Below are 72089 nucleotides of genomic sequence, written 5' to 3'. Positions count from 1 at the left end.
CCAGCCTATGTCGCTTTATTGGTGAGTTTAAGCCATTAACGTTTAGAGTTACTATTGATATATGGTTTGTACTGCCAGCCATGTTTGATTATTTATCTCTTTTTTTTTTTTAATTTAGTTTGTTTCTCCATGATTAGCTTTTCCCGCTGTCCTCTGTCATTAGCGAGGCTCTTCCCATTGATGGTTTTGGTTGTTGTTTTTCATTTCTTCCTCGTGTAGTGTTTTGCTCAAGATGCTTTGCAATGCTGGTTTTCTGGCTGCAAATTCTTTTAGCTTTTGTTTATCATGAAAGATTTTTATTTCGTTGTCATACCTGAAGCTTAATTTTGCTAGATACAGAATTCTTGGTTGGCATCCATTGTCTTTCAGTGTTTGAAATATGTTATTCCAGGATCTTCTCGATTTCAGCGTCTGTGATGAAAAATCCATTGTTAACCTTATTGGTTTACCCCTGAATGTAATCTGCCTCCTTTCTCTTGTAGCTTTTAATATTTTCTCTTTGTTCTGTATATTGGCTATCTTCATAACAATGTGTCTTGGCGTTGGTCTACTGTGATTTTGTGTGCTCGGAGTTCTGTATGCATCTACAATTTGTATATCCGTTTCCTTTTTTATTTCTGGAAAGTTTTCTGTTATTATTTCATTCAGAAGGTTATTCATTCTCTTGGTTCCATTCTCTGTACCTTCCTCTATCCCAATGTCTCGAATGTTTGGTTTTTAAATGTTATCCAATATCTCTTGGATGTTTTTCCTCGTGATTTTTTACCAGCCTTTCTGAGTTGGCTAGACTCTTTTCAAGATGATATATTTTGTCTTCATTGTCTGACGTTCTGGCTTCTACTTGCTCCACTCTGTTAGTAATACTCTCAATTGAGTTTCTAATTTGGTTTATCGCTTCCTTCATTTCTAGAATTATTGTTTGATTTTTTTTAATAATCTCTATCTCCTGATAAAGATGCTTTACTTCTTCTTTTATCTGTTTATGTAGTTCATTTTCAATGTGTTCTTTCACTGTTTGAATTTGCTGTCTTGTATCCTCTTTAAGGTTCCATTCCATCTGTCTAAGGTGTTCCTTGAGTTCTTTATATGACCATTTTTCTGGTGACTCTAGGTCCTCCTGAATATTTAGGCTGTCCTTCATTGTTTGTACTCCCTTTCTTCCTTGCTTTTTTATACTGCTCATATTACTTCTTGTTCTGTCTGATTGCTGAGTTACTGTTGACTCTTATAAATTTATTTGATGCTTGGGAGGAAAGATATCAGAAGGGAATGGAAGAAGTCACTAAAGAGAATGAGGGTAGGCAAGTAGAACTCAAGAAAGGGGGAATAAGAAAATTGTAAAGAGATGAAAAGACAAAAAAAATAGAACATAGGGGAAGAGAGAAATTTTTTTAAAAGATAATAATGATAATAAAAAAATGAAAGTTAAAATTTAAAAAAAAAACAATAAAAATTTAAAAAGGTTAAAAAAAATTAAAAACATAAAAAAATTAAAGAACAACAACCACAAAAAAGAAAATGAAAATGAAAGAGAAAAAAAAAACCCAAATTAAAAAGAAATAACAACAATAATAATAATAGTAATAATAATAAATGCAGTCATAGGGTTCGATTTACTTCTCTTCCAGTAGGAGGTGCTGTGCCCACTGGGTCAAGCTTCTCCTCTCAATAGGTGGGAACCAGTCACTGTGCAGCAGCTCTTCCTCCCAGACTGGGCGGGTCTCCAATCCTGAGTGTCTAGGGCCTTCTCTTGTGTTTCCTCGAGCCAGGCCCCGCTTACCTGTGACGCTCACCACAATACTGGCTACACGCCAGGTCTGCTGCTCCTGGGAGCCTTGTTTTCATTAGCGCCTGGGCACACTCTCCGTGTTTGCCTCCCTCAGATCCTAAGATTGTAGAGCTTGGGGCTGAGAACCCCCAGGGAATTTGCTTACCTTCTGGTAGCCACGCCCCCGGTTTCTGGTGCAAGAGACCTCAGTTGTCAGCACTGGTGGGAGCGGTAGCCAGGAGTCCCGCGCTGCAGCGAGTCAGTGCAAGAGACCTCAGTTGTCAGCACTGGTGGGAGCGGTAGCTGGGAGTCCCAAGCCGTGGCGAGTCAGTGCAAGAGACTTCAGTTGTCAGCACTGGTGGGAGCGGTAGCCGGGAGTCCCGCGCCCCGGCTCCCGCGCCACCGCCGCGGCTCCTACGCCCCGGCTCCCGCGTCGCCCCAGCTCCCGCGCCACTCCTGATTCCCTCGGTCTGGCTATCGCGCTCACAGGAGAGCTGGGAGGGGCCCTTAAGTTTTCCCCGATGTTCTATAGCTGAAAGAGCTGCGATCAGTCAAAAACAGAGATGATGACGTCAGATCCCCAAGATGGTGGCCGCTGGCTTCCTCTGTGGTCTGTCCGATGTGGAGAACCGAATTGGATGACTTCCTTCCCGTCTCAAGCCCAGAATTCAGCTCTGAGTACAGTATTTGCACCGCTGGCGGGAGCCTGCAGAATCCGTAGCTCTGTATCTTTGTTATCTCGTCGTCGTTTTCCCAGCGAGTACCACAGACTCTGGCCGCGAGGCGGTTTGCTGAATAGAGCAGCGTGACCCTCCGTGCGGACAAATCTCTCGAGTTTGAGCCCCAGTAGCTGATCCTTATGCGATGGAAATCCTTCCTCTAGATTTCGGAGCACCCCAATTTTGCTGGAAATTCCTAACAAGCTAGCTTTTAGCCATTCTACCTTGTCATTTTCCTGCTCAGTGACGCGGTACACGGGGGTGCTGCACTCCCTTCGGCGCCATCTTCCTCCACAAACCATATCTCAATAGTAACCCTAAATATTAATGGCTTAAATGCACCAATCAAAAGACATAGGCCAGTAGAATGGACTAAAAAAAAAAAAAAAAAAAAAAAAAAGATTCAACAATATGCTACCTGCAGGAGACTCATCTGATAGGAAAAGACATACACAGACTGAAGGTAAAAGATTGGGAAAAATCATACCACTCACATGGACCTCGGAAGCAAGCAGGGGTGTCCATGCTCATATCAAATAAAATAGACTTCAAGCCAAAGTTAATCAAAAGGGATAAAGAAAGACACTACATACTGCTCAAGGGAACCATACACCAACATTAACGGTCATTAATATATATGCCCCAAACAATGGTGCAGCTACGTTCATCAAACAAACTCTTCTCAAGTTCAAGAGTCAAATAGACCACAACACAATAATCATGGGAGATTTTAACACACCTCTCTCACCACTGGACAGATCTTCTAAACAAAAGTTGAATAAAGAAACCATAGAGCTCAATAATATAATTAAAAATTTAGACTTAATTGATATATATACAATATACCACCCAACATCAAGCGGATACACTTTCTTCTCAGCAGCACATGGATCCTTCTCAAAAATAGACCATATATTATGTCACAGGGCAAATCTTAGCAACTACAAAGGAGTTGAGATATTACCCTGCATTTTATCTGATCATAATGGAATGAAATTGAAAATCAATAATAAAATGAGAAAGGAAAAATCCTACATCACATGGAGATTAAACAATATGCTACTGAATGAACAAAGGGTTACAGAAGACATCAAAGAGGAAATTTAAAAATTCTTAGAGGTAAATGAAAACTCAGACACAACATATCAAAATCTCTGGGACACTATGAAAGCAGTACTAAGAGAAAAATTCATTTCATGGAGTTCATTCCTTAAAAGAAGGAAAAGCCAACAAATAAATGACCTCACACTACAGGCCTCGAAGCCTTAGAAAAAGAACAAATCAGCAGCAAATACAGTAGAAGGCAAGAAATAATTAAAATTAGAGCTAAAATCAATGAAATCAAAACAAAAGAAACAATCGAAAAAATTGACAAAACTAAAAGTTGGTTCTTCGAAAAAATAAATAAGACTGGTAGACCACTAGCCACGCTAACAAAGAGAAGAAGAGAGAGAACCCAAATTACTAGCTAACGGGATGAAAAAGGCAACATCACAACAGACAATTCAGAAATACAGAAGATAATTAGAAATTATTTTGAATCCCTATACTCTAATAAATAGAAGATAGTGAAGGCATCGATAAATTCCTTAAGACATATGAACTACCCAGATTGAGTCAGGAAGATATAAACAAACTAAATGGACCAATATCAAGTGAGGAAATAGAAGAAGCCATCAAAAAACTACAAATCAAGAAAAGCCCAGGACCAGATGGATATACAGCAGAGTTTTACAAAACCTTTAAAGAAGAACTAATACCAATACTCCACAACCTATTTCAGGAGATAGAAAAAGAGGGAGAACTTCCAAATTCATTCTATGAGGCCAATATCACCCTGATTCCTAAACCAGATAAAGACACCTCAAAGAAAGAAAACCACAGACAAATATCCCTAATGAATTTAGATGCAAAAATCCTCAATAAAATTCTGGCAAATCGGATACAAAAACATATCAAAAAGATTGTGGACGATGATCAAGTAGGATTCATCCCTGGGATGCAAGGCTGGTTCAATATACAGAAATCAATAAACATTATTCACCACATCAATAGACTTAAAGATAAAAAACATATGATCATCTTGATAAACGCAGAAAAAGCATTTGACAAAGTACAGCATTCCTTTATGTTCAAAACATTAGAAAAACTAGGGATAACAGGAATGTACCTCAACATTGTAAAAGCAATCTATGCTAAGCCTTAGGCTAGCATCATTCTAAATGGAGAAAAACTGAAGGCATTCCCTCTAAAATCTGGAACAAGACAGGGATGCCCTCTCTCACCACTTCTATTCAACATAGTTCTCGAAATACTGGCCAGAGCAATTAGACAGACAAAAGAAATTAAAGACATTAAGATAGGAAAAGAAGAACTTAAATTATCACTATTTGTGGATGATATGATCCTATACCTAGAAGACACAAAAGGGTCTACAAAGAAACTACTAGAGGTAATAAATGAATTCAGCAAAGTGGCAGGATATAAAATCAACACGCATAAATCAAAGGCATTCCTGTATATCAGCGACAAATCTTCTGAACTGGAAATGAGGAAAACCACCCCATTCACAATATCAAAAAAATAAAATAAAATACCTGGGAATCAACCTAACAAAAGAGGTGAAAGATTTATACAATGAAAACTACAGAACCCTAAAGAGAGAAATAGAAGAAGATCTTAGAAGATGGAAAAATATACCCTGTTCATAGATAGGCAGAACTAACATCATCAAAATGGCGATATTACCAAAAGTTCTCTATAGGTTTAATGCAACGCCAATCAAAATCCCAACGGCATTTCTTGTAGAAACAGACAAAGCAATCATGAAATTCATATGGAAAAATAAAAGACCTAGAATAGCAAAAGAAATTCTAAGCAGGAAATGTGAATCAGGAGGTATAGCGATACCAGATTTCAAACTGTACTACAGAGCAATAGTAACAAAAACAGCATGGTACTGGTACCAAAACAGGCTGGTGGACCAATGGTATAGAATAGAGGACACAGAAACCAATCCACAAAATTACAACTATATTATATTCGATAAAGGGGCTAAAAGCATGCAATGGAGGAAGGATAGCATTTCAACAAATGGTGCTGGGAAAACTGGAAATCCATATGCAACAAAATGAAACTGAATCCCTTTCTCTCGCCATGCACAAAAGTTAACTCAAAATGGATCAAGGAGCTTGATAGCAAATCAGAGACTCTGCGACTAATAGAAGAAAAAGTTGGCTCCGATCTACATATTGTGGGGTCGGGCTCCAAATTCCTTAATAGGACACCCATAGCACAAGAGTTAAAAACAAGAATCAACAAATGGGACTTACTCAAACTAAAAAGTTTTTTCTCAGCAAGAGAAACAATAAGAGAGGTAAATAGGGAGCCTACATCTTGGGAACAAATCTTTACTCCTCACACTTCAGATAGAGCCCTAATATCCAGAGTATACAAAGAACTCAAAAAATTAAGCAATAAGATAACAAATAACCCAATCAGCAAATGGGCCAAGGACCTGAACAGACACTTCTCAGAGGAGGATATACAATCAATCAACAAGTACATGAAAAAAATGCTCACCATCTCTAGCAGTCAGAGAAATGCAAATCAAAACCACCCTAAGATACCATCTCACTCCAGTAAGATTGGCAGCCATTAGGAAGTCAAACAACAACAAGTGCTGGAGAGGATGTGGGGAAAAGGGTACACTTGTACATTGCTGGTGGGACTGCAAATTTGTGTGGCCAATTTGGAAAGCAATATGGAGATTCCTTGGAAAGTTGGGAATGGAACCACCATTTGACCCAGCTATTGCCCTTCTCGGACTATTCCCTGAAGTCCTTAAAAGAGCGTACTATAGGGATACTGCTACATTGATGTTCATAGCAGCACAATTCACAATAGCTAGACTGTGGAACCAACTTAGATGTCCTTCAATAGATGAATGGATTAAAAATGTGGCATTTATACACAATGGAGTATTACTCAGCACTAAAAAATGACAAAATCATGGAATTTGCAGGGAAATGGATGGCATTAGAGCAGATTATGCTAAGTGAAGCTAGCCAATCCCTAAAAAACAAATGCCAAATGTCTTCTTTGATATAAGGAGAGCAACTAAAAACAGAGCAGGGAGGAAGAACATGAGAAAAAGATTAACATTAAACAGGGACGAGAGGTAGGAGGGAAAGGGAGAGAAAAGGGAAATTGCATGGAAATGGAAGGAGACCCTCATTGTTATACAAAATTACATATAAGAGGCTGTGAGGGGAAAGGGAAAAAAATCAAGGGAGAGAAATGAATTACAGTAGATGGGGTAGAGATAGAAGATAGGAGGGGAAGGGGGGGATAGTAGAGGATAGGAAAGATAGCAGAATACAACAGTCACTAGTATGGCAATATGTAAAAACGTGAATGTGTAACCGATGTGATTCTGCAATCTGTATATGGGGTAAAAATGGGAGTTCATAACCCACTTGAATCAAATGTATGAAATATGATATGTCAAGAGCTTTGTAATGTTTTGAACAACCAATAAAAAACAAATAAAAGCACAAACCAATAAAAAAAAGAAAGAAGAGTTTTCTGTTTCAAATATGATAGTTTATGTAGATTATTTAGAAATATTCTACCAAGATACCTAAAGACAAAGAGAAAAAATTAACTTTAGAGGGAAAATTAGGCAGACAGTATTAATACCTGCAAATAAGGTTAAAATAGCTGTAATGGGACATATTTATATGAAGTGTCAATAAACATAAAAGGACACATCACTGCTGTGACATCAGTGGGCAAATCAAACAAAATGTCATAATAGTGTACTTCAGTAGATTTTTCTTGGAATTCTAGAGTTATAGTTTCTTGTAATCATTCTGGGTTTTTTTTAGGACTTACTAAGATATTAGGGGCAATGAATGCACGTTTTATTAACACTTGTGCATTTGTAGATGATAGAGCATTCAGATGGGAAGAAAACAAAGCATGGCTCACTTTTTAACAAATCTAATGATCCAAAACCATCAACAAATCTAGGAGACCAAGATTTTCCATTGTTTATCTGTCAAAAAGAAAACCTTTTGAAGCCTGCAGGTCATGCATACATAGCGTGGCTCAGAAGAAAGTGTAAGAACAAAACCCCAACATAGGAGGCATATATGAGCTTATATATTTTAAGCAGTTAAAGTTGAATATTCACAACTTAATGGGTAAAAGTATTAATACTCAGTGGGATTTTGTCTTGTAGTTAGGATTGAATCCAGGGACTAATTACAGATTTTACCACTACCAACAATCATAACATTTTTTTACTTTTTATTTTGAGACACGGTCTCTCTTATCTGCCAAGGCTGATCTCAAATGTGCAATTAGCCTCCTGAGTAGCTGCCTTCCCAGGCATAAACCACCCACCATGCCCATCCAAACTCAGTGTTATGACCACAGGAGGCAACAAATATGTAAAGCACTTACATTCATGCCACAATAGGAAAACCAAGACCATCCATCTTTTTTCAAAAAATAAATGTGATATTTGGTTGCTATCTCCATGATAACAAATCATTTACTAAAACATAAATCCTGTGTATAATTCTAGGATTTGCCAAACCTCATCTCACATGACTTTGTATTAAACTCCAACATCCAGATAATAAGACCTATGGTTTTTAAAAAATATTTTTAAGTTGTAGAGGGACACAATATCTTTGCTTATTAACTTATTTTTATGTGGGCTGAGGATCAAACCAGTGCCTCACATATGCTGGGTAAACACTCTGCCACTGAGCTACAGCCCCAGCCCCAAGATCTAGGACATTTTGACTGTCACAGGCCTCCATGGACAAGGAACTAATGACTTGGTGAATCTGAAATTCATCTATGCACCTAACACTCAATTTTGAAAAACTGCAGTTATTTTTTCTTAGTCATAATGAAAGAGAGATTTTACCTATTTAGTATTTCTGGTAAAATTTCCAAAACTAATGCTATTTGAAAGCACTTCCCAAAACACAGAGCACATGAGCAATATATAAAGGATACTCCAGAAAAGAAGACAAAAAAATAAAACGTTTAAACAAAGTAACATAATGCTGACTTCCTTTTCTAAAATCCAATTCTATCCTGTAATTTTTCATATGTTTGCTTATGTTTGAAGCTCTACAAATAAACACATTTTACAGATAGGGAAAAGTTGAAGCTGAAGTAAGTAAAGACATCTTTTCAAAGTGACAAGCCAGGGAAGAGCAGAGCTGACTGTAAAACAGACAGGTCAGACCCAAGTTTTTATGTCAGCTTGGACCTTCTCCCATCCTTATTTTTACTCACAAGATACATTATGGATTCCTGTACACCTGAAGAGTGAGGGTTTTCCTTTAACTTTGGGCTGTTTTCCTTATACTCATAATTCAGAGAAAACACAGAGAGGAGAATGAATTCTGTATTTCCCCTTCAACACCATGATCCAATCTGTAGGCCACCAAAAATCTCCATAAAGTGGAGGTTATAGGGAAAATACTCATGTTCCAAGGAGTTACAGGTGTAGATAAAATGGACAAAGGAGACGCCTCTCTCATTTATTCTAGGACAACCAGTTTTTCCCTCAAGGCTGCACCACAATCCTCAGTCTGTTATCTAGGAAGAGATGGCCAGGAGGTGATGCATTATAGACGATCTAAGAGATCTATAGACAATCTAATACCCCCTGGGTACCAAGTGCCATCCCCTGGCAATTCTGAAATCCAGCACTAGTGAAAAAATAGGACAGTGGATAAGGACATGCCACCTATTAACATTTCCATTATAGTGAGCTTTTCATTTTGGTGACCTAAATAGCTAAAATAACAACTTAGGAGTGGAAACATTTATTTCAGCTCACAGTTTCAGAGCACTCAGGCCATGGTAGTCTCACTTCAAGACAAAAACATCAGGGAAGAAGAACATGGCGAAAAGCTGTTCAGCTCATGGCAGCCAGGCAGCAGAGAAGGAGGAGGGTGCTGGGAGAAGATGATTCTGTTCAGAGCTACCCCAGTGATCTATGTCCTCAAAATAGTTCTCTTCCCAGTAGTCCAATCAGCTGTTAGTGGACTGGTCCACAGAAGAAGTCAGAGCCTCCGTGAAAGTCATAGCATAAAAGCCCATCTCTCCACCTTGCTGCATTTGGGGACCATGTTTCAACAGGTGAGATTTTGGAGACAACCCAGTTATAAGCCAGAATACTTGTCAAAGATATGGGGGAAAGATGACTGTGCCTAAGAAAAGAGGAAGGCACAAAACTTTTTTAAAAATTAATTTTTTATATATGACAACAGAACGCATTACAGCACAAAAATTCTGTCAAGCAGAGTCTGGTGATTTTTCTCTGCTGTCCTCTCATGTTAAAAATTAACCTCCTGAAAACAAACATTTTCAAAGGTACCATCCATTATTATCTAGGAGTATATGGCAATTAGAATACTGGATCATCTTCAAATACTGCATGGGTAAAAACTGTTAATAACTCTGCAAACTGCAAAGGAAAAATTGATATTTTGGAACCTGTGAAAGAAACTAAAAAATGAAGAATTTGTTATCAGCCCTGTGAGCAGCTATAGAGAGAACCAGGTCTAAGTTTTGAGGTCCTGCCTCTCATCTTGTGGAAGAATCAGAAAAAATGAACAACTCTGGGGAGAAAGGAAGAGCTGATGTCTGCAGTTAAGACAGTGCCTCCCACACAGGAACCACATCCACCAAGGAAGCTTCTCCCAGGACGACACTTGTGTACTCTGCACAAACTGGGGAGACCTAGAGATGCCCAATGGTGGCTCTTGTGGGGACACAATGCCCAGAGGTTCCAGCTGCTGGCTAGTCTTTTATTCCATGGTCCAGAGGAGTCAAAGGTCCACAATGCCAGAGCAGTGCTTAAATCACCTGCATCGGGAGCTAATTTTAGGCAGGACACAGTCCCTCCAACAGTACCAAGTTGAGAAGATTCTACATTTTCTGGCATTCTAGGAATCCCAGCACCTTCCTAGAATTCTTGCATGACTTTCAGTTCAAAGGGTGATACAGGCCCCAGAAAAGCCACTTGGGCCTCACAAGAGCTCTGGAGGCAGGACAAATACACCTGTCTAAGGACAGCGCCTCCTTTCTGACTGCAGGCCTGATTGAGCAGATCCCACCCAGAGTCCACGACTGGGAAGAGTATCAGGCCCACAGAGGCACAGAGTGCCAGAAGGGGCATCCAAACCCTGGCTGAGTGGCGTCAGAATGACAGAATCTTGGCTGCAGCATTCTCAGCCAGTTTGCTGCTCACAGGGGACCTCTGCATTTTGGCACAGCTTCACTCTGGCCTTCAAAAGCTGGCAAATCCCAACCCCCCCACCCCTGTGTCTTCTTTCTGGACACGGAGTCACAGGTGTAAATGCACTGTATGTCCCTATTTCACAGTGTGCAAATGCTCCCTCTTCCAGGGTCACAGTTCTCACCACTGACCACATAGCTAGAGTCAGCTTACCGTCCTGACCAATGATGTCTTTTTTGTGCATCCACTTTTAACAAAAATATGAATTTGCAGAACATCAACCAATGTCCTAACAATGCATAATCCCATAATTCAATTTCACACTCTTTGGTGGAAATATCATAAGTTTGGGGCTCAAACCTGAAGAATTTCATCTAACTGGGAATCCAGTTACAAGCTTCAGGATATCTTCTACACCTCTTGTCAACATCCTATAAAATGAGGGAACCTACAACTATCTAACATGTTCAATAATTTGAAATAACTACTCAGAATAAAGGAAAATACTTGACTATGTGTACCAGCTTCTCGTAACTTAGGAAGTTAAGCAATAGAAAAGATGTACAGAGCATAGAAAGAGCCAGAAGAAGATGTGGCAGGTAGGTAATCCTAAGAGACGAGTAAAAATATTCTCCCATCCTTCTTCTACAGCAGCTTACTAGAGAGTCTCCCTTCCTGAGCCAAGAGTTGGTGGCTTCAGAGGCTGAGGAAGGAGGATTATGAATTCAAATCCAGGCTCAGCAACTTAGAGAGGCCCTAAGCAAGTGTATGAGACCCTCTCTCTAAGTAAAATATTGAAAAGCACAGGAGAAGTGTCTCAGTGGTTAAGAGCTCCTGGGTTCAATCCCTGGCATCCAATTGGAAAATAAACATTATCCTTCTCATTATGAGTTTAATGGTCCTGTCTTAACAACCCCAACATTCAAAATTAACTGACCAGCTCACTTTTAGTGGTGAGAAATATTTGTTAACTGAAATTGGCTTAAGAGTCCCTCCTCCTACAGCCCCAGGGAGTCTGACTCACCTCAGCCTCAGGCAACACACTCTTTTCCATGAACCCTCTTAAGTACATGCTGGCTTCATGTTAAAGGATTCTTTGATCTGACATTTGAATTTTTTTATTTTTATTTTTTTTAGTTGTAGATGGACACAATACCTTTATTTATTTATCTTTATGTGGTGCTGAGGAGGAAACCCATTGCCCCACCCATGCTAGGTGAGTGCTCTATCACTGAGCCACAACTCCAACCCCATGACATTTGAATTTTTTATGTGGTATTAAAGACTTAACCTAGGGGCACTACACAACTGAGCCACATCCACAATCCTCCTATAATTTTGATCTTTCATGATTTCACTAAGTTCCCTGGGCTGACCCTCCACTTGTAACCACTTTGCCTCAGTGAGTCCCTGGCTGGCTGGCATCCACCAGAATACCCAGCTGGAACTGAGTTTTCTATTCATCATCAACCCCACCTCTCCCTCCTGCCAGGTATTTGATTTGCTTCTCTCTGGGAATGTAAGAGAGTCCACTCTATGCTTTAAACATAATTGTTGCTGCTCTATGATGTTGGCTTATTTTAAAACTCACTTATTTTCTCCTTTCTCTTCTCCCTCTCTGCCTCCCAAATTATGGGAAAATTTAGATTAAACTTTTGTCTTAAGTCAGCTCATGCACCACAGGAACCGAGAAATCCAGACTTCAAGACTGGCACAATAAGTTCTAAGAAATAACTTTCTCAAGGCTACAAGGGAATTGTGACTCCTGGCAGGGCACAGCTAGAGGATAGTCTATGGTCCACTGCATTAAAGGTCCTCTATTTACCTGGCAATTGCAATCACAGTCTCTGGGAAAGGAGTCCCCTGTGTCTCTCTTTTGGTAGCAAAGCAATAACACTTTATTTTCCTTTTTCTCAAAACCTTATAATCATTACTGGATCAGAAACGGGGAAAGGACTAAGGTTTCACTATCAAACTTGGTCTCCATGAGGAAAACCGAGAGTGCCCTCCTCCAGCCCTCCTGGGCAGGTCTGGCGCTCTGAGCAACCCCACTTCCACACTGAGGAGTTGGAAGCTGGCTGATGAGCTCACTGACAGTGGAGCCTGGAGAATTAGGAGACAGGTGAATTGCCTCAGGTTGTCCTGGAGGAGCTGTTCCAGTAAGTAAAGGGAGAGTCTGAGGGGCCTTCCCAGCAGCTGCCAAGGCCCCCTGGCTTCAGGGGCCTCTTTCTCTCCCTGAATGGTGTGGGGCTCCACCATGGGCCTACTCTGGGAAAAGGAAACTGAATGCAGTGACGATCCTCCAGTGTGCACACGAGGACCCTGGATTCCACACTCCAGTCCCTTACAGGGAAACACCTGGTTCTTCTTTCTGTGGACATCTATGGCATCAATGCTGACAGACATTTGGTTAAATGGGAGCAGGTGACTTGAGAGACTTCCCCCTACCTGACCTATTTTAAAGGTTCCCTTCTGTTGGTCCTGACTGGGGTCATCCACTCTGGTTGTCTCTGTTTCTGAGTGAATGTTGCTGGCCCTCTAAGACATAGGCAATGCTTCATTGATCCCAACTAGAGACTCTTGGGAATAATCTGGGCTGAGAAGGCCACAAGAAAGGTATATATCTGTCTTAAAAAAAAAAAAAAAAAGATGTTTTACTGTAACAATCAGGCCACTGAATGAATTTCTGAATTATTTCATAATCTTCCTACAGGAATTGGTCTGTCAGAGGTAGGTAAATGGAAGAAATTCTACATGTGCAGGTAATCATGCAGTCGCATGAGGCATCTGACTGGCCTGAGACTAAGCAGATGGTGTAAAAAGACACTGTCTCTGGTGGGCAGGGATAACAAGAAACTGGAAAACAAAACTTTGCCCAGTACTGTTTCTTAGCCCAGTTGCAGACAACCGCAGATCATGCCACTGTGGATCAGGAAAATCAGCCCTCTGTCAAAATAACAATCCCAGAAAATGTGCTGAGGTTTAGAAAAGTGAAGAGGTCATGATGTCCACCTCCTTTGCCCAGGATAGGGAAAGAACCAAAAGGACATGGAAGTGGGTCTTAGAACCACTAGAAAGTGACTTGGGGACAAGGATGGTCTCCTGTTTAGACTGAGAGGACAGCCCATGTACTCTGGGAACACTCAGCACAGTGCAGAGCAGTTTTTCCTATGCCAGTATCCCTAACCCTAAATGTACAGGAAGAACAGGATAAACAACTGCGGTCAAGTAAAACACAGCTGTGGATAACAGCAGGTGGCCAGAGAAGAGAGAAAGGTGCAGCTTCACAGGCTCTGGACAAAACCAGTATCTAAATTCTGACTACAAAGGATAACGGTCCTGGGCTACCCATGAGTGCCATCCTTGAACTTTATGTGACCACATCAGCAAGGAAGCCCATTAAATAGGAAAATCTGGTATTTGGGAACTTCCAGTGGAAATCTCACTGGTAAGATTGCCCAGATACATGTGAGTCCTATTAGTTCTGCCAGATCCCACACAGCACCAGATACGGGGTGACCTATGTAGCCACACAGCCTCTCTGAGGTAGGTGTAGCCTGCCAAAATGCCAATCAACCTGTTGACCACAAGACATCATGAAGCAAGACTCCACCTCTGAAACCATATCCCTGCCTTTGATATACCCCCTTAAATAAATCACCACAGCCATTTTCTAATAGTTCATCTCCAGTTTCTGTGCAGGCTGGACCTATTAGGCACTCTGTCCTTAAAATTATTTTTCTGACTTCGTCTTTTATTTCTTCACTAATAATTTCAGACTTTATTTTCAAAAGTGGCTCATCCCTTCCTGAATAGGAAAAATTACCCTGGCAAGGAGCTGGCTACCTTGTGATAGGCCACCCAAGCTGTACTACAGCTGCACCAACAGCAGCAGGGCTCATGTCCATGTAGAGATAAACAGGAGCCACCTGACTGGCCTCAGAGCCCTGGTCAGACCCCCATGGCCCTTTCACCCAAGGCCAGGGGAGCTGAGAAGAGGAGGCAAGGCCTCCAGCACAAGCTCCCCCACTTTGTACAACCTAAACCTCTGAGTTTTGCCTAAAAGCACATGGCTCTAAATGGAGTCCCTCCTTGCACACAGAGACCAGCAGGTACAGTGGCCCCCTGGAGTCCCCCTTGCATGCAGGTACCTGCTTCTTGGCCCTGCTGGTTTGTGCAGAAGGAGGCCACTAAAAAAATCTCCATATGAATTAGGTGTGGTTGTGCATGTTAAAAAAAATAATAATCTCACATCAGGCACAGGACAAAACCACCAGGGACCTGACTGCCAGTCCAGCCTCACTATGAGGTCACAAAGAACACAATATTAAGATGTCCCCACTTTGAAATAGAATTCACACTTAATACCTGGCCTTAGAAAAGCCCAGGTCCCAGAGCCAATTCTATCTGCTTCCAACCAACTCTAACCCCCTGTACACCATTTTCTGGCTTCTGCTGTGTCCAGGCAACATCTGTAAAAATCCTCCAGCACCTGAAGGTCAGAGTGACAAAGCCACCCACATATCAGAGAACCTGAAGATGGACTCAGAGCTTAGGTTGGGCCACAGATAGAATCTTACACATTATGAATCCACCCCGTTACCTGTCTGTGCATCTGATTTGTAATTCTCATCCCATCAACACTGTGTAGACAGAGCTCCAGACCCAGATTCCTCTAGATCTGAGTGGCAGGTGAAGAAATTCAATCTGGCTGCAGATGGAGATTGACAGGTTCTTAGCTACAATCCTTTTTAGACAGTGCTAACTACCTTGAAGAATAGCTGATCTTGCACAGGGCATGTGAAGTTCATCAAGGTTTTATCAATAAAAATATCAATAACATAAAAGTATCAATAATATATATTTGCAGATGTAAATAATATAGTGAGAATTAGTTTTAATTTGCAGGTTTTTATTAACTTCATGTTTTGGTTATGTGTGTGTGTGTGTGTGTGTGTGTGCGTGTGTGTTTGAAGCCAGAGGCACTTTGTCACTGAGCTGTATTCCCAGTTATTATTAAAATTTATTTCCAGACAGGGTCTCACTAACTTGTTGAGGCTGACCTCAAACTTGTGATCGTCCTGCTACACTCAAGCAACTGGGATTACAGGCATGAGCCACCACACCCTGCTCATCCTCTCATGATTTGAGGCAGTCTGATCTCTGCAGAAGGAGGCAGCCTACTAAAGCAGCACTGTCCATGAAACAGAAATACGAGCCACATGTATAACTGTGAAATTTTAGTGGTCACATATTAATTGAAAAGATAGAAGTAAATAGTATATAATAATTTCTTTAACCCAACATATCTAAAACATTTTCATTGTAATGAGGTCAAGGTAAAATTATCAATTAATTATACCTATATTTGACACTAAACCTTTACATCTTGCTCTGTTTTAAGTTTCTAGGACTTCTCAACAAAAAACAGCTCTATTCAGGTGCCATATCCCCAGGTGACAAACTGCTGCCACTGCCACAGTCTCTGGCTGGGCACAAATCACGAGCCACTCACAGCTTTGTAGATTCAAACAGCAACTCTTTATTCCCGAACTCACACCGGCTGTCTACAAACACGTTCTGGGGAAATCCACGTTCTCTGCCCAAATCCACCACTCCTGGGCTTCTGTCTCCCAAATATATTGTCTGACCCTAAGAACTCAAGAGGACCTCAGGCAGCAGGATATGCCCTATTCTAAAGGGGGAACACCCTAATCTCCTATTATGCTAAACCAGGGACACCCTAAACACGGATCCACCCTGGTCCTTGAGCAAGGTCACCTTTCAGGAGTCCTTCCACTAGACAGCATGGGAGTACGCTGGCAAGGAAATTGTCATACCTACTTGGCTGATGGCTCCCAGCATGCCACATTGCAAGTGCAGATCTGAGGTCTCTGACCAGACCAAAGGGAAGTGAATGACCTGAAACCCCCATTTCCGTCAGAGGTGAGAAGACATGATTTCCCTCTCAATATCAATTCTTTGGCCAAGGGGGGAAGAGATGGTGCCCTGAGAGAAGAAAATCCCCAAAGTGTCACATCAGGCAGTGAATAAAGGATGATGTGGACCCAGAAGGAATGAATCCCCTGTAGACCTCAGCTCTGTCCCCTCCTTGAACACAGGGTTCAGATGTGAAGGGAACAGACTAGAGTCACACTTCTTATTTTGCACTTTAGCCCTGACCCTAATCTTCAGTTATGGTTTCTGTTTCATCCTTGGGTGTGGAGTACTGTGTGAGTTCAGCACTGTTTTTTTGTTTTGTTTTGTTTTGTTTTTTTTAAAGAGAGAGTGAGAGAGGGAGAGAGAGAGAGAAAGAAAGAGAATTTTTAATATTTATTTATTTTTTTTAGTTATCGGCTGACACAACATCTTTGTTTGTATGTGGTGCTGAGGATCGAACCCGGGCCGCACGCATGCCAGGCGAGCGCACTACCGCTTGAGCCACATCCCCAGCCCAAGTTCAGCACTGTTGACATGTTTCCATGTCACATGGATTCCTATGGAGTAAAATCATCTAAGGAGACAGCAAACACCAGCTCAGTACCTGCTGCCTGCCTGCTGCCCCTCAGTGCACCTGAAGTCAGCAATCATCATTCCTGGCACTCCGTCTGTGATGGGTGCTGCTGAATAGCGTCAGGCACAAGAAGCCACCCCAAGCTTAACAGTTTATGATTGAAACTGTCACATCACGATGAAGACCAGCTTAGGCTGGGTTTACAGGGGCTGCTCTTCTAGACTCAGCTGGGCTCCCTCAGTCCTGTGTTCTGCTCTTTGACTTGGGGATCTGCTTCTGGGGGACAGTTGGCTGTCCCCTGAGGCACTTTCATTCTCCTCCTCATGGCATCTTATCCTTCATAAGTCTAATGGAGTAGGTGGGGTTTGGAAAGGAAAGGCAAAAATATTCCAGACACTTTACACTTAGGAATAAAACTGGCACACTGCCATACCTACTGCATTGTACTGGCAAAGTACGTGAGCCATCCTAGAATCAAGCTCAGAAGGAGAGCTTGCCTCTCAGTGGGCACACCTGCAACTAGAACAATACCCAAGGCATGGATACTGGGAAGCATGAAGAACTGGAGCTCCTTTTGCCTTTTTTTATATGAAGCCTATGACTTTCCAGATTATAAAAACTTTACAAATTTCACAGTAACTAAAAAGAGAGTTTGGGCCAAAACTCAGAATAACTATGGCCTAACTAAAAAATTCAAAATTCTTTGCAGACCATACTAATGATGAAGATTCTCCAGAATGTCAAGGAAATACAGGAAAATTTCTGCAACAAATGCACGACTTCTTTAGGTTCATATCACTCTAGTACTTCTTACTTAATTGTTTTGCAAAACCTGAAATAATATGGATAAATAGCTTACAGCTTTGTTTAGGAAAGGAAAGGTCAATGATGTTTTAAAATTTCTTATCATGGGATCAATTTTTAAAATGTGTTCACTACACTTCACATATTTGCATTTTTTTTAATTTCTTTTTGGCATCTGGTAGACTTTATACTTCTAAACTTGAACTAATTGACAATACTGTGCCTGAAACAACCTCTTAAGGTGAAGGAAGCGGCCTGAGATAGACCTGCTGAGAAGACATTTCCTCCAGCTACTATTTAATCAAACACCTGAGCATGTCTTGGAGTTATACCTTGATTTTAATGGACCATAAACCTTTAATTTTAATTTCCATAGACCTTCCCAAGATGAGCTTCTGCAAAGGGCAAATCCACACAGTTAATGCCTTTATATCCATAAATCAGTGGATATAAAAGTTATATCCCTGGATGAAAAGTACAGTCACCTAGTGTGCTCTTAAAATTCCTAAACACAACTTAAAATAAATAAATGAAATCTAAATCCCTAGATTAGGATTGGGACATCAGTGTCTATTAAAGATTTTCTTTGTTTCTTTCTGGTACTGAAGATTTAACCCAGGGGTGCTTAACCACTGACTCACATCCCCAACACTTTTGTTTTTGTTTGTTTTATTTGGAGGGTCTTGCTGAGTTACTTAGAGCCTTGCTAAATTGCTGAGGCTGGCTTTATATTTGCAGTCCTCCTGATTCAGCCTCCTAAGCCACTGGGATTACAGGCATGCAACACCAACTTCTTAAAGACTTTAATGAAATTACCATATGCAGCTAAACCTAAAAATTGCTGTTTCAAATGAACCTTTTTTTGGTGAACTAGTTGCAAATACATGTAAGTCATTTGCTCAGGATTTGAGCTTTTGCTTTTAGTTCTCCATCACTATAAAAAAAATACCTGTGGTAACCAACTGATAGAGAGAAAAGACTTTCTTGAATCACAGTTCTGGAGTTTCCAATTGATAACTGATGATCCTCGCAGCTTTGGTCTGGTGGGAAGGGAACACATCATGGCAGAAGCAGATGGCAAAGCAAAACCGATCACCTCATGTCCAGGAAATAAAAGAGCAAAGAAAACCCAGGAGTCCACAATCCCCGTTTGTTCCATGCTCTCCCCTTAGGATTCAATGACCTCCCATTTGGCCTCACCTCATAAAGCTTGGCCACCTCCCAACACCGCACCCTTGGAATCAAGCCTTTAATGCATGGACTTTGGTGAACAGTTATCCAACCACAGCACCTGAATTACCTCATTCCTATCCTTTGCACAAACTAATCTTTGATAGTCATTTTTCTCTCCTTGAACTCAGTAAATACTTATTGAGAATATACTACGTCTAGGGCACAGGGCTTGTACCCTTCTCATGATGAGCATTATTGTGTGAAAGAATTTTACTGGGAAAAATTTCAATCAAAAGAAAAGTTAAGGGGCTGGGGTTATGGCTCAGCAGTAGAGTGTTGGCCTCGCACATGCGAGGTCCTGGGTTCCATCCTCAGCACCACATAAAAATAAATAAATAAAATAAAGGTATATTAAAAAAAAGAAAAGTTAAGCTGGGTATAGTGCAATCCCAGGCCCTCAAAAGACTGAGGTAGGACGAATGGGTGTCATTCATCTCAGCAGAAAAAAAATTAAAAGAGCTGGAGATGCAACTCAGTAGTAAAGCACTCTTGTACTGAAAAAAATAAAAATAAAAACAAGGCCACTAACAACAATGGGGTCAAAATGAAAAGACAGGGGGCCACCCAAGGACATAGGACAAAGATAGATTCTTCAGAATATTAAAATCCATAGGATGAGTAAACATGACCTACTCTAAAACAAAACACAAAATGCTGCTGTTATTCTAAGATACTGAGTTTGTGCAAATCAGCCATATTTAACATGTGCATTAATATTGATATATGATGTGCATATTAAAACATACACGCATTCATGTGAAACTTCACGAATCTTCACAAAGCAAACACATCTGTATAACAAAGGAGTAGAATCTAACTTGCCAGGGTACACAAGTAATCTATTTTTTCATCCACGATAAACAGAGGCAACCAAGATCTTAAAAATTAACATTGTAGATCAAATATTGATGTTCGTACAAATGGCTTATTACATGTATTTTTAAAATATATGAAATAAAGTGAATAGTACAATGTACCTGCCACCCAGATTCAATATCTGCTAATTATATGCCATTTTTCCTTCCCCTGTGTGCCCACCCACTCCCCAACCAAGCCCCACTTATTTACTTTCGGGGGAGTCCATGTACACATATTGAATGTAACAAATATTAACTGTGCTGTTTTGACAAATATACCTATCAAGCCTTACTGTGTTTAAGCAAATAATATTCATCATAACCCAAGAAAAGTATCTCCAGAGCTCCCCAGTCATATTTTCCTCCTCCAGATGCCAATTACTGTTATGATTTTTGAATGACAGGTTCACTGTGCCTGAAATCACACAATAAGCATAATTTTAGGTCTAGCTATCTCAGCACACAATGTTTGTGAGATTCAACCAGGGTATGTGCTTCTATAACATTCTCCTGTGTATTTCTGAGCAGTGTTAAATTGTGTGCATGCATGACACTCTGTTTATTTACTTCAGCATTGAAAGACATCTGGGTTAGTTCCCGCTTTGCATCAATAGAACTACAGGGCCCTTCCAGGTGCAGTGGCATATGCCTGTAATCCCAGTGGCTCAGGAGACAGAGGCAGGAGGATCTCATGATTCAAAGCCAGTCTTAGCAAAAGTGAGGCACTAAACAACTCAGTGAGCCCTGTCTCTGAATACAATACAAAATAGGGCAAGGATGTGGTTCAATGGTCAAGTTCCCCTTAGTTCAATCCCCAGTACCAACCCCCTCAAAAAAAAAGAACTACAGGTCCTAAGCACATTCTTAAACAAATCCATGTTCTATTCTGTTTAATTTCTTATCAGTATTTAAATGACATAGTTTTTGATGTTACTAGTTGCTCTAAGGATTGCAATATGTATCCTAACATATTATAATTTGCATAGTTATTATGGTATGAATTCAATAATTAAAATACATGTTAACCTTAGGCTGTTTTCTATCTTTTTCCACTAGAATAATAAGTATTGTATTTGCACAGTATAAATTCCACAATACAGTGTTATAATTTTTGTTCTAAATCATCATAGGTTTCAAAGAAATTAAGAGAAAAAAATGTTTCCATGAATGTTTAAGACGATTCACCTTAAGCCAAACAATATAATATCATGACTTGTTTCAATCACAAGTATCATATACATCAGTGAAGACAGCCTGCAGGAGCTATTACTGCAGTGTTTTACCAGTGATTGTCTATTGTGTATAATCCCTCTGAGTTTATTATTTAGAAATATTTTCTAAGAATGATTTGTCCTCACTTTGTTTTCTTCCTACCTTCCTTATATAATCATTTTGTATGAATGTTAACTCATTGATATTTGCTTTATTTGGATGACAGTAAACCAATTCTGTCAATATTTATTCTTGTGTCCCACATTTTTAAATCTTGGGTCACTGGGAGGCTTTTTTGATATGTTCCAAACTTTTAATTTATTTTTAAAGAATTTTAATATCTTCTAGCACAAGATACACTGGGTTTGTCTTGCACACTGCATTTCCAAACTTTTACACTAGAACCAAATAGGCATTATATCACACAAGGGAGGCTGATTCAAAATTCATATATCAACATAATTCATCAAACTAATAAGAACAAAGAACTGTTCGTATCAACAGTTACAGAAAATACTAAGGAAAGGAAAGGGAGAAAAAGGCACTGAGTTTGAGAAAGAATAGGTAAAACACTTTTCTTCACAAATGTAATAATTGTTTATGTAGAACATGAAGAAGAATGAACAAAAAGGTCCTGAAAAGATCATTCAAATTTATAGAATAAAAGATTAACATACAAGTCAACTGTTTTTCTGTGTAACTGTAAACACTAGGATTTAAACTAAAAAACACAATACCACTTTCAGATCACACACAAACCAAAAAAAGACAAAACTATGAATCTAACAAATTCATATAACAAAATGTCTATATTCCTGGAAAAATGACTGAAGATGTAAATAAATGGTAAGATAACCCATGATCAAAGATAAGAAGATTCAATAGTATGAAAATCAGTTATCTCCAATTATAATAAAAGAGTTGAGCACAAGTATATTAAAATCCTAGTGAGCTATTGCACAAATACCAAATAAACTGATTCTAAAGTCTATATGGAAAAGCGAGGCATGTGGAATGGTTCACAATACTGTAGAAGAACATACAGCACTCACACATCTGGCTTTCAGGTTCACTATGAATTACAGGCATCAACACAGTGAGATACATGGCAAGGACTATACACACAGATCAGTGGACCAGAACTGAAAACCTAGAAATGAACTAAAAGAAACATCACTGTTCATTCATAAGAGACAGCAAAACTTTCATAGAAATATAGTCTTTTCAATGAATTATGAACACCTTGAATCATAATAGATAAATGGACCTATGGTTTATGTATCTGTATCTACATCTGTTTATCTATACCTATACAGATATAGATAGATTTAGATATATAGATATATAAACGACTACAGAATTACATAGTTTAAGCATATACTGTAAATAAAACTTCATATGAGACATAAATGAATAAATTATATATAATATATAATGAAATACATAAGACATTAATTATGTAATGATGTATAATATGATTATATATCATTTATGCCTAAATATAGAATATTCTGTAAGTTTTGTTTTGTTGTTTTACTTACAGGCAAGTTAAAACATATATTCTGGAGTTATTATAGATAAGCAGAGCAGTACTTGTTTAGCATGTACAAAATCCTGTGTTTGTTCACCAGCAGAACAAAAACTATAATGCTCTAAAATATAAAAATTCAAAATATGCTATTCCTTTCTTTCTTTTCTGTAGTCATGGGAATTAAACCTGGGTTTTTGCACATGCGTGGCAACTCACATCCCTAGCACAAATGTACATTTCTTTTTTTTTTTTTGAGATGATATTATTTTTAATTTTTAAAATTTGTTCTAATTAGTTATACATAACAGCAGAATGCATTTCAATTCATTGTACACAAATGGAACACAACTTTTCATTTTTCTGGTTGTACACCATATAGAGTTGCACCACATGTGCAGTCATACATGTACGTAAGGTAATGATGTTTGTCTTATTCCATCATCTTTCCTACCCCAAGCCTCCTCCCCTTCCATCCATCCCCTTGGCCCAAAGTTCCTTCATTCGCCCCATGCCCTGCCACCCCATTATGGATCAGTATCCACTTATCAGAGAGAACATTTGGCTTTTGGTTTTTTGGGATTGACTTACTTTGCTTGGCATAATATTCTCCAACTCCATCCATTTACCTGCAAATGCCATAATTTTATTCTCTTTTAATGCTGAGTAATATTCCATTGTGTATATATACCACAGTTTCTGTATCCATTCTTCATCTATTGAAGGGCATCTAGGTTGGTTCCACAGTTTAGCTGTTGTGAATTGTGCAGCTATAAACATTGACGGGGCTGTGTCCCTATAGTATGCTGTTTTTAAGTCCTTTGGTTATAGACTGGAGAGTGGGATAGCTGGGTCAAATGGTGGTTCCATTCCAAGCTTTCTATGGAATCTTCATAGTGCTTTCCAGATTGGTTGCACCAATTTGCAGTCCCACTATCAAAGAATGAGCCTGCCTTTTCCTTCACATCCTCGCCAACACTTATTGTTGTTTGTATTCTTGATAACTGCCATTCTCACTGACATGAGAGATGAAATCTTAGAGTAGTTTTGATTTGCTTTTCCCTAAATGCTAGAGATGCTGAACATTTTTTTCATATATTTGTTGACTGATTTTATATCTTCTGATAAGTGTCTGTTAAGGTCCTTTTTTTATTATTATTGGTTGTTCAAAACATTGCAAAGCTCTTGACATATCATATTTCATACATTAGATTCAAGTGGGTTATGAACTCCCATTTTTACCCCAAATACATTTTGCAGAATCACATCGGTTACACATCCACATTTTTACATAATGCCCTATTAGTAACTGTTGTATTCTGCTACCTTTTCTATCCTCTACTATCCCCCCTCCCCTCCCTCCCATATTCTCTCTCTACCCCATCTACTGTAATTCATTTCTCTCCTTGTTTATTTTCCTATTCCCCTCACAACCTCTTATATGTAATTTTGTATAACAATGAGGGTCTCCCTCCATTTCCATGCAATTTCCCTTTTCTCTCCCTTTCCCTCCCACCTCATGTCTCTGTTTAATGTTAATCTTTGCTTCCTGCTCTTCCTCCCTGCTCTGTTCTTAGTTGCTCTCATTATATCAAAGAAGACATTTGGTATTTGTTTTTTAGGGACTGCCTAGCTTCACTAAGCATAATCTGCTCTACTGCCATCCATTTCCCTGCAAATTCCATAATTTTGTCATTTTTTAGTGCTGCGTAATACTCCATCTCCTTATAGCTGCACTCACCACAAACCCAGAGGTAACTCAAAGGGGGGTCTCACTAGAACAAAGCCAATGGTCCAAATGTTTATGGGGGTGGGTGGGGACATGGCCAGAAAAAGGGCAAAGCCTCCAAGTGGCCCCAGCAGGCAAGCACCCACTGCCATGCTCAAAAGCTAAGCCTTAAACAGAGAAGGAGCAAATGTTTCCCCCTGCCTTTGGCCCCAGCCTCTTCTTTCAGTTTCTCCCCACTTCCTCGGAAGTTGATGATTGATGAAAATGGCAGACACACAAAGATATATCAGATGCATAGGACCCCGGGCCTCTCAAGGGCTCAGCCGCTGCAAGCCCAAGAATAAATAAATTCATGTTAACAGCCAATAGTGGGCCATAGGGCAATCACTACAAAAGGTCATTCCACCCTGGCTCCAAGCCACATGCTATGAGCTACCAGCAGGAAGGGCCACAGAGCCCCATGCACCCAGGCATACTGAACAAAAACATAAGCGGGGCAGCCGCTATATACAATTAGAGCAGGCTTTTACTTGGCAGGAGGAAAGCCCCGCAGTCAAAGAGCAACACCTAGGTTGGCACCATGTGGCTGCCACACCAGGAACTGCACGGAACCTGCCCTCCAACCTCGGCAAACGACCCATGGATATATTTACATTGGTGCCTTTTATACAAATGATATCCCAGGTCATCAATCTCTGCTACGATTTGCATTAGATTTAAGAGTGGGAGAATCCCAGCAGCCAACATCCTGCACTGGGAGATAACAAAAAAATCCTGCATCTTAAAGCATCAGAGGCTCTGTGTACACCTCCCTTCCCTAAATGACAGTTCCTCTCAGGGGCCTGAATACACCATCTTTGGGACAGCACTGAACTCTGATTTAAAAGCTCACATCTATCAAGAAAAAGTCAAAATAACTTGGTTACCATCTGACTGAGCAACAGAACAGACAACAACTGGGCCTCTAAAGAAACAGGAGATCTGCTCAATTCCAGTCCTTTCAATCTGCCATCAGACTAGAGAATTCTTGGGGGCTGCTGCATTCAGCCATATACAGATCCCCAACTTTCAGTTATGGCAAAACCCCTCTACGAAGCCACAAAGGGGGGAGAATGGGATCCTCTAATATGGGGGCCAACTAAGCAAAAGGCCTTTGAGAACATTAAACAAGCACTCCCAGTGCATCTGGACTAGGGCTCCCTGACCTCACAAAGCTTTACTTTCTTTATGTCCATGAACAGTCTGGAGTGACTATGGGAGTCTTGATTCAGGTGCTGGGGACATAGACATCTATCCAAACAGCTGGACTCTTTAGTCCAGGCTGGCCACCTTGTTTATGGCCCCTTGCAGCCACAGATCTTCTGGTGTTGGAAGCTGATAAACTGAATATGGGACAAAAATTGGTTTTCAGGGTTCCTCATTCACTTTTGACATTGTTAGAGTACAAAGGACAATACTGATTTACTAATGAGAGAATGAATGGTCAATACCAGGATATGTTATGTGAAAACCCATGTGTCCATGTTAAAGTCATTCAGACTCTAAACCCAGCAACTTTGCTGCCCCTCAGACCTGGACAATCTGATCACAACTATATTGAAATAATGGACGAAATGTTCTCCAGCAAACCAGACCTGGCAGACCAGCCCTCAGGGACCCTGATGTGGAGTACTTCACAGATGGAAGCAGTTTTATAAAAGATGGGGTATATTTTGCTTGATATGCAATGGTCACTCTGGACTCCACTGTTGAGGCATAACCTCTGCCTCAGGGAACTTCACCACAAAAAGCAAAACTTATTGCTTTAACTCAAGCACCTCAGTGGACAGCAGGAGTCTGTGTGGTTAGATACATAGACTCAAAATATGCGTTCGCTGCCCTTCATGTTCATAAGGCCTTATGTAAGGAAAAGGGGCTAATTAACTCAGGATATATATATATTTTAAAAAAGTATAATATATGGGCAAGAAATTCTTAAACTTTTGGATGCACTGTGGGCTCTCAGGAAGGTTGTGATTATATATTGCCAAGGTCATCAAAAGGGAAATATTGTAGTTGCTCAGGGCAACCAGAGAGCTGACAGAGAAGCCAGGATAGCTGTCTGCAAGAAACAAGAAGAAAATCCAGTTCCAGGTTTAAATGCTCCACTCTGCCTGACTGATCATCTAACAGAATGGGGGCCAACATTTTCCCAGCATGAAAGTAAGTGGTTTAAGGCTGAAAAAGAAAATTTCTCCCGGGTGGATGGTGGAGATTTTCTGATGGCCAGCATAGCCATCCCAGAGATTCTAGCCCCAGCCTTTATCAGACAGTTCCACAGGAGAACACATTGAACATACAGCACTTGAGACAGTTCTGAGTCAATTTCTATGTCCCCTGCTCACAAACATAAACCTGGATGATCTGTAAATAATGTGCTTACAACAATCCTTGTCAGGGGCCAAAGCTCCCACCAGGAATCCAAACTATAGGAGGAGCACCTTTAGAAGACTTAGAAGTAGACTTCACTGAACTACCACGCTCACGGGGCTATAAATAACTGTTGGGTTTTGTGTGTTCCTACTCTGACTAGGTGGAAGCCTTTCCCACCAGCACTGAAAAGGCTAGGGAGATACTAGGATGCTTCTCTGGGAAATTATTCCCAGATTTGGTGTCCCAATAAATATTGGCTCAGACAATGGGCCAGCTTTGGGGTAGAGGTGATACAATTACTGGTGATACAAAAGTTTAAACATCAGATGGAAGTTACATACTGCCTATAGGCCACAGACTTCTGGTAAAGTTCAAAGGATGAACAGGACTTTAAGGCTCAACTGGGTAAGCTGTGTCAGGAGACTCACTTACATTGTGATGAACTTCTCCCTATTACACTGCTGAGGATTAGATCTACTCCCACTAAGTGGACTGGATTCTCTCCTTATAAGATAATGAACATGAGGCCCTCTCTCTTATTAGGGGACTACTGGGAGACTTAAGAAAGATAGGAGAATAAACCCTGAGACTATAGCTTCAGGCCCTAGTGAAAACTTTACAGGTTCTCAACCAATGTGTTACAGAAAGACTGCTAGTAAGATTGACCACAGATGCACACTCCTTTAAGCCTGGAGATTGAGTCTGGGTCAAAGAATGGAATATTCAACCCCTAAACTTCTTTGGAAGGGCCATTTCACTGTTATTTTATCCACCCCAACTGCAGTAAAGTTTGCAGAGATAGGTCCCTGGATTCATTACACCAGACTCACGCCTGCACCTGCAGACTGGGAGTACTCTCCAGATGCTGCTATGCCTTTGAAGCTGACCATCTGAAAAAAAAGAAGAAAAATGAGCACTGGAGAAGCTAGAGGATCAGAAGGACAACAGCCCTGCTCCAGTCACTCTGGAAGCTGACTGGTCCACGCACAGCTGAACCTTGAGGAGATTACAGCCCTGTTTCAGCCACACAGGAGGGACTGGCTGATAGACACATGGTGAAAGATAAACTTCCCATCAGGATTAATGAACTCTTTCAACTTCTAAGATAGTTCTTATACTGTAATGCATTGCCATTCCTTGCTTCTAGATATATACATAGTTCTCTGTTTGGTTTTTGATACTGGTTTGATAACAGTAACTCCTACTGACTGGACTCTGGGTAACAAAATTTCATTTATACTTTTTTATCTTGCTTATATAAGTTTTCTCGGGTTTGTTTGGTTTTATTAGTTTGGCTTTGTTAATTTATACTGTCTAACCTACGCTATCCAAAATGTTACTCTATCATTTAGCTTGGTTTTCTTTGAGAACCTTAAGGGATTCTGCCCTACTCCTATTCTATCAGTGGAGATCATGTAAACCATATGTCAAGCCAATCTACTATAACCAAGAGGTGGTAAAACATATATTTAGGATCTGTCTCACCAAAGGAATGCTATAGATGAATAACTGGAAAGAAAAAAGAGGTTCATTGGGAAGGAACTTGATTTAGGAGGTCATCAATCTTGGGATGAAGGTAACTGGCCACTCCAGAGCATTACTGCCACTTCTCATCCCGCTACCTAGGCACAAAATGGCAGTTGAGGCAATGGAACTCCTATTTACATGCTAAACAGAATTATTCACTTACAAGCTGTGCTAGAAGTTATTATTAATCAGACTGCCACAGCCTTTGACCTCCTACCCACACAACAGACCCAGATGCGAGTAGCTAACTATCAAAACCACTTGGCATTAGATTACCTACTGGCTGAGGAAAGAGAAATATGTGGAGAGTTCAACAGCTCAGATTGTCGCATCCATGTGGATGACAACAGATAAGCAATTAAGGATAAAGCCAACACAAGAAAACTAGAACACATGCAAGTTCATACCTATAAGGTTATTAAAGTTTGGGTCCCAAACACGCTTTTGGGAGACGGTTTTCAACTCTTGGTAGATTTAAAACCTTAACTGGTATAATGGGTATTCAGCTGTTAACCTGTTTATTGCTCTCATGTTTGGCTCCACTGTACATTAAAACTATTGGGTCCACTGCAGAAGTTGCTGTTGAAAGGATGACAACAACTAAGGTTTTGGCATTATATAAGGCTTTAAGCCAAGATAATGGTAATGATGCTCTTAAACTTAAAGGATTAAATTATGGGGCGCATCATTAAAGGGGGGAATTGAAGTGGAACCCCTTTCTCCACAGAAAATTCTTAACTGGGCTTCTCCAGAAATCTTCACCATGGGTGAATTTAGGACTGTCAGCCAAAGAGTCTCTACAAAAGATTCCAATGTAGATAAACTTCCTATTCTCCTATTGCCCAGTATTACTTGGCCACTGGCTGGGAAGAAATCGGCACTCCAGGTGCTAGACACCCCTTATTAGTTTTTCAAAAACATGTATCCAGTATAGTAGTTTGTATAAATGTGTAAACAAGGCCTCTGGCCTTGAGCTGGGGCTTCACAGAGATATCTACATTTCTAAGATAAGAGAAGTTACCAACTGGGCTCCATGTAACAGCCTGCAGGGAGAGAAAAGAAAGGGGAGAAGAAGCTCTCCCCTTCTCAGGTGTTGTCCTTGAAGGGTTAACTTGCCCAAAACAGTGAAAGAAAAAGCTGCTTTTATGTGAACTTCTGCAGACTGTGAACTTCTGAGCCCCTCCACTTACATGCTGGGTATAAAATTCTGAAACTACCTGAACCCAGGGTTCAGGGGACTCATTGATTATAGCAAAAGCTGTGCCCTCTGAACCTGGCTGCAACCAAACAAAAGTGTTTCGGGCTATCTTCGGTGCCTTGGCTCCTCTGTCCCTACAACATTCACAGTAACTAATAAAAGAAACACTGAAATGCCTTTTAGATTTAAAAAGAAAAAAAAAATGGGAAACAGAATATTCAGCTACTCCCCTGAGAGACTCCACCCTTGCACCTCCAACTCCTCTCTGGGAGCACAAGACCCAGGGAATGGTGTACACTAGACACTCCAAGAGGATTTAGACATGGAATTCTAACACCTTGTGTCAGGAAGTTCTGAAACCCAAGACCAGGAAAAGATGGGAGGGTGGGGTGAGGACATATCACACTCTGACGTCTGCAGAGAGGAATCTCAACTCAAAAAATTGTGGTAAGTTTTTGTACAGAGGAAACACACAGTGTAAAGCGCACACATTTCTTTCCCCAAATGGTCAAGCAATTCTCTGCTTTCCTCTCATGAAAAATGCTCAAAACAGAAAACAAAATCTTTAAAAAGTGCCATTCAGCACTTGGAGGATTAGGAAAAATGATGTGTCCATTTGAAATGTAGCATGGGAGACAAATAGTTCACAACCTGGAGAGGAGAATTCAGCATTGTAATGAGGAGAAGGAGCTGGAAACCTAGGAGTTTATCTATAACTTAGGCATTTATAAAGAGCCAGGCTGCAGGACAGGCTCCTCTGGGTTGGACGTGCTGCTTCCCGCACATTCGGGAGGCTCAGAAGGAGACCCAGCCATCCTCCCGCAGGAGCACCACGCACAGAGGTGGACCCTTCCTGAGGATGGTCCCTGATCTCACGGCACAGGTCAGGCTTCAGTCAGGGCCGAGGCGACCACGCAGGGACCCGAGAGGGGGCTGGGTCCTCCCCGTGGCGGACCTGCCCCTCCGCTAGGACGGCCAGGGCGGCTGAGGGCGGCGCTGCCCTGAGGAGAACTCGGGGCTGCAGACTGGAGAGGACGGGGCGTCCCACCCTCCGTTTCAGGTTCCCGCCGCGCCAGTCCTGCCAGTTCCACGCAGCGCCCGGGCTCCAGACGCCCCCGCTCACTCACCATTTCCCGGCGGTCAGGAGCGCAGCGCTCTCCGGTGGGTCCCCAGCGCCTCTTGATAGAGCGACGCGGATAGCAAGAGCACAGCGGAGCGAACGTGAAGACACGTCAGGACAGCTGCTCGCTCCGGTGACCACAGGCCCCGGATATCAAAAGCCCGCCCCCTCCTCACGGGCTCTGCGCTGGATTGGACAGATCTCACCCATGTGCCCCTGATTGGGCAGGCCTTCAAGGCCCGCCCTCTAGGACGGAGCCCATTGAGCCAACGCTCTGAGTGACAGTAGATTGCACCCAACCAAGGATGAATGAGAACAGAATGGCAAGTTCTTGGGGACCCTTTGGTTTTCCTGTCTTTTGCCTCCAGTACTAGGGATTTAACCCAAGGACAGTCTGTCAATGGGTAACGTCCCCAATCCTTTTATCTTTTTTTTTTTTTCTTTTTCTTTGAGACAAGGACTTTCTAAGTTTCCAGGCTGGCCCCTAACTTGGAATCCTGGGAATTTCAGTCATGCCCCACATGCCTATTTTCTTTTTATTTCGAGGTTATGGACATTGAACCCAGACCTTCAACCTGCAGCTATTTTAAGGCATGGCTTCTGTTGAGTAGCGGGATTGAGACTATTCGGGAAGAAATTTGCATTTTAACTTGTCCGATATCAACCTTGATCCTATCAATTTATTAATTACACATATGTATTATTTATGAATGTAAATAACATTATATCAATTACTTTAAAATTTTATTTCACTTTTCTGCTCTCTAGTCTTATCAGGAGGTAGCTTGAGCTTTGAACTGGGAAACAATACCCTAAGGCAGCAATGTCCAACGCAAACAAATTGTGAATCACAGTGTTATTGAAGATTTTCTTACATTCAAATTAAAAATTGAAAAAACATGTTTGTGGTGGTTTAATCCCAGCGTCTTGGGAGGCTCACGCAGAAGTATCACAGGTTCAAAGCCAGCCTCAGGAACTAAGTAAGGGCCTAAACAATATATGAAGAATATGTGACCAATATAAATTTTTTAATGAAGTGGCATACATATGTGGAGCTATACCTTCAAAATTCACTGTATATTAAGTCCCCAACACATCTCAACTCTCAGCAAACACACACCAACTTGCAGATTTATAGTTCCCTTGACTTCAGGGAAAAGAAGGCGCTGACAGCCTCCTTTTTATGCCAAAGGAAAAGAATACACTTCCTTACCAATATTCCTGCTTGAGGCCAAAGCCCAGGCAAGACACTACCTTCAGAAAAAGCAAGAAGCTCTGACTAGGAGTTAGTGGTCAGTGTCCAAAGTAAACCATCCTTTCTCCCACTATTTCTCACGTGATGCTGGGCACAGAGCCATTTCCCTTTTAGATATCACACAGCAAACAAAGGAAGATGGGTGTCATCCTCAACAGTTAGGCTTTATTTCAAGAAGATTAAAGGAAATCTTATTTTGCAAATTGGACCTAATGGCCAGGCTGTTTCCTCCTGTGGTACGGGAACTGTGAGAGTTTTAGCACCAATCACATGCATATATGTCTGCTATATTTCTGTAAACTTCAATACCATCTACCAAGAAACTCAACTTTTAAATCAGGAAAGAAGAAAATCAGCACCAGTAGGGCACCTCTTGTTTGCTGCATAACTGCGAAGACACATGTGATTGAATCTTGGCAGCCTGTCTATAGTGAATGAATGTATTAATTAGTAATCATGAATAAAAATACTCTAAAATGTTTTCAGTCATGATTGGGCTGATCATCCATCTAGGTTGGGCTCAGCTGGGGTCTGAATGCTGCCTATGGTTGATTGTTAATAAGGTTACTGAATTTCAGAGGGAGAGCTGGCTGTCCCTGGAGCACCTTGATCCTCCTCCTTATGATATCACATCCTCTAAGGCTAATATGGCTTTGTCTCATAGACATTACAGGTTTATGAAACCAAAACAAAAGCATTCAAGGAAATTTGATCCTAGGTACCCAGCTAATACACTTTCATGATCACATCTTTATATGGGCCATAATAAACTGAGGAAAGCCCCACATTCAACGTTTGGGAAAGAGTTTCTGTGCTTTGACAAGAGTAGGAGTAAAAAAATCTTAAAGGTTGTGGATACACTAAGGCTGAAGAATTGCCTACATTTTGACCCTCAGTATCATTCTGCATTATCATACAAATGAGGTTCATATAACTGTTAATATAAAGGAACATGTCCAAAGCTTCATAACTATTGAGCAATTTGGGCTGGCATTTGAAATCCACTTTGTCTGATTTCAAAGTCAAAATGCCTCCACTAAACCATATGACCCATGCTTTTTTAAGCATCTTAAGTCTTGGATAGTGACACTTAGTCAGAACATCAGCACTAGATCAACACCTAGTGCTCTTCTCCAGTGGGACTAATAACCTCAAGTGTATGCCTCTGGAGCTTGTGGGAAGTTCCTGGAAAATCTTTGGGAAATGACTAAGGACTGAATTAAGAAAACCAAGAAACAACAATATATTTTATTTCCTCATGAAAGAGAAATTTGAAAACAAGTACAATGCACCCACAGGCATGGTGATAGAAAGCATGATATGGAAACTGGAGAGGACTACAATGTATAACTACAATGCTAAAAATGGACAATTTGAATCATTAAATAAGAAAGTATAGGATGTCAAAGAGTAAGACAGTATTTTTAAATCATAGATCAAAGGATTCATTAAATCTCCCTTGTGAAAATATTACCATGGAACATGTCTACAAAGAGGCATGAAGGCCAAAGCAGCTTGCTTCAGCTCAGTGGGTTTGTAATACTCTCCTCTAGGAGGAGATTGCAGAAGGTGGCCACAATGCATTGATGGAACACACTCTCAGACTGAAGTATAAGGAATTAATCTAAATACATTTGTAGGGAATTATCTCCAAATATGAGCTATAATGAAAACATCAAAAAGAATAAACATAACGGTAACACACATATATACATGTATAAATTTGAATAAAATAAATGCTGACAGAAGCCAGTAGTATGCGTGAATTACAGATAAAGAAAGGTTAAAAAAATGACAAGGGTATTTTAATAGAAAAAAAATTCATAACCATGAGGCATGAAGTAACACAGGAATTGAGTGGCAACATTTTCTCCACCGAAAAGTCTTAACTGGGCCTTTCCAGATCTTCACCCAGATTAATTTTATTTATTTTTTTTATTGGTTGTTCAAAACATTACAAAGCTCTTGGCATATCATATTTCATACATTTGATTCAAGTGGGTTATGAACTCCCATTTTTATCCCATATACAGATTGCAGAATCACATCGGTTACACATCCACATTTTTACATAATGCCATATTAGTAACTGTTGTATTCTGCTATCTTTCCTATCCTCTACTATCCCCCCTCCCCTCCCCTCCAATATTCTCTCTCTACCCCATCTACTGTAATTCATTTCTCTCCCTTGATTTTTTTTCCCTTTCCCCTCACATCCTCTTATATGTAATTTTGTATAACAATGAGGGTCTCCTTTCATTTCCATGCAATTTCCCTTCTCTCTCCCTTTCCCTCCCACCTCTCGTCCCTGTTTAATGTTAATCTTTTTCTCATGCTCTTCCTCCCTGCTCTGTTTTTAGTTGCTCTCCTTATGTCAAAGAAGACATTTGGCATTTGTTTTTTAGGGATTGGCTAGCTTCACTTAGCATAATCTGCTCTAATGCCATCCATTTCCCTGCAAATTCCATGATTTTGTCATTTTTTAGTGCTGAGTAATACTCCATGGTGTATAAATGCCACATTTTTTTAATCCATTCATCTATTGAAGGACATCTAAGTTGGTTCCACAGTCTAGCTATTGTGAATTGTGCTGCTATGAACATCAATGTAGCAGTATCCCTATAGCACGCTCTTTTAAGGACTTCAGGGAATAGTCCGAGAAGGGCAATAGCTGGGTCAAATGGTGGTTCCATTCCCAGCTTTCCAAGGAATCTCCATACTGCTTTCCAAATTGGCCGCACCAATTTGCAGTCCCACCAGCAATGTACAAGTGTACCCTTTTCCCCACATCCTCGCCAGCATTCGTTGTTGTTTGACTTCATAATGGCTGCCAATCTTACTGGAGTGAGATGGTATCTTAGGGTAGTTTTGATTTGCATTTCTCTGACTGCTAGAGATGGTGAGCATTTTTTCATGTACTTGTTGATTGATTGTATATCCTCCTCTGAGAAGTGTCTGTTCAAGTCCTTGGCCCATTTGTTGATTGGGTTATTTGTTATCTTATTGCTTAATTTTTTGAGTTCTTTGTATACTCTGGATATTAGGGCTCTATCTGAAGTGTGAGGAGTAAAGATTTGTTCCCAAGATGTAGGCTCCCTATTTACCTCTCTTATTGTTTCTCTTGCTGAGAAAAAACTTTTTAGTTTGAGTAAGTCCCATTTGTTGATTCTTGTTTTTAATTCTTGTGCTATGGGTGTCCTATTAAGGAATTTGGAGCCAGACCCCACAATATGTAGATCGGAGCCAACTTTTTCTTCTATTAGTTCCAGAGTCTCTGATTTGATATCAAGCTCCTTGATCCATTTTGAGTTAACGTTTGCGCATGGTGAGAGAAAGGGATTCAGTTTCATTTTGTTGCATATGGATTTCCAGTTTTCCCAGCACCATTTGTTGAAGATGCTATCCTTCCTCCATTGCATGCTTTTAGCCCCTTTATCGAATATAACATAGTTGTAATTTTGTGGATTGGTTTCTGTGTCCTCTATTCTGTACCATTGGTCCACCCACCCATCCAGATTAATTTTAGGACTGTCAGCAAAAGAGTCCTTGCAAAAGAGTTCAATGTAGATAAACTTCCTATTTTCGTGTCGCCCTGTTTACTTGGCCACTGGCCGAGAAGATACCAGCACTCCAGATGCTGGACACCCCTAACTAGTTTTTCACAAACATATCCAGTATAGTATTTTGAAGAAATGTGCAAACAAGGCCTCTGGCCTTGAGCTGGGGCTTCACAAAGATGTCTACATTTTTAAGATAAGTTACAAATGGGCTCCATGGTAACAGCTGGCAGGGGGAGGAAAGAAAGGGGAGAAGAAGCTCTCCCCTTCTCAGGTGTTGTCCTTGAAGGGTTAACATGCCCAGAACAGTGAAAGAAAAAGCTGCTTTTATGTGAACTTCTGAGTCCCTCCCCTTATATGCTGGATATAAAACTCTGAAACTCTCTGAACTCGGGGTTCAGGGGATTGATTGATTACAGCAAAAGCTGTGCCCTCTGAACCTAGCTGCAGCCAAATAAAACTGTTTCCTGCTACCTTCCGTGCCTTGCCTCATTTGTCGGCACAACAGAGTGAGTCAGTTCATTCCAATCGCCATGATGGTCAGTGGTAGAGATGAAAACTGGGTGCCATCTATTTACTACCAAAGCCAAGATTTATCCCCCAAAGAACTGGTGCTTGAGACTCTGTGCCCCTTCTGGAAAACCAATGATTGAGATATATATATATATATATATATATATATATATATATATTTTTTTTTTTTTTTTTTTTTTTTTTTTTTTTGCAACCTGCAATGTTACTGAACTTGTTGGCTTAGCAGTACTCTGCTGGAGCCTTTTGAACCTTCTAAGTATGCAATCATATCATGAACAAGTGATAATTTGACCTCTTCCATTCCTATTTTTATCCTTTTTATTTTCTTCTCTTGTCTAACTGCTCTGGCTAGAATTTCTAATGCTATATTAAATAGGAGTGCTAAGAATGAATGAACCTGTCATGTTGCAGATTTTAAAGAAAATGCTTCCTTTTTTCCTGTTTTTCCCTGTTAGTATAATGATGGCCTTGGGATTTTCATAGATAGCCTTTATCATGTGGACATAAGTTCCTTCCATCCTTATTTTCCTCTAGTATTTTAAACATGAACAGTCACTGCACTTAGCCGGGTGCTTTTTCTGCATCTATTGAGATGACTATGTGCTTTTTGTTCTTTTTTTTAATATTTATTTTTTTGGCTGTAGTTGGACACAATATCTTTATTTTATTTATTTATTTTTATGTGGTGCTGAGGATCGAGCCCAGGGCCTTGCATGTGCTAGGCAAGCGCTCTATCGCTGAACCCCAGCCCCAGCCCCAGCCCCTGTTTTTTGTTCTTAATGTGGTGAATTACATTTATTGGTTTGCGTACATTAAAGCATCTTTGCATCTCTAGATTGAAACCAACTTGATCATAAGGTACAATCTTAATATTGAATAGAACTGAACAATACAGTTTTGGTGATGCATGGATAATAGAAGAAAACAGGGAAGAAACTCTAAAAAAAATTAGAATAAAAAATAGTGATAAAACATATCAGAGCTTTACTTTAAATTGTGGTACCTTTCAATATTTTCCTTGTTTAGAATTAAAACTGAGCACTTAAAAAATACTAGATGTACCTAAAATATTTTAAACTGTTACATGTTACCCCACATAGTATTTTTAGTAAAATATGTTTTGATAACAAAAATACCAATGGAAAGACTGGCATTATTCTACAGTTCTGCAAATCTTGCTGTTTGGCTAATTAGAAGGCAGCTAGATTCCCCTTTCTACATTGTATGTTCACCTTGTTTCCTGTAGCCTGGGGCAAAGTCAACTGTATACTTTTGAAGAATTAGAATGAAAAGGGCAGAAGTATTTTGCTATTACAATAAAATAGCCTTGAACCTGTGGTCCCCTAGCAGAAACTCTAGTGCCCCAGCTGCTGTGTTCATTACATTTTACCATGTTCTGGTGCTCACAGTGGCTTGTTTGTACGTAAATATCTTTTTCTGTTTAGAAATATTTATTTTGGATTGGGGTTGTGGCTCAGCAATAGAATTCTTGCCTACCATGTGCAAGGCCCTGGGTTCAATCCCCAGCACCACCTAAAAGTAAATAAATAAAATGAAGATATTGTGTTCATTTACAACTAAAAACAAATATTTTTTTAAAAAAGAAATATTTATTTTGTCCTTGTTATCTTTCTACTCAAATCTTATTTTAGTTCCTTGGTTTCTTGTTTTGTTTTGTTTGTTTAAACTTGTATTATATAATTTATCAGGGTTATTCCCACATAATTTGTTGAGGTATAATTGATTTATAATATATTGCACACATTTAGGTTGCACCAAATGGAACCTTCAGAACAACCAGGATAATAAATGTATCCATTCTCAACAGTAGTTTTCTTCCACTCCTTTATTATTTTCTTGTATGCAAGAAACTACTGCTTGGGCTGAGGTTGTAGCTCAGTGTTAGAGCACTTGCCTGCACGTGTGAGGCATTGGGTTCAATCCTCAGCACCACATAAAAATAAAAAAATAAAATAAAGATATTGTGTTCATCTACAACAAAAACAAACAAAAAAAGAAACTACTGCTTTTCTCACTATAAATAAATTTATAATACATTACATAATTATACATTCTATATGTTCTTGTCCGTCTTCTAGAATTTTTTGAAGTTGTATACTTTATGTGTCTCAGTTCTTCTCTTTTTAGTGCTGAAAATTCTTTGTATATATTAAAGTTGTTCACCCATTCACTTGGTCCCATTGGATGTACATGCAGAATTCAGCTCTCATCAGCACAGTAGCTGCCAACGTTTCCCCATGGTCTTTGTGTAGAACTTTGCACTTCTTTTCCTGTTGCCCAGGAATGGAATGTGTGGACCATGAGGTGGGGGGTGCACTTAAAGAACCTGCCAAGCTGTTTGCCAAAGTGGAACCCTTTACATTCCTGCCATAGTGTAGACTGTCCCTGCTGCTCCACATCTGCTCCAGTACTGTGTGTTTCTATTATCACATAATATAACATAAAATTTGCCATTATAACTCTCAAGTGCATAATTCTATGACATTAGGTTCACTTACAATGTTGTGCAGCCACTTGTATCTTTCATTTCCAGAAATTCCTAATCATGCCATTATTTACACTACTGTTGCACTATTGTTAAAATAATTTTAAGAATAAGAAACAGTGATTTTATGATTACCCCTGTAATCCTGTGACCAGTGGTCTTCGTTACCTCCTGTAGAACCTGTTTCCTTTCCACACCATTGCTCTCCCATGAGGAAGGCTGACATGTTGCACGTGGTGCAGCCCTGCAGAGGGATCTGTGATCCAAGCTCAGTCCTTGCTCCCAAAGCCAATCCAATAATGAGGACATGATTTTGAAAAGAGGGAAAAAGTTTTATTGACCTTTTAGCAAAGGAGAAACTCAGGGGATTCCTGTCCCAGAGACTGTGATTCTGCACATTGGAGGAACAGAGGGCTTTTAAAGACGGGATTCAAAGGCTCCATTGCAGGGTGCCTTATCAGGGGTTATAATTCATTTATAAATTTCGAGATAGCTGTTTCTTACGTCTTTTGGTGCTGTTCCTGAAGTCTGAATTTCTGGATTCCTGTTGTGTGTGAGCTCAAGGAGAGAGAACTGCCTAGGATGGGAAGAAGGCTGACCTTGCCTTCCCCAAGGTTAGTGATGGGCAGGAAAGAAGAGAAAAGGGAACAAACCACGTCAGATTTAAAATAAGCCACAGTGGCAGAGCAGAAAGGGTTCTGTTCACACCATAATGTGGGCTTGTTACAAATCCAAAATTCTGTTCAGTGATAAATGCATACCAAAAACTCACTAGTGTAAATTATGATTTTAACAGTATATGAATTGTAACTTGTTACCCATTCAAAAGGGTAGTACTTACCTATGTATGTAAAACAGTATAATTACAAACCATGACAAGTGATTATTCACTCATGCCCATAGTGTTTGTGAGTGTTAAATAAATCAAAGAGTCGGGTGGAACAGCCAAGTATTTCCCAGGCTCTGTGGACTGTATGAAAGCAAAACCTCTTCTGACCACTAGGTGGCTCCAGGCCCCGATGCAGTTTTCCCAGGGCAGTCTGTGCGAACTTGTGAGAGTTTTACTGTTGCGTTCCTTATATGCCAGCTTGGGCCATTGTGTGGTGAAATGTAATTGCACATTTGTCCACTGCCTACTTCATTTTGAAACATTGGATTTCTATTCCAATTTGAAAAGCCTCTTTCATAAGATAATAATGATTATGTATGGGGCATTTTTTAAAAAATGCTTTCTGGGAAATGAAGGCAATAGCAACCTTATGTTCATTCCCAAGATGTTTTGTTGAAATTTTTCTATCTGGGAGAATTCTAAAGCATGGTTGGAAATCACTATGCTGAACAGTGGAAGTCTTTCTGCTGACAGAGCCTGGATTTCCTCCCTCAGGTCCTTGCTTGCCTGTCACAGCCTGCCACACATGACTTCTCCTGCCTTCTCAGTCCCCTACCACCAACAGAACCCTAAGCCTTTCTTCTGTCTCAATGTGATTGTTGTCTCTCCCATGACTTTAGGGAGACTTTCTGGGAGAAGGAAAAATTTTATTTATTTATTTATTTGCTTATGTGTTTATGTTTGGAAACATAACTGGCTCCCTCAGGAGTAAGAGCAAGAGTGATTGGGTTGACACAGAGGAGAAGAACGAGATGAGTGCTGACTCTGAAGCCCAAGAGACTGCACAGAGAGCAGGCCCAGACCTTTGCACACCTGCAGGGACCCCTTCCCTTGGTGTGTTTGTGAATTGTGTCCCTGCAGGGAGGCTGAGTTCAGGACCTCCTCTATTTGTTGGCATCATGAACTTAGCTCCAATTTATCATCTATAAAATGGATGTAAGTCCCTCCAGCCACTCCTGGAAACTGATGGTTAGATGCAAGACACCTAAGATCAGTGAACTTGTTCTCCTCTCTGATCTCTAGAGCTGTAATTCCCAATAGGGGTGATTTTGCCCTTTGTGGGAACATTTCACAATTTCACAATTTCTGGAGACATTTTTGAGGGTCGAAACAGTTGCAGGAGGTTTGCTCTCTTAAGTAGATAGAGGCCTCAGAGCTGCTAACGATCTTGCAGTGTACAGAACGCCCCCCATGGCAGGAATGGCCTATCCCAAGTTTCACAGTGCTGAGGTGGAGAAGTCTTGTTCTGGACTCCACAGGATAGTGCACAACTGAACCCTAAAAAGATCTACATCTGGTATGATGTATTTGCATTAAATCACTTAATGTGAATGTATCTTTAAGTATTACAACATCTATGAGTTTGTATGTCTAGAAAAAGTGAAAGAATGTACAAAGAAATACTTTGATAGGATGAAAGAATTTTTGTGTTCTTTGTAACCTTCTACATTTTTATGTCTTTTAAATGGCGACATGATTTTATTTTATAGTTAGAAAAACAAAAGCAAATGGTAAAGCCATTTGCCTTTATGTGAGGAGATGGGCTGGGCTGTAACTAACCGTGGTCTGCCTCTCCTAGGTTGCCTGGGCCCTTCCAGCACCAAGTACAAGTGACTAGCAGAACCTCAACTTGGATGTGTCCGTCCCCTTGACCCTGGCAGCATGCTGGGCTATTGACTGGGGATTCCATCTGGCCCTCTGGAGGAGAAGGAGGCCTGCTTACTTTTATGAGAAGTAAGTGGAACCTGATGTTTCTGACAGATCAGGCTGGGCAGGCAGCAACCAAAGTCGCTGCCACCGACCTAACAGTTTCAGGGTGTGGGGGAGAGCCATCCAGGGCTCTTGCTGCCCTACCCTGCCGTTCCCTCCACAGCCACACTGCAGACACAGTCCACTTGGCCCTCACGAGCAGGGATGCCGTCTCATATTCCCTTCCCTTGAGTCTCCTCCTGCCTGTTCCTTTAAGCCATCCTCTGAAACCCAGGCTTGATGCCTCTCTTCCCCTGAGCTAGAAGTAAGCCCTATTCGAGACTATGTCCCCTGTTATCAGTGCCTGTGTCTTCCTTGTGGAGGTGACGTGGGTTGGCAGCACACAGTGTGGGGAGGCTCAGTGCAGATGGAAATATGACAGCTCTGCTCACTGCCATGAGCATGGCAGCCACACCCCCTGCTGCTTATTGAGAACCCAGAAGGCCAGCATTGGTGGGAAGAGATCCAGAGGCCTCGGGCTCATGAACAGTGCAGCCTGCACTGGGTGTGGTGGTGCACACCTGCAATCCCAAGGGCTAGGGAGGCTAAGGCAGGATGATCACATGTTCAAAGCCACCTTCAGCAACCTAGCCAGTTCCTAAGCAACTCATCTCTAAAAAAATTTTTTTAAAGGGCTGGGATGTGACTCAGTGGTAAAGTGCCCCTGGGTTCAATCTCTGGTACAAAAAAAAAAAAATAGAGTTTGACATATGAGTAAGAGAATGGTGGCTAGTCACAACCTCTACAAGGGCTTGTTCTGCACTGAAGTCTGGGTGGGTAGCATCCACTGGCATCTAGAGGGACCATGTGAGAGGGTCAAGAGCCAAGGAGAAGGTCGTAGAGGAAGGCAGCCTTACCCACACCCAGTATCCTCTGGCAGAGGGTCCTGGTCCTACCAGCAAGTATTACAAGCTTGAAATCCAGCCCAGGAACCACAGAGATGGTGATTTTAATATATTTCCCCACTGGGCTCAAGAAAAAGGGAGTTGGATGTGGTACAGTGGCACAGCATGTCCCAACATGAGGCCCTGGGCTCATGTCCCAGTACAAGGAAAAGACACTTACAATTATGAAAGGATAACCATACACAGTACTGGAGCAGATGTAGAGTAGCAGGGTCAGTCTACACTGTGGCAGGAATGTAAAGGGTTCCACTTTGGCAAACAGCTTGGCAGGTTCTTTAAGTGCACCCCCACATCATGGTCCACACATTCCACTCCTGGGCATCAGGAAGAGAAATGCAAGTACAGTTCTACACAAAGATTATGGGGAAACGTTGGCAGCTACTGTGCTGATGAGAGCTGAATTCTGCATGTACATCAAATGGGACCAAGTGAATGGGTAGACAACTTTAATAGATGCAAAGAAATACTCAGCACTGAAAATGAACTGATATACACAAAGCGTGACACTGCAAAAAAAAAAAAAACTGCTAAAAGATGGATGAGAACATATAGAGTGTATGATTATGTAATATGTTAAAATTTATTTATAGTGAGAAAAGCATAGTTCCTTGTAAGCAAGAAGGTAAAAAAGAGAGAGAGCAGGAAACTGCTGAGGAGAATGCATACATTTATTATCCTCATTGTACTGAAGGTGCTTTAGGGCACAACTTAAAGGTGTGCAATTTATTATATATCTATTATGCCTCAATAAACTATGTAGGAAAACAGTTGCTGAACAGTGATGGGTCACAATCTGGCAGGTCAGGAGCCCTGCCTCTTCTCCTGGCACCTCTCATCAAGTGCCCCAAGAAGAGGCTTTCAGAGCAATCCTTAGCCTTCCTCCCAGGCTTTATACATATCATCAGCCACCTGATTCCTCTTCTGTAGCAATGGGCCCCAAAATCTATTCTCTCTGGCCCCAGGGAATTAGATAGAGAGTAAAATGGTCACGCTGTCAGGATAATGAGCCCAAATTTAAGGTTTTTGTTTTTTTTTTTTTTTCTTTCTTTCTTCCTAATGCAAAGGCCACTCCATGAAGTCAGCCTGTAGAAACATTACAAACATTCCAGCCAAGCCTCTATCCCAGAGCATGGGAAAATGGAAGTAGGGGCTGACTCAAATGGAAGTTACAGGTAAGTTCAAACTCAAGGGCTAAAAAGGCACAGCTAATAGCCTCAATAATTTTCCAATGATTATTTCACACAGATTTTAACCAACAGCCTTGGTAATTTTACAAAACCTGTTTAGCACAGTTTCTGATCACTGTCCCTACCCAGAAGAGACATAAGCCCCTAGACTAGTACATGTAAGTAAAAACCTACTACCAGGTTCCCTTTTGCCTTGCAAGACTTCTCTCTCTTTTCTTCTCACTTAAATAAATCCTACTCCTTTCACACTTGCCTTCCATTGTTATCCATGGATTTCATTCTTCAAATTCATCAGAAAAGAACTCAGATGAATTCTGAATTCTTAATAGGTCCCCCATTAAGAGCTGCAACGTGCCACTCCACTTAAAGGAATCCCCATCTCTATCACAACCCTGTCCTCAAAATGGTCTCGAAAGTAAAAAAAGAAAAAGAGAAACAGACGAATGAGTCCGTCGCCCAGCCTCTCTGGACAAGGACGGTTCCTTCACTGACTACACAGAGGCCCAACCCCTCTCTGCCAAAAGTACCTTCACAGCCTCATTGATCACTTGGACTTTGTGCAATCGGCAGAACTTTGGAATCAGATTTCTGAGGAGGCCAGCGGCTCAGTGTTGTTCCAGGGCTCACAGGAAGCTACCGGGGCGGGGACGCGGTGCTGTGGGGGATGGGGGGGGGCGCGGTGCCGGAGAGGGGGAGGGGACGCAGGGGCGGGGTGTCAGAGGAGAAGCGCAGACCGAGAAAGAGAACAGCCAAACCAGCTGCGGCTGAGTGATCACCCTATGCTTTCCCAAATGCACCCGGGAAGGAATATCTCCAAACTGCACAAACCGCTGTTCCCAGCGCCCCTCACCCCGGGAAGGTCCAGGCTGTCCCTCTCAGGCCCCACTGGGGCTGGGAACGTGGAGTCCCAGCCTGCTCCACCACACAGGAATGCACGTGCAGCAGCTCTGGGGTCAGTGACCAAGCTCAACCCAGTACAGCCTGCTAAGGGCAAGAGGTCACGGAGAGCAGGGTGTCCGGCGTGTTCCTGATCTTCTCCAACCTGCTCAGGACGCAATGGGCTCTCGCCTTGCAATTGACGCAGCCCAGCACCAAAGCGCCGTCCGCAGTGGACGCGGATCCCCGCAGCCGCTCCCACGGGAGGAGTTTAAGAGGTGCCATCACCACCCTCCAGGTGCTGGCAGACCTGCACTCCCGATGATGCCACCGGCCTGCGCCACTGCCGCTGCGCACCGCCGCTGCACCCGGCCCCTCCCAGGAGGCCTTGGGGTTCGCCACCCGGACGCGTCAGAGGATAGTGGGGGCTTCAGGGGACTTGGTCAGGTCCCGCAGCTCCTGCTTGGAGGAGTGCCTGGGGGTGAGGGTGCTCGTGTCAAATACCAGCAGCTTCAGATTTAAAAACCAGCCCTGTGGCGATCTGTGGGCGCCCAGCCACAAACACTACGTTAAGAATGGAGATTGAACAGAGCACTTTAAAGGGTTAACGGGTAATAGAAGAAAACAGGGAAGAAATTTTTAAAGTTCTTAGCATCTCGGGGCCTGCTGAAACACTCTTGTCATCCCAGAAGCTGGGGAGGCTGAGCCAGGAGGATCATAAGTTCAAAGTCAGCCTCAGCGATTTAGTGAGGCCCTAAGCAATTTAGCAAGACTCTGTCTAAATATAAAATATCTTAAAAGTGCTGGGCATGTGGCTCTGTAGTTAAGGGCGTCTGGGTTCAATCTCTAATACAAAAAAAAAATTCTTAAAATTTAATGAGAATGGTGATATGATATAGCCCCCCCACACACCAAATCCCCCAATCAAAATCGTAATAGATTCTCTCCTTGTCAACAAGATTTTTACAAAAAATGTCAGCAGAGGCTGGGGTTGAAGCTCAGTGGTACAGCCCTTACCTGGCATGTGTGAGGCACTGGGTTCAATTCTCAGTACCACATATAAATAAATAAAAGTCCATCAACCACTGAAAAATAATTAAATATCAGCAGGATTTCATAGAAATTATTATGGTTTGAGGTTTATTCCTTCTTGTAATAGCTCCCACAGTGCCCATACCACAGGAGGACACTGACACCACAGCCTGGCCATGAAATCCAATTTGTAAAATAAGATTTTCTTTAATCTCAAAATAGAACCTAACTGTTCAGAGATCTAAATGCATGTGACCCCCACCTCCTAGGACACCCATCTTCCTTTTTTTGCTGTGTGCCTGAAAGGGAAATGCCTTTTTGCCCTTGCATCAGGTAAGAAATAGTGGGAGAAATAATGGCCTACTCTGAATACTTCTTGTCAGAACGCCTTACTCTTTCTGAAGGTAGTGTGTCTCCTGGGCTTTGGTTCTGAGGAGAGGTATTACTGAGAAAGTGAATTCCACCCCCCCCCCCCATGAAAAGGAGGAGTCAGGGTCTACTCTCTGAAGTCAGGGGAACCAGACCTCTGCAAGCTGGAATTTGACTACTGTGAATTGAGATCTGTTGGGGGCTTAAAATAGAATGAGTTTTGAAGATATAGCTTCAAAAATGTATACACTTCATTAATAATTTTATATTGGTCACAAATGATATTATTCTGCATATATTGCTTAAGCCTCACTCTGTTGTTGAGGCTGGTTTTGAACCTGTGATCTTCCTGATTCAGCCTCCAAAGTCACTGGGATTACAGGTGTGAACCGCACCCAGCTTTTAATTTTTAATTTGAATGTTAGAAAAATCTTCCATTACAATTGTGACTCACATTTTGTTTGGGTTGGACCTTGCTGCTTACGGTATTGTTTCACAGTTCAAAGCTCAAGATTCCTCTTGATAAGACCAGAGAGCAGAAAAATTAAATAAAATTTTAAATTGATATTATATCATTTACCTTCATGAATAATCAGGCACATACAATTAATAAATTGATATGATCAAGATGAATAGGAGACAAGGTTAAATGCAAATATCTTCCTGGATAGGCTAGATTCCACTACTTAGCACGAGTCATGCCTCAAAGTAGCTCAAGTCTGAAGCTCTGGGTTCAATGTCCAGAACCATTAAAAAAAGAAAAGAAGCATGGTGGGGCTTGAAATCCCCATGATTCCAAGTTGAGTTCTGGGGTGACTGCTCAGAAAACACACTAAGTCCTAATTTGAAACGAATCAAAGAATTTTATTTTATCTATGTTTTCCTGGTCAGGGACGTTTCTGTCATGTCCAAACGGCCTTCTGATAGAAGCGCGCCAGGCTGTCTGTGTTTCCAGTATTTAAGGAAGAAAACCATATCCTATGGAATCTGCAAATTGCAAGCACAGGGTCCAAGGGCTGAAAAAAGCAGTGAGCAGAGCGGAGTCAGATAATTACGTCTTGGGGTCGCGCACAGTTGTGGTTGTACATCCTGGGTTCGAGCACATTTGCATGAAGCACAGAAAAACAGTTTTTTAAATACTTTTTAAAAACAGTTATATAACAGTTTCACATGGGAGCCATAAAGATGGAATCACTATGGCTATACTTATTATTTTATTAATCTATATTTTTAGTCTATAATTTATTAATTGTATTGATTAATTCAGACCATAACAGTTAGAGGCCAGCCTGAGCAATTGAGAAAGACCTGTCTCAAAATTAAAATAAAAAAATTAACTGGGGATGTTCTCAGTGACCTTGGGTTAAATCCTTAGCACTGAAGGAGAAAGACAAAAGAAAACAAAACGGTACCCAAGAACCTGTCATTCTGTTCTCATTCATTCCTTGGTTGGGTGCAATCTACTGTCACTCAGTCCATTGGCTCAATGGGCTCCGTTCCAGAGGGCGGGCCCTGAAGTCCTGTCCAATCAGGGGCACGTGATTGAAATCTGTTCAATCCAGCGCAGAGCCTGTGAAGAGGGGGCGGGCGTCTGCCTCCTGAGCTGCTCTGGTCTTTGGAGTCCGCCATTCTTCCGATCCACCTGCAACCTCACTGTCCTGTGTCCTGCCGTCCACGTCGCTCTATCACGGAGGTGCCGGGGACCCACCGGAGAGCGCTGCGCTCCCGACCGCCGGGAAATGGTGAGTGAGCGGGGGCGTCTGGAGCTTGGGCCCGCTGCGTGGAACTGGCAGGACTGGCGCGGCGGGAACCTGAAACGGTGGGTGGGACACCCCGTCCTCTCCAGTCTGCAGCCCCGAGTCCTCCTCGGGGCAGCGCCGCCCTCAGCCGCCCTGGCCGTCCTAGCGGAGCGCAGGTCCACCGCGACGGGGACCCAGCCCCCTCTCGGGTCATTGCGTGGCGCTCCGCCCTGTCTGGGCAGCAGCCTGCCAGGAGCCCGGCCTCGCCCCAGCTGTGCGGTGAGACTAGGGACCATCCTCAGGAAGGGTCCACCTCTGTGCGTGGTGTTCCTGCGGGAGGATGGCCGGGGTCTCCTCTTGGGCCTCCTGAATGTGCGGGAAGCAGCACGTCCAACCCAGAGGAGCCTGTCCTGCAGCTTGGCTCTTTATAAATGCCTACGTTTATAGATTTATCCAGGTTGTGAACTATTTGTTTCTCATGCTGCATGGACACAGTATTTTTCTAATATTTTTTTCCAAGTATTGCTTTTAAAAGATCTGGTTTTTCGTTTTGAGCATTTTTCATGAGAGGAAAGCAGAGAATTTTTTGACCATTGGGGAAAAAAATTGTGTGTGCTTTTCCCTTTGTATTTCCTTGGCACAAAAACTTATCACGATTTTTGAGTTGAGATTCCCCTCTGCGGGTGTCAGTGTTTGAGGTGTACTCACCCGACCCTCCCATCTTTTCCTGGCCCTGGGTTTCAGAATTGCCTGACACAGGTTGACACAACTCCATGTCTAAATCCTCTTGGAGTGTCTAGTGAACGCCATTCCCTGGGTCTTGTGCTCCCAGAGAGGAGTTGGAGGTGCCAGGGTGAAGCCTCTCAGGGGAGTAGCTGAATGTTCTGCCAGATCCCCGCCCTCCACCTAAAAGGCATTTATTAGCTACTGTGAATAGCACTATAATGAAAATGAGAGCACAGTCATTTCTTTGACATACTGATTCCAATCCCTTTAGATATGTACCTAGAATTATTTGGCAAGTTTTGACAGTGGCCACTTTAATTGCACTGTTCAGGCTGCAGGAAATCTACTATTTGTGCATTAAGTCCCTGATGAAAGTTAGAATCCAGCCTGTCAAATTGCCACTGGAAGAGTATGCTGTGACTTTGTGTGTATGTGTGTGCTTTTTATCCGCTTTTCTTCACTCCTGGTGGGGATTGTGCCCAAGGAAGTACTTGCCCACCAGTGTAAAACCACTTGTTTGTGATCTGTGGAGATTTGCACATGCTCAGTTACCTTTGTTTGTAGAACTCAGGAGGTTGGGATGGAGACCCAGGAAGAAAAGGTGTTGAAGTTAATTCTGGCTAGATAGGAGCTCAGTCATTTGTAGCAGCAGTTGGCAGAGTGAACTGGCAGACCCAGAGCCCTTCTAGGGATAAACTGACACCTTAACCCATTGTCTTCCCTGGTCCCAGCTGATGAAGCCCATGGAAGTACTTGCATGTCCATAAAAAATAACTTTTTCCTGTGGTCTTGATACTTATGTGTTTGTAGTCCCCTCCTCTCTCAGCACTAGACAAATTAGGATGCAAACCACAGAAAACTTTAGAGTTAGGATATGTAGAGTCCCAATCTTCCTCTCCTAGGTCTCTCAATTTACTTATGACATGACTTTGTCTAAGGACTTGAAACATGAGTAGATATTTATTCAGTGTATCTATAGATGGAGGGAGAGTCAGGAGCCTCCTATTCTGCTGAATTTCCAACATTATCCTCCATTAATACCTGCCTTTTATTGTGGTGCTAGTGTTTGAACCCAGACCTTGCACATTCTGCATGCACACTCTACCAGTGAACTATGCTGCCAGTTCCTGCACCTACCTTTAGACTGGGCTGACCATGCATTGAAATCTAATGTAATTATTCATGTTCTGATTCATATTTCCTTTCTGTTGCTCTTGGCAATAGAAAATTTACATACACATGAATTTAGCTATGTATTTTGTTTGTGTTATGAATTCTTATTATTAATGCAATATTAGTTTTATACATTAGTGTCAGGTAATGATAGCTACTTCTCTTTTTTTCTAATTTAGGAGGAATTTTTTATTTGTTCTATTTATTTATACATGATAGCAGAATGCATTTCAACTCATTGTACACAAATGGGTACAACGTCTCATTTCTCTGGTTGTACATGATGCACAGTTACACCATTCCTGCATCATGGGTAATAATATACATAGGGTAATAATGTCACTCTATTCTACAATCCTTCCCACTCCACCTCCATCCCCTCCTCTCACTCCCCTCTGCCCACTCCCAAGTTCTTCTGTCTTTCCATAGTACCCCACCCCCATTATGGATCAGCATCTGCATATCAGAGAAAACATTTGGCCTTTGGTTTTTTGGGTTTGTCTTATTTCACTTAGCATGATATTCTCTAGCTCCATCCATTTACCTGCAAATGCCGTAATTTTGTTCTTCTTTAAGACTGAGTAATATTCCATTGTGTATGTATATAGCACAGTTTCTTTATCCATTCATCTATTGAGAGGCATCTAGGTTGGTTCCATAGTTTAGCTATTGTGATTTGAGCTGCTATAAACATTGACATTGTCATGTCTCTCTGGTATCCGCATTTTAGGTCCTTTTGTTATAAACCAAGGGTAGGGTAGCTGGATCAAGGAGTGGTTCCATTCCAACCTTTCTAAGGAATCTCCATACTACTTTCCATAGTGTTGCACTAATTTGCATTCCCACCAGCAATGTCTGAGCATTCCTTTCCCCCCACATCCCCACCAACACTTACTGTTGCTTGTATTCTTGATTGCCATTCTGACTAGAGTTAGGTGATATCATAGAGTAGTTTTGATTTGCATTTTTCTAATTTCTAGAGATGTTGAACATTTTTCCATATAATTGTTGATTGGTTGTATTTCTTCTGGAAACTGTCTATTCAGTTCCTTTGCCCATTTACTGATTGGGTTATTTGACTTTTTGGTGTTAAGTTTTTTGAGTTCCTATATTCTAGAGATTAGTGCTCTATCTGAAGTGCATGTGGTAAAGATTTTCTCCAATCTGTAGGCTCTCTCTTTTTGTTATTGATTGCTTCCTTTGCTGAGAAGAAGCTTTTTAGTTTGAATCCATCCCATTTATTGATTCTTCTTGTGTGTGTGTGGTGCTGCGGATTGAACCTTGTGCGTGGGAGGCAAGCACTCTGCCAATGAGCTATATCCTCAGCCTTCATTTATTGATTCTTGACTTTATGCCTTACACTTCAGGAGCCTTGTTAATGAGGTCAGGTCCTAAGCCAGCATGATGAAGATTTGGACCTACTTTTTCTTCTCTTATGTCAAGCATCTCTGGTCTAATTCCTAGGTCCTTGATCACTTTGAGTTGAGTTTTGTGCAGGTTGAGAGATAGGGGCTTAATTTCATTTTGCTATATATGGATTTCCAGTTTCCCCAGCACCATTTGTTGGAGAGGCTATCTTTTCTAAAGGAATGCTTTTGGCACCTTTGTCTAGTATGAGATAACTGTATTTATGTGGGTTTGTCTCTGCGTCGTCTAATTCTGTACCATTGGTCTACAATGTTTATTTTAGTACCAGTAGCATGACGTTTTTGTTACTATGGCTCTGTAGTATAGTTTAAGGTCTGGTATTGTGATGCTTCCTGCTTCATTCTTCTTGCTAAGGATTGCTTTGGCTATTCTGGGTCTCTTTATTTCTCCAAATGAATTTCTTTTATTTTATATTTTTAATTATAGATAAACAATATCTTTATTTCATTTATTTATTTCATGTTGAAGTTCAAACCCTGTACCTTACACGTGCTAGGCAAGGGCTCTACCACTGAGCTACAAACTCCAGCCCTCCAAATGAATTTCATGATTACTTTTTCTAGTTCTATAAAGAATGTCCTTGGGATTTTAATAGAAATTGCATTAAATCTCTTTAACACTTTATGGTCATTTTTTAAAATATTATTTTAGATGTTAATGGACCTTTATTTTATTCATTTATTTCTATGTAGTGCTGAGAATTAAACCCAGTGCCTCACACAGGCTAGGCAAGCACTCTACCACTGAGTCACAACCCCAGCCCAACTTTATGGTCATAGTGACGACATTAATTCTGCCTATCCAGGAACATGGAAGATCTTTCCATCTTCTAAGATCTTCTTCAGTTTCTTTCTTCAGGGTTCTGTAGCTTTTATGGTAGAGGTCTTTCACCTCTTTTGTTAGATTGATTCCCAAGTATTTTATCTTTTTTGAGGTTATTGTGAATGGGATAGTTGTCTTACTTTCTCCTTCAGTCTACTTTGCTGAATTCATTTCTGAGTTCTAGAAGTTTTCTGGAGTGTTTTGGGGCTTCTAAGTGTAGAATTATGTCTTTGGCCAATAGGGATAGTTTGAGCTCTTCTTTTCATATTCATAACTTTTTACTTTCTTTCTTTTGTCTTATTGCTTTTGGCTAGGAATTCAAGAATTATGTTCAATGAAGTGGTAAAAGAAGACATCCCTGTCTTGTTCCAGTTTTAGAGATAATTCATTCTCTCTCTCTCTCTTTCTCTCTCTCTCTCTCTCTCTCACACACACACACACACACACAACTAGAACATGAAGATTATAAAATGTGAAAATTAAAATTAGTTCTCACTGCATTCTTTACATTTGTGAATATTTATTATTATTGTATTGGTAAGTTGATGTCACCTTACATTCCAGGTGAACTTCAATGTCCCTTTCACAAGGTCAGCTATTCTTCAAGGTAAGAAGCTGTGTTTTAAAAGGGTTGTAGCCAGGAATCTGTCAGTCTTGTGTTCTGCAGTCACTGTTCTTCACCTGCCACTCAGGGCTAGAGGACCCCAAACCTCAAACTTTGACCACCAAGGGTGGGTGGGATGACAGTTACCAATCAGAGGCACAGACAGGTAATAGGAGATGGACTTCACATGTGGAAGGTTTTGTCTCTGGCTCCAGCCAAGCTCTGAGTCCATCTTCATGTTCTCTGATATGTGGGTGGCTTTGTCACTCTGACCTTTAGGTGCTGGAGGATTTGTAGAGAGGTTGCCTAGAAATACTAGAAGCCAGGAAATGGTTAAGTCTACAGGGGATTAGGGTTGGTTGGAAGCAGCCACACCTGGCTCTGGGGACCTGGGCTTTTCTGAGGTCAAAGATTAAATCTGAATTCCATTTCAGTGCTAGGACAGCTTAGTATTTTGTCCTTTGACTCCTCATAGTGAGGCTGGCCTGGCAGCCAGGGTCTGGTGGTTTTGTCCTGTGCCCGATTGTTTACCTTTGAGTGATCTGAGTCCTCTCTGTGCAGCTCCTTCCCCATACCTCACACTGACCCAGAGTGGGTGACGAAGGCAGGCAGGGTCATCAGGGGGAATCCTGACCCATGAAAGGGATTCAAATTTGGGCATTCCTTATCACTCTCTTGTACCCTGAGGTCATGCTTTCCAAAACTGTGGAAATCATGTTTTTTCTAAGTGCTGTATTCCTTTTCCCAGTTCACTATTTATTAAATGTTTTTTCATGCTACATTTCAAATAACAAAGTATTGTAATTTATTTTTCTGAGTTATTCTTTGCATTTTTAAAATTTTGAACATTTATATGAAAGGAAAGCAGAGAATAATCACCCTTAGATGTACAAAGATGTACCATCTTTGTACCTCTTCTCCATTTATCCTCTGTAGGCACAGTTGCCATATTAGAATGTCTTTTTGTTGTGTCTCCCCTTGGGAAAATTAACAGGATGATATGTCTTCAGTCACTGCAATATATTTTCCTCATTTGCAATTAGGATCTGCATGACACAGTTACCCATAGGTGCTTTCTCTCTTAGAGTTCCTAGGGAATAACAGCCTCTGTGTTCTCCTCTCCTCCTGCAGAGCAGCTTGGGTTTGGGGGATGGAGGATCTTGTGGGAGCAGCTGGATACCCTAAAAAATGCAGGAGAATCCTGGCATAGGTTTCATCTATGAGAGTCATGGATTTGGCCATTAGGGTTATCTTCCGCTAACCCTCGCTTCAATTCCCTGCAGACACATTTTTGATCAGCAGGTTAGCTCCTGCTGGTGAGAGAAAAGACAAAGATGATCCTTGTTCTTTGGGTCCTCAGAGTTGTAAAAGGAGATTAGACTATTCCAAAGAGCTAGGAAGATCATCTCAGTAAATTCTACAGGTATTTCCAGGGCCAAGCTCACTTCATGCAGATAAGAGGTCACAACAGTGCCTCATGGTGGGATGATCTTTCAGTTCTTAAATGAGCAGGATATTGTGGAAGAGTTTCCCACTGGGCAGATGACCTGACTTGACCCTAGAGTCAGGCATGTTTGTGTTCAGCTGAAAAGTGCCCCCTCCCTGAGTTTGTCAATTTGAAAAAAAAAAAAAAGAAGAAGAAGAAGAAGTTCAGTAACATCATGTTCGGTTTTTCATAAGCTACGAGGGGTTTTATTAGTTTTGTTTTGTTTTCATTGGGACTGCTTAACCCCTGAGCCCCAGCCCCAGCCATTTTCTGTATTTTATTTAGAGACAGGGTCTTGCTGGGTGGCTTAGAGCCTCACTAAGTTGGAAGCTGGCCTGGAACTTGAGATCCACCTGCCTCCGCCTCCTGGGCCACTGGGATTGTAGGCAGGCCCTGCCTTGCCCATCTAAGCCATGTATTTCATCTATGGTATTTGAAAGAAATAAAAAATATTTCCTAAGAGGAAAGATACAGTTGGATTTCAGCTAAAATTAAAAATAAAAAGTTACAAAGTGAAGCCAGTGTTTGGGACCATGAAGTGGTGTTGTCCGGGCCAGTGCTTTCTATGGGGCCTTCCCTGCTGCTTCCACTCCCATCCTTTACACCGAGAGCTACATGGCATGGAACACAGGGTTCAGTGATAGGTGTGTTCGCAGTTTTGATGAAATGGAGAATTTAATGACCTTTCTGGGAGCACAATTTTTAGTGAGGCTGTTTGTATACGTGCCAAACTCAGATTTGGTCGACAAGTTTATTTTAAAGATGCATCTTCATCCTAGGAAAGCAAGCATCTTTAGATCAAGTAGAGAAGCACTTGTTTTCTGGTTTTGTCCCCATTGTCATCCAATAATAAAGACAGGGTTTGAGAAAAGGAAAAAATAAGTTTTCTTGCTGTGCTGGTGAAGGAGAAGAGGGGACTCCTGACTCCTGTCCCAGAGGCTGGGATTCTAACTGCCCTGGGGACCAGTGGGCCCTTAGTGGTGAGGCTGCCCTCTGGCTGTGCCCTGTAAGGAGTTATTATTTACTTGATCCTTGAGAGAGAGCCGTTTCTTGGATCTGCTGCTGCTGGGCTTGAAGTCTTGTTTTTTTCATCCTGTGGTGCAGGAGCTGAAGGAGAGACAATCAGCCACAGATAGAAAGAAGTTAATCTTGCTCCTCCCGTGGTTAGAAAGGGGGAGAGGGAGAAAAGACAGGGGAAAGAGTAATTTTAAAATGAATCACAGTGGGTAGAGCAGCAAGAGTTATGTTCATTTTCCTCAGAGTCAATTTTTATGGGAAAATGGGTGACTACATCTCTAAGCTGCTTCCTGCGCAAACTGGGTGATAAAGGGGCTCCTAGAATGAAAGGTTGTTGCTTGTTTTTGTAATTTTTTCTTTGGGAGTTTTACTAGAAAGGACTGAGGCAATTCCAGCCTTGGTGGTGATGTAGAATAAGGACACATTTGCACATCAGTTTCTGTCAGATTGTTGTACTTTTTTTTTTTTTTTTTTTTTTTGGTACTAGGGATTGAACTCAGGGGCACTTAGCCACTGAGTCACATCCCCAGCCCTATTTTGTATTTTATTTAGAGACAGGGTCTCCCTGAGCTGTTAAGCACCTCACTGTTGCTGAGGCTGGCTTTTTGAACTCGCGACTCTCCTGTCTTAGCCTCCTGAGCCATTGGGATTAGAGGTGGGCACCAATGTGATAGCTGTACATACTTTTTGAACTAAAGATTTCTTGGGGGTGGGATTGCTGCATGGAGTGGACCCTGTTGCATTCCTAGGGAGAAGCAAATAGAACACCTGGCAGGTGGGAGTGGGTGGGGCTGATGATAAATAGAAAATTCAGACTCACCTGGGCATTGTGATGTATGCTAGTAATGTAAGGGACTCAGACATAGAGGAAGAAGGTCACAGTTCAAGGATAGCCTGGGGAACTTAGTGAAAACGTTAAAGATGAAAACAATAAAAAGGGCTAGAGATATAACTCAGTTGTGAAGTACCCCTAGGTTCAGTCCCCAGTACTATAAAAAAAAATTCGGAGGGTAAGATCAAAGAATCTTGTTCCATGAAGGCAGCATGTACTTAGGAGGGGACACGGAAAGTGTGTGTTGGCTGAAGTTGAGATATGTCAGACTCCATGGGGCTATAGGCAGGAGGGGAATTTAAGCCAATTTTGGGTAACAAGTATTTTGTTCTGGCAACTAAAAGCAAACTCTTCAGTTAATTGATCATGAATATTTGGGTTGTTATAATTAAGATAGGGAAGACCATCAAAATCATAATGGGAAGGGTGACTTTTTGTTTTCCTTTGGGTAACAGGGATTAAACCCAGGAACACTTAACCACTAAGACACATCCCCAGTTCTTTTTTATGTCTTATTTAGAAACAGTCTCACTGAGCTCTTTGGAGCCTCTCTAAATTGGTGAGCCTGGATTTGAATTTATGATCCTCCTGGCTCAGGAAGGGTGACTCTCTAGTAAGCTGATGTAGAAGAACACAGAGGATTGGAGAGTATTTTCAATTGGCTCTTTCCTAGGATTACCTACGGGCCACATCTTCTGCCACTTTCCATCTGCTCTGTGCATCTTTTCTGTGATAACTTCCAGAGTTATTTGAAGTTGGTACATATAATAAGTAAAGTGTTTTCCTTTATTCTGAATAATTATATCAAATTATTCAACATGTTAGGTAGTTGTACAGTCCCCTAATTTATAGGCAGTGGATAAGAGATATAGATGATATCTTGGGGCTATAACTGGATTCCCAGTTAGGTGAAATACTGCAGGTATGAGCCCCAAAGTTGTGGTATCTCTACCAACAAGGGTCCAAATTGAATTATTGGATAACTAGTTGTTAGGAAATTTGTTAATGTTCTGTGAATTCACACTCCTTTTGGTAGAAGTGGTTGCAGAAAACCAACATCATAGGTCAGGACTTTAACCTGACGCTAGCTACGTGTTTGTTGTTCACTGGTGAGAATCATGACCCTGGGAGAGGGAGCATTTCCACACTGTGGAAAGGTGCCTGGGGGGCCTTGACCTCAGAGTAACTTCTCCTCAATTGCTCAGGATGTCCTCACCCCTCCTCAGGAAAGACCCCTGCAGGGTGCAGCTGTACAGTGGGTGCTACCAGGTGTGGGGTGCCTTTATTCTAATGTGGACTGCGAGGTCGACAGGTTGCTGACCTGACTTCTTTTTCTGTTGTCGCTTTCATAAAACCTTGGGGCCATATATTCCAGTTGCCCTCGAATTTGAAATTTTTATTTTATGATTTGAGTTTAAGATTTTTAATTATGTTTTGAAAATATGAGGGAATGGGGTGAAATTCTCTGAAGAAGCCAAGGTAATTCTTTCCATGAAGCAATGCTATTTATAAATAATGAGAATCTAAACACCTGTGGGTCCCCATTAGGTAAACATGGGTGCTGGCAGTTCCAGTGTGTCCCACTGATCTCCTTATGCCACAGGCACAATGACAATCCTTGTCTCTTATTACTGCTCACAATTTTACCATGTATTTCTTAAAAATCTTTTTGCTTAGTTGTATGACTTTTGAGTTTTCCATAATTTATTTTTATCATTAGTATTCCATTAAGATGATGTTAAAGGTTCCTTTTCTTTTTGAACCATCTCTCTGCCTGTGTGCTGAGCACATGCTGCCGTGCTACTCTCTGGGCATTGATTCACTCATTGTTCTGCTGTATGGAAATAGAATTGTTTAAAGTTTCTCTTTTGATGATGTTGACAGTGTCATTTTTATTTGTTTCCAAACATTAATGTTTCATGAATATTTTACACATTGGGAAAAAACAGTAGATTGTGTATTATGCATAAATTCAGATTTACTAGTAAATGTCAGTGAGATGTGTCAGCCACCTAGGTATTCATGCATGTGTGTTTGTTCCTTATGAAGATTTACCCTTCCTTTTTTGATGTCATTTTACTTTTTTTTTTTTAGTACCAGCAGCTCAGGAAGCGAGGCAGGAAGATCACGATTTCAAAACCAGCCTCAGCAAAAGTGAGATGCTACGCAACTCAGTAACTGAGTGTATGAGTTCAATCCCTGGTACTAAAAAAAATAAGTAAAATGACATCTTGGAGTAGAGGCTTGGGGGAAGACTGGTTGTCCTGGGGCTGCGGGGCATCTCCTTTTCTCCATAACATCTACAAGTGTAACCCATTGGGATGTGAATATTTCCCCATAACCTCCATTTCATGGAGATTTTTGTAGCCTACAAATTGGATCATGGTGTTGAGGGGTGAGTACAGAATTCATTCTCTCTGCATTTACTCCAAGGTGTAAATGTGAGGAGAGAATCCCAATGTTCAAGGAAAACTCACACCCCTCAGGTGTACAAGAGTCTCCAGTGTACTTCAGTGAGGAAGAATAGGGGTGGGAGAAGGTCCGAGGCGTCAGGATGTCTTGACTTTAACCTTGGGTCTGACCTGTTTTTCAGTCATCTCTGTTCTTCCCAAGCTCATCACCTCGAAAAGATTTCTTTACTTACTTCAACTTCAACTAGTCCCTAACTGTAAAATGTATTTTATTAGTAGAGCTTCAAACATAAGAAACTTCAGCCGAAGCTACAGGACAGAGTTGGATTTTAGAAAAGGAAGTCAGCCTTACATTACTTTGTTTAAAAGTTTTATTCACCTGTCTTTTTGTCTAGAGTGTTCTTTGTGGGTTTCTCATGTGCTATGGTTTTGTTGTTGTTATTGTTTGTTTGTTTTTGTTTTTGTTTTGAGAGGATGGAACCCAGAGCCTTGTGCTTGCAAGGCAAACCCTCTACCCACTGGGCTACATCCCCCACCAGGTGCTTTGTATTTTGGGAAGTGATTTCAATTGAAATTTCAGGTATTAGCTTTGGATATTCTACCAGAAATAATAAATAGGGAAAATCTCTTTCATTACAGCTAAGGAAAAATGAGTGCAGTTTTTCAAAATTGAGTGGTAGCTGCATAGGTAAATTTCAGATTTACCAAGTCATCCATCAGCTCCTCGCTCATAAAGGCCTGTGATAGTCAATAAGTCATAGATCTTATCATCTGGATATTGGATTTTTTAAAATATTTATGTTTTAGTTGTAGTTGGACACAATACCTTTATTTTATTTATTTATTTTTATGTGATGCTGAGGATCAAATCCAGGGCCTCTCATGTGCTAAGTGAGTGCTCTACCACTGAGCCCTAGTCCCAGCCCTGGATATTGGAGTTTAATAGTAAATCATATGAGATAATGTTAGGCAAATCCTAGAATCATTCACATGATTTATGTTTTAATAAATGATTTGTTATTGCATAGATAGCAACCAAATAGTACATTTATTCTCTGAAAAAGATACATGCTCTTGCTTTTCCTCTTGAGGTATGTATGTCAGTGCTTTGCACATTTATTGCCTCCTGTGGACATAAACACTGAGTTTGACCAGTCAAGTGGGTGGTACACGCCTGGGATGCCAGCTACTGAGGAGGCTAATGAAGGAACATTGTACATTTGAGATCAGCCTTGGCAGCTTAGGGAGATAATGTCCCAAAATAAAAAATGAAAAAGGCTATGGGTGTTGCTAGTAGTAAATCTGCAAATACAACCCTGGATTCAATCTTTACTACATAACAAAATCCCACTGAATGTGAATAATTTTACCAATTAAGTAGTAGGTCCTTTCTCATTTAAAACTAAATGAACAAAATTGGGAAGCAGAGGGGCCTGAGCTCAGTGAGATTTCTAGTTAATTTAATCTTGAGGTCTTTGGGACCCATGTGTTTTGTTTCTTGAGACCCATATTTTCCAGATATGGGTTTGAATTGTAGGCAGTCACTCCTGAGAAGGAAGTCTAGAGAAGAAAGAAGAAGATGTGATTGGTTGCTACTTTGCTTCCTTTTCCTCTCAGAATAGTCAGCTTTAACTCTAAAATATGTATGCCCAGATATACCCCCTATACCAGGGGCCTTCTGTTCTCACACATCACCTAAGCCAGGCCAGGCGTACATGACACACAGAATTCAAAAGGTTTTCTTTTTGACAAATGAACATTGGAAAGTCTTGATATCCTAGATTTCCACTGGGGATGTTTTTGGGTTATTAGATATTTCTGAAGAAGTGAATCATGCTTTATTTTCCATCTGGATGGTCCAATATTGATAAACACATAAGAGTCAATAAAATGTACATTTGTTGCCCCTAAGAACTTATTAAGTCCTAGAAGAAGAGAATGATTAGAAGAGACTCAGTCTCTAAAATGCCATGGAAAGTCTTCTGAAGTTACGTGTTATGTTGCTTTGATTTGGCCACTGATACCATAGCAGTGATGTGTCTTTTTATGTCAGTCAACATGTTGTACCAATTTGTTCTGTTCCAGCTGTTTTATTCTTATTGGCTTAGTAGGAATGCTGCCTGCCAGGTTTTCCCTATAAAGTTAATTTTTCTCTTGCTCTTAGGCATCTTGGTAGAATTTTTCTAAATAATCCACATAAATCATCATATTTAATGTTAGCGTTTTTCTTTGTGCCTTGCTTTGGGGAATGCAACTCTGTCTTTGGTCTGCCACAGACGTTCCTTTACTCCTGGAACTGCTGAAGCTGACCAAGCCCTGGAGGCTTCAGTTCATCCCACCTGCAGCTCACGGACATAACCTCATAACCTCCTTGCATTTCCCATGAAAGAAACAAAACTCATATGTTTACAAAGGTCTGAAAATGTATAATGAACCTCAAAATAAGTTTGGAATAACAGGAAAAGTGAAGAGTGTCAAAGACTCAGCCCTTACTGTGTACTCAAGTGTGTATCTCAATAGTTTCTTTTAAAATAGCATTCATCCCAAATTGATTTATAAATTTTATAAGACGGAATATAGGACTTATTTTCATTTGCATGAAAAATTCTTGTTTCAGTGTATAGAGTTGACACTTCTATGTGTGTATATGTGAAACACAAATATCATTTAATCAATTTGATTTGTTTCTTTACATTTTTTTTAAATATTTTTAGTTGTAGATGGACACAATATCTTTTTTAAAAATATATATATATATTTTTTTTTAGTTGTATTTGGACACAATATCTTTATTTTATTTTTATGTGGTATTGAGGATCAAACCCAGGGCCTTACACATGCTAGGTGAACGCTCTACCACTGAGCCATAACCCCAGCCCCAATGGACACAATATCTTTATTTTGTTTATCTAGTTTTATGTGGTGCTGGGTTCGAACCCAGGGCCTCACACATGCTAGGCAAGTGCTCTACCACTGAGCTACAACAGCAGCCCCTAGTCTTCTCATTTTTAATCACTGCCCTTCTCTGGAAATTCTTCTAACATTCACATTTTAAATTGACTTTAATACTGCATTTTCTTCTGAATTACAAGTCAAATAAACTTGGATGAAAATAAGGCTCTACCATTTACTAGTTGTTTCACAAAATGTCAAAAGATGAACACCATTATTGCTATCACATTCTTTTGGTTTTAAGACATGAAAAACTCTTACATAGTGAGAAGTATATATTTGAAGTGGTTGAAAAGGATTGTTGTTGATAGTTGCTATTTTAATAAAAGTACATAAATTCATTAAAATATTTGAACTCAGATGCAGCAGTGATTTTTCCTACAGTGGTCTACCTCATTGCTCTTCAGAAGTTTCTCTTGGAGCCCAGGCACTACTAGATTGGAATCACTGCTGCATATTGAAGAAACCAGGACCCATCTCAGAACTAGTGGATCAGAGTCTGCATTTTAGTAAAACTGTAATTCATGGCTTTGCATTTAAAATTTAAGAATCACCCTTCTTACTCACCATAACTACCTCATCGGAGAAGTAGACAATTTAGCTTATAAAATATAAAATTGTAATTAAAATATATATTCTTGTGTTAATGCCTTAATTTCACATTTCATAAAAATAGAGTTTATACACTTTTTTTGGACATGATACTTTCCTCAGAGTTAGATAATAGAAAATATCACTATGTTAAAAAAAAAGTATTTTTCTAAATAATTAAAATCAGTCCCCTACTTGACAGCCAGGTCTGCTAACTCTCATTTTAAATTCAGTCAACTGAAACACTCTGTGGATGATCAAATGGTCTGTGTGCTATTAATTTACCTATTCTTATTTCAGGAACTGTTGACATTCAGGGATGTGGCCATTGATTTCTCTGAAGAGGAATGGGACTGCCTGGAGCCTGCTCAGCGGAATTTATACAGAGATGTGATGCTGGAGACCTACAGAAACCTGGTCTTCCTGGGTGAGCAGAGCTTCCCTTCAGAGTTCCTAATTAATCAGAATTCCTAATAGTATAGTTTTCTTCCTGTGCAAAATATCTTTTGGGAATTTCTACACTGCATGAATGAGTTTCAGATGTTTTGCTTTCAAGAAAATGTCTTGGGCAGTTTTTGTTAAAGAGAAGAAAATGTTACTGTCATTTTTTTAGTTCTTAATCTTTCCCTTTCTTGAAGTGATATACGCCCTTCACTTTATATTAGTGGTGCTGTAATTCAGTGATACAGAATGACATGTCTTACACATCAAAGTTCAATTTCTTTCCTTTATAGTACCAGAATAAAAGTATCAGTGGTCACAGGGATAACCCCAAGAAATAGTCATTTCATTTTCCAATAAGCACATGGTCCCTAAGCTGTGTTTGGGCACCTTCCTCTGAAGCAAAGGAAAGAGTCCTGAGCCATGTACCCAGGTAGGTAGAAATTCATGAAGCAGAGGACACAGTTGAGAGGTCCAAAGCTCAAGGAGGAATCCAAACTTCCAAATGTTGATGGAGAGGTTATCACGCCACAGAAATGGTTTTCCAGGAGCTTAGATTTGTTCTCTTGCTATCCTACAAGGACAGGTACTGCCCTGTGTTTAGCATGCTTTCAACCTCTTCAGTCTCCTGCTTCTGCTGCACTGATGTCACAGTGTGTTCAGATTAACAGCTCAAACACTCCCCTTTGCTTGTGAGGGTCAGTGTGATCTGACAGCATTTCCATTATTTGGGGCATTTCTTGGAAATCTATGCACATTACTGGAAAGCTCTGGGTGAAGTCTTTGTAGTATCATAAAGAAGTTTCTCTAATGTCACTTATATGTTTATTCATTGAAATTCTCTGCTGGGTACAGTGGCACACACTCAGGAGGCTGAGACAGGTGTATCTAGAGTTCAAAGCCAGCCTCAGCCATGGTGAGGAACTAAGCAACTCAGTGAGACCCTGACTCTAAGTAAAATACAAAATAGGGCTGGGGATGTGGCTCAGTGATAAAGTACCCCCAAATTCAAAGAGAGGGCACTAGGGAGGGAAGGAAGGAAGAAAATACTGAATTTTCTGTGGAATTTTTCTATTATATGAATGTCAGTGATTCACAGTGGACGCTCATTTTGGGTATATATGGTCATAGGTGAAAATTACAGTTATATAAAAGGATTTGTAAAATAGTACATCCATGGTTATTCAGAATTTTGTTGTTTAAATTTCCATTTTCATTTGCCTTTTCTGTGTTTCATTTTATAGGGTAGATTTAATGTTGTAGTGTAGATTTCCTCACATGAGTTAATGGTGTTTTTATTTTTTCCTACATTTTATGATTCAATTGCAATTTCTAATATTTCACAATTAGCACAATGTAAAATGAAATTAAGACACTCCTGACCCTTTTTTCCATTGCCAATAAAATTATATTTTCTATTTTTTTAATTTTATTTTTTAATACTTTTTTTGAACTTATAGATGGATACAATACCTTTATTTCATTTATTTATCTTTAGTGGTGCTGAGGATTGAACCCAGGGCCTCGCATTCTAGGCAAGCGCTCTTGCGTTCTAGGCAAGCGCTCTAAGCATTCTCAAGCGTTCACTGAGCTACAACCCCAGGCTCAATTTTATTTTTTGTTTTTGTTTCTATTGCCAATACAATTATATTTCATATAAAATATATCTCGTAAGTTTTTGTCTTAAAGTATGTTTTCCATGTGATGGTTATTACCACACCGGTTCCAGTCAGTTTTGTGTGTACTATTCTTATATACTTTTGCCTCCACATTGCGTCCTTAGATTTAGAGTCTCCAGTAGACTACATGAAACTGTATTTTTTTATGTTTCCTTTGCTTCTTTTTATTCTTTTTCTTTCCTATTGCGTTAACTTGTGGTTCATTAACTGCTATAGTAACATTCTTTGATTCCTCTTTCACTTTCCTTTATTTTGTGTGTATTTGTTTTGTCATTTACTTTGGGATTTTTATAAGAATCATTTTAAGCTTACACTACATTTTAATCTGACAACAAATTAACTTGAATTTCATAATAAAATTCAGCATATTTATATATCCTTTGAAAATGGTTATGGATGGCACAGTTATTTCCACCATTCTGTCCATTCACCCCTTTCACAGTGTTCCCTAGCTCCTTTCTGAATTTCAGCCTTCTACTAAGAAATTGACTAATTATCACACTCAAGTACCTTTCTCATTGGCACATCTTTTACTCTTGATGCTGTCAAGATTCTTTGTGAATATTGAAAAATTGAGTAAAATGTGCTTCGAGTCTTTAGTGTTTTTCCTACTTGGAAGGTAATTGAGCTTCTTGATTTTGTTTAGATATGTTTTTTTTGCTCCTATTTATACTATTATCAGATTATTTTTATTGACACTACAGATTAAACTCAGTTGCTTTTCCACTGCCCTTTTCTTCAGGCCTTTTATTTTATTTTTTTATGGTATCTTACTAAAGTTGCTGCACAGCTTCAAACTGTGATCCTCCTTACTCAGCCTCCCATATTACTAAGATTACAGCTGTGCACAAACATCCCTGACTCTCTCAGACAGTATTTTTGAAGAAATTCTTCAATTACACAACTTTTGTATGTTTCAAGTAATGATTTTGTCTGAATTTTATTCAGTTTTCTGTGTTCTGGATTAGTTAACTTATTTCAAATGTTTTTTTAGGTTCTTTGGGTAATTTGTAACTCTTATTTTCCTAATTGTGAATTTCTAGTGTTTTGTTCCTTTTATTAAACCAAGTTTCCGTTTTTCTTTTTGTACTATATTACTTTTTATTCACCCATTTAAAAACCAGCCAATAGTAGTCATTTTAGAAAACAATATAGAAGTTAGTAAAGAATTGAAGAATAGGGAAGCACAGTGCTACATACTTTTAACCTAGGTAATAGGAAGGATGTGCAAGAAGATTTTGTTTGAGGCATGTCCCATGATATCTCAAACAATTTAATTTTGAAGTGGCTTGTGTTTAACTCAGTGGTACAACACCCTTGGTTTGATCTTAAGCATTACACAAAAAAATTAAAAGTACAATGCATGATCCAGAAATGCAAGCTTTAAATGGTTATCCAGAGGATTAAATCTGCATGTTGAATATCTGTGTTATTGTCATGCAAAATCTGTTACATCCAGGTCTCTGTCATGGTACATAGAAGGTAGTTTAAGTGGGTGGATTTTCCTAATTGTACAACGGTATATTCTCAAGGAGGATGACTTGTAGAGAATATTACTCTCCTAACGATGTACTCATGTTGAATACTGTGAACTCTCAGATGGTTTGGCTAATTCTCAGAAAGTAATTTCGTCTGTCCATTGTTATTTAGCTCATATATTTATGAAGTAATGATGGTCTTTGATGTACTATTCTGCCACCCTGCTGATGTTCTGACTGCAGTAATTTTATGTTATATTGCAAAGTATATTTTCAGTCTAATATGTAAAAATTTTATTTATTTCAGCCATGACCTCTCATCCTACCCAGGAAATTTCACCAGAGCCTGGCATAGAACATTTATTTATAAAAGTGATAAACAGAATAAATGGAAATTGTGACCTTGACTTTTTACAACAAAAGAAAGTACAGGACATTGCAGTTGAGAGTGAAGGTCAGAAATCATATTATGATGGACAAGACCAATTTGTAGTGACTGCACCTAATGAAAATTTTACTGTTAACACACCTGAAGAACATTTAGTGCCTCAGAAAAGTATTCAATGCATAACTGAAGGACAAGTTTCTAAAAGTGATCATTTTGAAAGTTTCTTTACAAATTATCCATTATTCTGTAATGAACAAAGAATTCTTTCTTGTTCCCAAACATACACTTTTAATGATTGTGGGAAGGCCCCTATGTACTCCATACTGCTTAATCAAAATTCAGATATAGATTACTGGAAAATGTGTAACACATGTAATGAAACAAGCAACACCTTCAGCCAGGTCTCTACCCTAAGCAACCAGCGTACTTACGTTGGAGAAAACAATTACAAATGTAGCAAAACGCAGGAGAACTCTGGTTGCAATATGAGAGAACATCAGTGTGCTCATTGTGCACAGAACCTTTACAGAGATGACAAATGTGGGAACGTCTTTCCTCAGTGCTCAAAGCTGATGATCCGTCCAAGTACTGAGGGCCAAGAGGCGCCTTGCAAATGTGAGGAATGTGAGAGAGCTTCTAACCCAGCTGCTAGCCTTCCTCAATACAGTGGAGCTCATCCTGGAAGGGAGCCCCCCAAATTTAAGGAATGTGTCCAAGCATGGAGTTGCTCACCCCTTTCTAAACACCACAAGTACCATAGCAGTGATCAACACTACAAATTCAAAGAATGTGGCAAAACTTTTAATCGAGGACCTCCCCCTGTTAAGCACCACAGAACTCATAGTGGAGAGAAACCCTACAAATGTGAAGAATGTGGCAAATCCTTTAAAAAATGCTCAAACTTTTCTAAACACCTGAGATTGCATAGCAGTAAGGAAACCTACAAATGTAAAGAATGTGACAAAGTTTTTAAGAATTTTTCAACCCTTACACAACACAAAAGAATTCATACAGGAGAGAAGTCCCACAAATGTGAAGAATGTGGCAAAAGTCTAAATCGAAAAGCATACCTTACTCAACACCAGAGAATTCATACTGGAGAGAAGCCCTATAAATGTGAAGAATGTGGAAAAGATTTTAATCAAAGCTCAAATCTTAATAAACACCAGAGAATTCATACTGGAGAAAAGCCCTACAAATGTGAAGAGTGTGGCAAAGGGTTTAATCGAAGATCACACCTTACTCAGCACCTGAGGCTTCATACTGGAGAGAAACCCTATAAATGTCATGAATGTGGCAAACATTTTACCCAAAGAGGGTACCTTACCGAACACCAGAGAATTCATACAGGAGAGAAGCCCTACAAATGTGAAGAATGTGGCAAAGGTTTTACTCGAAAGGCACACCTTACTCGACACAAGAGAATTCACTCTGGAGAGAAGGAAAGTCCCAGTGATAGCATCCCAGAACACCTGCTGTCTTTCCTGAACATGCTACGAGGACCTAGAGAACTGGATTGCAACACGCTTCCATAGCAACTAACCCCACTCGACCACCTTCCAACGTTGTGCAGCTTTGTAGGAATACTGACTGGAACTGAGGAAAGATGATTTTTTTTTTTTTGTCTTTTTTTAAATTTATTTCTTTCTGTCAGGTTTTCTTAGTCTCTTTTTTTACCTTTTTAACTCCTTTCCATCTCTTTCCCTTTTCCAGTGTCTGTATATTTTTCTTCTTTGGAAATTTATGTTCTTTTGATGAAGGCAGAAAATTACGCATCTCCCTAGCCATCCTGCATGATTCTATGTGCCCTTGAAGAGTATGTTTCTGTCACCTCCCTGCTCATTTATCATCCACAACAAGTTGATACACCAGGTTGAGAGTTCACCTATATCTACTGCTTCCCTAATGAAGTAGGAAAAATGGCGGGCTTCAAGAGTCTGGTAAGTATTTTCTATTTATACTTTTTTGTCGCCAGACCCAGTCTCACCATCTCTGGATTAAACAGAACAAGAGCTGGAATTGTCCACAGCATCTTATTTTTATGCAGTTTCTTTTCTACCCGAGGAACTTTCTGCAGCTATGCCTTCCTTGTGTTCTGGAAAACTTGTAAACTGTGGGACCCAATGCAACCCCAGCTGAGACTTGGAAACCTTCATCAACACAGGAAAAAAAGAACACAACACTACAGTCACTAAGAAGAGAACAGTTTTAGCTTACATTCACAGTTTTTACTTCTACTACTGATGCTGGTTATTTGCCAAAGAAAAGAATTCTTTTGACCTTAAACCCTGCAGAATAATTTCCTTTAGGACAAGATACTACCATTCTCTGTCAGATTTCCAGTAGGTACAGAACCTTCCCAAGCCTAATATTGAAGCTGGGTAATTGGAATGTGGATAGTGGTTCTCTTTGAGCCAATAAAAGCACATGACAAGCCAGACATGGTGGCACATGCCTGTAATCCCAGCAACTTGGAAGGCTTAGGTAAGGAAGATTGTGAGTTCAATGCCAGGAGGGGTAAAAAAACATGAGGAGGGCTGGGCTGCAGCTCAGGTTCTAAAGTCTGGAATTAGAAAACAAAAAATTTAAACACCTTTCTGTAGCCTCAAAGGACAAAAAGGAGGAGGAGAAGGAGACTAGAAAATACTTGGCATATACCTTATATCATAAAATAGTGTCAGACCTAAGCTGGCACTGAACTAAACACCATGAAAACTGAACACAGAGGGCTGTGTTTTCTTGGTTCACCTGTAGAAGTAAAACAGATTCCTCACCAGGCCCAACTCTTAGCCTTAGCCTTCTGCAAAGAGCTCCGAGGAGCTTTCTGTCCCCACTGATTTGCAGATGTGGTCTTTAGCAGATCCCAGAAGGAACTCAAGAGGGAAGAGAAATCACTCCCTGGGAGCATGAGCTTTAAGTCCATGGCAACCTGGGGTGCACCTTGTTGTTTGAGAAAGAAAACTGGTGCAGGACCAATCACACACACACACATGAGGTAAGAAGTCCCACAGAGAGGGACAGCAGCCACAACTCCCCCTTGGATGCTACCTTTTATAGGCTAGAATCGTGGCCATGTGCTAGGGGCAGGTTTAGTCTTGACTGACATAGCAAAGCGGGAATAGGGAAACCGGTATGTCCCTTTATCTTCTCAAGGAGAGAACAGGGAAACCAGTACCTCCCCATCTCCAGGGCAGGTAAGTTGTCTCCTATCCCTCAGGGAGAGACCAGCATGTCTCCAAGCTGATAGGTTTTATCTCAGGCTACTTTCTATTTCTTGGGAATAAGAACAGTACTCATAAAGTGGGGTTGGGGAAAAGGAAGATGGCTGCAGTGATGCTAACAGTTTGTAGTCCAGGGGAGATGGAATGTCTATCCTTTATCACTCCCATCTCTCCTTGAGACAGTGATTGGTAGCACAACAGTCCCAGGTGGTAAAGAAGCCTGATGGCACTTGGAAAATAACTGCTCTGTAGGGTGAATGCAGTGGTGCCTTCTTTGCATGCAGCAGTTCCCATGGTGCATGAATCGGATGAATGTAACTCAGACACTCACCCCACCAAATTGGGGGCATATTTGGAACAAAGGAGTGCTTTGTGCACTGGTCCCTTATCCCATGAGCTCCATAAGATCCTAGGGCAGGTGCAGTGTGCTCCAAAAGATCCTAGAGCAGGTGCAGTGTGCACCAAAAGATCCTAGAGCAGAAACAGTGTGCACCTGAGTAAACAGCACACCCTGCTAATACATGTGAGCAGACAGCCATCGTCCTTCAAGGAAGGAGAAGCCCTGATGGGCACCAGTGCTTGGTTCACTGACAAGTCCAGCTGAGTCCCATGGACCATTGCACTGCCATTGCTCTATGGACACCTTATGGTGTGATGCTGGGCTGGGGCAAAGCCCCCAATTGGCTGGTCCCTGCCATAAGTGCTGGAAATAGTGGGGGTCCTGTCACCAAGGCAAGAATTTTACTTCCATGCACAGATGTTTTTAAAAGCAGTGTCCATCACTTTTAAGGTTTTTCTTTGGTAGGAAAAAGATAACTTAAAATGGTAACTAGGCTTTTTAGATAGGTTGATTTTCATGAGTAACCCCAAATGAGCAGTTAAAAATAGGACTTTTTTGTAAATTTCACTGGGACTCACAATTAAACTACAAGGCAGTGTGGTGCACGATTCTCTCTGAGAAGACCTACTACCTTGCTTGAGAGTGTCCTCTTTGCCCTTTTTCATATCTTTATTTATTCATTTTGGTTCTAGGTATTGATCCCTATGGTGCTTCACCACTGAGCTACAGGCCCACCCTGTTTTATATTGTGTTTTGGGACAAAGTCTTGCTGAGTTGCTTCAGGCCTTCCTGTGTTGCTGAGGCTCACTTTGAACTTGTGATCCCTCTGCCTCATCCTCCCAAGTGACTGGGATCAAAATGTGTGCCACTGGGCCTGGCTTTTCTATCCCTTTTCATAAACTTTGATATTGTTTTAGTAAGTGCCACATCTTGCCTGGAGGTCTCTCAAGGGAGAACATACTAGGGTCATGGAAGGGAGCCTCCAAAAATGCCTCCCTCTGTCACCATAGGTATTCTTCTTATAGCACAGCCACCCCTGATGCTTGCCTTCCACCTGAGTGAGTAGGAAGCCAGCCGAGGGTGGTCACATGCCAAATGTTGCAGGGATGGCCACTCCCATCTGCCAACATTGCAAAAGTAAAAACCACTACTATTTTCTCAGCTGCAAAAATCCCTTTGGCATACATAACTTCAGTCTGCAGATGCCCATTTAACCAATGCTAACATCACCCCTTCCCCTTGGCTGAGTTCTTATCAGCTGTCCATCCAATGGGACATCTAGGGCCAGAGGAGTAGGCAATTATGCCCCCATAAAGAAGTCACATTCTGAAAGCCATGTTTTCTCTCAGTGTAGGTGGAAACAAGGGGGATTAATAACCCCTAGGGGACAGGCCAGAAAGAAGGTGCTAAGGTTGGAGCAGCTGCTTCTACAAATGGCTTGAAACAGCCTTTGCATGTAGAAAAAAAAATGAAAATATAAAGGACCCCCCTTCACCTCTGCCATCACTCTGGGTGACACTGAATCACTTCAATCCCTGTGCCCCTGCTGGGCTGCAGCAAAGGGAGCAACCCAGGATGTGTACAGTTAATGCCCATCACGGGCAGCAGACGCTGGCCTAGTCCAACAGCAGCACCACCTACCTCTCGCAGAATGGCCTGAGTCCTGGAGCCTGCCTCTATGCTAGGGAGGGGGAGCATCCATTTACTCAAGTGGGCACAGGGGCTGTAGGACCCGACCTCAGAGTCCATGTGCCTGGGGTGGCTGCTGAGTGAGTATTGTAGGAAGTGGTCTCAAGGGAGGATACAGGAAGGTAAGTTTGCAAGTGCCTGCCGATGATCAGCTCGGGGACAGCTGGCAGTTGCGGTCCACAGGAAACCCATGGGAAATGGAAACCTAGTTCTCACCTGGCCTGCTTTACTAACCAAGTGATGATTTGATGATTATTCTAGCAACTCTTGGGGCCCATGAGAAACTGTGTGCTGTGTCTGGCTGAGATAGGAATTTGGGACACAAGGAAGATTAACTAAGTCTCAAAAGTACAAGGCCCGTAAGCCACTAGAATACAGGAAATGCCCATGAAGTTTTGACACTAAAAACAAGCAGCTTCTAAGAAAACCAGGATTCTTTTGATGCCACTATCTGTGCTCCCAAAGTACTAACATGATACCTGGACAATGAGCAAGCCTAGAAAAATGTGTGAAATCACAATTCTGATTCCACCTCTAGTCCAGCCCTCACCTAATGTCCCTCTATAAATAACACTACCCAGTGGTTTGCTGTATCTCCCTTGGAGGTGTACTGCATTCTGTGACTATGTATCTACATTCCTAAATAAATCTGCCCATGTCTCTGATAAGTGCTCAAATTCTGTTCTGCCTTGCATACCAGGTCCCCATGTCTTCTGAATTGATGTTTCTTTCTCTGTGCTACATGTGGGTCCCAGGAAGTGGTCTCAAGAGTCTGTCTTTCTTTGTCCCTCCCTTTCTCAAGTATCCCATTATGTTACCTCATTTAGCAAGGTTCATGTTTTACACTGAAATTATGTGTTTTTTATATTTTGGGGGTCGATAACCAGCAACTTGGATTAAATTTTTAAAAAGACAAGGGACCAGGCTTGGTGGCACATGCCTCTAAGCCCAAGTATGTGAGAGGCTAAGAAGAAACCCTTGAGGCCAGTCTCAACATCTTAGCAAGACACTACCTCAAAATTAAAAAACAGGGCTGGCATTGTTGCTGGTTGTAGTCCTGGGGTTTGGGGTTATATTGTAACAGGCTGTTGTAATCTTGAAGAAGAGTATTTCAGATGAGTTGTGAAATGTAGGTGAAGTGTGGCAAAGTTCATTAGAAAGCCAGTCAGTATCAGGAGGGAAAGAGGGGAAAGGAGACATCACTCTCACCCGCATTGGCCCCCCAGGCTTCCTGAGTTCTCATGGGGATTCCCACAGTCCCGCCGAAGTCTTAGCTTACAGTAGGATTACATGAGGGTTGCAGGTTCCTCCTGCACA

At 40.9% G+C, this 72089-nt stretch overlaps 1 protein-coding gene across 2 annotated transcripts; it reads left to right on the top strand.

Annotated features, from left to right (window-relative positions):
• Positions 1–47357: 47357 nt before the first annotated feature.
• On the top strand, positions 47358–71440 carry LOC143379894 (uncharacterized). Of its 2 annotated transcripts, XM_076832628.2 has the most exons (4): positions 47358–47497; positions 52208–52250; positions 61837–61963; positions 65442–71440. In XM_076832628.2, the coding sequence occupies exons 2-4, from the start codon at positions 52218–52220 to the stop codon at positions 67055–67057; spliced, it is 1776 nt and encodes a 591-aa protein (XP_076688743.1). In that variant the 5' UTR covers positions 47358–47497; positions 52208–52217; the 3' UTR covers positions 67058–71440. The 2 variants fall into 2 exon arrangements, with proteins under 2 accessions (XP_076688743.1, XP_076688744.1); XM_076832629.2 differs by lacking the exon at positions 52208–52250.
• The last annotated feature ends 649 nt before the right edge of the window (positions 71441–72089 follow it).

The sequence above is a fragment of the Callospermophilus lateralis genome, chromosome 14, assembly GCF_048772815.1.
Source record: "Callospermophilus lateralis isolate mCalLat2 chromosome 14, mCalLat2.hap1, whole genome shotgun sequence".
In the NCBI taxonomy this organism is placed as follows: domain Eukaryota; kingdom Metazoa; phylum Chordata; class Mammalia; order Rodentia; family Sciuridae; genus Callospermophilus; species Callospermophilus lateralis.
Note: the sequence above shows the minus strand (reverse complement) of the source record. Positions and strands in the feature narration are given on the sequence as shown.

Bases quoted from the DNA above. Each gene is read 5' to 3' on its own strand.
- LOC143379894 (XM_076832628.2), top strand. From the start codon at position 52,218: ATGTCCCTTTCACAAGGTCAGCTATTCTTCAAG. The intron at 52,251-61,836 runs GTAAGAAGCTGT...TTCTTATTTCAG, and splicing joins AAGGTCAGCTATTCTTCAAG to GAACTGTTGACATTCAGGGA. The intron at 61,964-65,441 runs GTGAGCAGAGCT...TATTTATTTCAG, and splicing joins CAGAAACCTGGTCTTCCTGG to CCATGACCTCTCATCCTACC.